The sequence below is a fragment of the Aythya ferina genome (genome assembly GCF_964211825.1).
Source record: "Aythya ferina genome assembly, chromosome: 4".
Taxonomy (NCBI): Eukaryota; Metazoa; Chordata; class Aves; order Anseriformes; family Anatidae; genus Aythya; species Aythya ferina.
The window spans coordinates 10,729,306-10,801,394 of NC_140300.1; the positions used below are offsets into that span (position 1 = coordinate 10,729,306).

The 72,089-nt window shown below is 40.0% G+C and overlaps 2 protein-coding genes and 1 long non-coding RNA gene across 4 annotated transcripts; 1 reads left to right on the forward strand and 2 right to left on the reverse strand.

The window, feature by feature from the left end:
* Positions 1-5,366: 5,366 nt before the first annotated feature.
* On the reverse strand, positions 5,367-39,701 carry CPZ (carboxypeptidase Z). Of its 2 annotated transcripts, XM_084519039.1 has the most exons (11): positions 39,405-39,696; positions 28,189-28,212; positions 26,559-26,933; positions 25,573-25,785; positions 23,287-23,483; positions 22,081-22,242; positions 16,876-17,034; positions 13,680-13,815; positions 12,484-12,623; positions 8,012-8,111; positions 5,622-6,167 (listed from the first exon to the last, which is right to left on the reverse strand). In XM_084519039.1, exons 1-11 carry the CDS (start codon positions 39,505-39,507, stop codon positions 5,821-5,823), a joined length of 1,956 nt encoding a protein of 651 aa, XP_084375165.1. In that variant the 5' UTR covers positions 39,508-39,696; the 3' UTR covers positions 5,622-5,820. The 2 variants fall into 2 exon arrangements, with proteins under 2 accessions (XP_084375166.1, XP_084375165.1); XM_084519040.1 differs by lacking the exon at positions 28,189-28,212 and having other exon boundaries at positions 5,367-6,167; positions 39,384-39,701.
* Positions 33,874-35,295, forward strand: LOC311436660. The gene is made up of 2 exons (XR_014693009.1): positions 33,874-34,211; positions 34,315-35,295. It is a non-coding gene; the product is annotated as an uncharacterized lncRNA (long non-coding RNA).
* Positions 39,702-52,952: 13,251 nt separating the features above from the next.
* Positions 52,953-60,297, reverse strand: GPR78 (G protein-coupled receptor 78). The gene is made up of 3 exons (XM_084516833.1): positions 59,425-60,297; positions 58,842-58,955; positions 52,953-54,968 (listed from the first exon to the last, which is right to left on the reverse strand). Exons 1-3 carry the CDS (start codon positions 60,090-60,092, stop codon positions 54,731-54,733), a joined length of 1,020 nt encoding a protein of 339 aa, XP_084372959.1. The 5' UTR covers positions 60,093-60,297; the 3' UTR covers positions 52,953-54,730.
* Positions 60,298-72,089: the final 11,792 nt, after the last annotated feature.

Below are 72,089 nucleotides of genomic sequence, written 5' to 3' on the forward strand. Positions count from 1 at the left end.
CTACTCTCATTTTTTATAAATGTAGCTGTAGGATAAAAGGTAGTACCTAGGCATATATTGCAGAGCATATATTACATTGACAGGTCTGAGGCTCCATGGTGAATTTTTAATGAGAAATGAACAGCTTTTGCAGGAAAAACCTTTCCCCCAAATGGTAAAATGAATCAAATACTGCAAATTAGGACTTTTATCAGATTATGCATAATAATAATTATTAATGAGGTGAAAGAGAAAAACAAACCTATGTTTCACATAATAAATTACAGTTCATAAAAGAGAAAGAGTAGAAATTATGAAAATACTCTTCAGAATGTAACTGGCTACAAGTTGCAAAATGAAGTTGCAATCCTGCAGGAAACCAGTATTTCAGAATTGTGTTTCTGTGTGAATCATGTAAAATGAAATATCCTGACTTCATAAGAATGGAACTTTCCACTCCCTCCTTCTAGCAAATTTCATTAAATTAGTAGTTTTTTTTTTTTTTGTTTGTTTGTTTTTGTTTTTTTTTTTTAAGCAGAAAACATCCTAAAATGCTTAATCAGATCCAGTGTAGAGCAATGCCAGTACTAATTGTATGAAAATAAACAGTATGTATCTTGTGACAGACAAAGAAAACTGAAGGGCATGAGTGTGCATTACATTACTGAGTGCACCAAAAATACTTAAATTCCATTTTCAAATATGGACAGTAAAAACAATGTCAGCATCCACTACCACTATTATTTTAGGTTAGTGAAATTTGCCTATGTTGTTAGAAGGTGATATAATTCCTTAGAGAAATATTTAACTTTGAAGACTCCTCTCCCATCACTTAAATAATTCCTGATAACAAAATTTAATTATGGATGTAAAAAAAAAAAATAATATATAAATATGCTACTTCTCTTTCCATAATTTGGTTCCACAAGACACTGCAGCAACAAACACCTGTCAAAAATTCCTGCATTTCATATATTTATAAAATTATTAATTTTCCTATTCACTGATACAACCACATTTTTTCCAGCTGGCCTTATGAGCTGCTAATGTCTCTGAATGAGATGTGAAAATGATGTTATACTTCCAAGCTCTGCCCATAAAAGCAATCCAAATCATTCCCAGTTGTACGATGTACTTACTGATTGATGGTGTGTGCTCTTCCCTTTTAGTGCCATGGCACCAACACTGGTGCTGCTGTATCTGTGTGACACTGGTAGCTGTGGGAGCTCTGAGTAGCTGCCAAATTGGGGGAAAATCCCCCATTCATCAAACACTCACTCAAACAGACCTACAGGCCACCAAAAATCCCCTACAGAGAAACCATTCTGGTGTTCCCCCCCTCACTCAGGGCTCAATGGGTGGCTGGAGGCAGCCCACCTCCTTGCTGAGGTCCAGCTGCCCCATCAAGAAAGCCAACTTGAAGCCCTCTGGCAGCACTACTGGAGACTGCATGACATCAGAGAAGACAAATGTCAGACAATCTCTCATCCAACATGCTGCAAAGACAGAGCAGGGAAAGGGTATTACAGACTCCCCATCTACTCCTTTTAAACTTTGGTAGCTTCAGAATACAAATATTATGCAGCAAAGGAAGAGAGCATGAGAGTACCTCTGTCAGGAGCTTTGTTAGAAGGTGTATCAGCTTCGGCTCACATTTCCATCCAGGCCACGCGAACATCTCCATGCCCTCTTGTTCCTTGGCTCCTGAAGGCAGACTGCAGTGCCTCCCCGCAGGGGGGCAGCCCACCCACTACAGACACCTTCCAGCCTGCCTGCAGCCATCACCACAGACACGTACAGTTTTGTTTCCTCTTCGCTCTTTGATGGCCACTTTCATAACCGTTAAAGACATCTCTGGCTTGTTTTTGAATTGCAGTCTAAGACAAGAATGATAGACACAAAGAAATGGCACTGGCCTGGCAAACCCTGCTTGACAGCTGGTTTGCAGGACTTCCAAACAGACTGCAATATTGCTTTGGAGTGCTTTCATTGAGCTGTTAAGCTGAGGCATGGAGAGGACAAGAACAGTATAAGCACTATAAAAAATGATGGCAGGAAAAGCTTTTTTAGTTAGCGATTTTTACATAACTTGTGTTTTTAGACGGTTAGCTTAAAACACTGTTCTCTTCTGCCTTGTGGAAAATAAAGATGCTCCTTCCTATGTGTGGGTGGCCCAACAGTGGAACATCATTTTGTTACAGGAGATGAAAATGTCGACAGCTGCAAGCTTTCCTCCCTTTGTTTATTGTTATTATATTGATCTAAAAATTTTTTCTGAATGGAACAAAGAGACCCAAAGCTTCTTCGGTGTAATTCATATATGCAACTTGTAATTTATCTCCTGATATTTTCTGTATGTGTTCTTTTATTTTTTCTGCAATAAGAATGAAAGATAAATTGTACATATGATATAAACATACCTTCCCCTTTGTTGCTTATGCTTGTAATGGTATTATTTAGATTTACATACTTTGACTTGTTGGGAAGATTGATTGTTGGCAGACTGACAAGGTCTGGGTAGCTGACAGGTTGGAGCATTTATTAATGCTCTTGCTTTGTGCAGAAATAGTTTGGCTCCATGATAGAAAGATCCCCTCAAACATGGAGACTGGGAAATTAATTATTAAGAAGGATGTTACGAAAACATATGTCAATACTGTTCAATATGTGGCTGGAAGGTAATTGAAAAAATTATGTAGACTCTGACTTAAAAGGATAGGAAGTCTCATGAATATACACTGTAATTCCTGATAACACAGCTTAATTGCTGAACATGTCTCCCTCTGGAAAAAGGCCAAGCCAAGTCTGTAAGGCATGGTTTAAGCATGGTGGAGACTGTTGGGTACTTTAATTGTTTTTTACTTCTTTCCTATAATACTTGTACTTCAGCTGTTGGAGCCCATGTTTCACTGAAGCATTTCAGTGAAATGCAATGAAGCATTTCCTAGTCAGAGAGTATTTAACATGCCCCTAACTTTATATTGCATGAACTGCTCCACATAATCATCTTCCAGAGAAGTGCACAAAAAAGCTGATTATTGTGTTCATTTACATGCATTTGTTACAGATCTTCTGCTTATAGCTTCTATGATGCTTGGATTTCATTACTACAGTCTTTTAAAGCATATTTTAGTTTTTATTTTTTTTTCTTTATGTGCCCTATCTGATATTAACCACACGTTTCCTTATTGAAATGAGAATTAAAGAAGATTTTTGTAATCCAGCCCAGGGTAGAAATGCAATCCAGTTCTTTCTCTCCCAGATAGATGTAGAACTGAATCGATATCTGTATCTAATCTCAAATAAAATTTGAAAGGTGATACTAATTTTGGCTGCATTGTTTTCAGCTCGTTTTGACCAATGCTTTCTTTTTTCTTTTTGTAGCCTCAAAACACCAATAAATACATCTTAAATCTAATCTAAACTCAAATGGATTTTTGAGAGCCACCCAGAGAATTCTGGCAGTCTTTCCCACTTCTAAGGAGCTGAAAATGGAAGATTTTATCTTACAGAAAAATTAAGTAGTTCCAGAAGACTGAGGCATACCTTTCCCCAGGAGCCTCATAGTGGTTTCAACGCACTTTTATACTTCCCATCTATACGGGTTTCTGTGTACAAACCAGCAGAAGTCTGCTCTTAACCTTCTGTCTGCTGGACACCTCCATTTATGGATGATGTAGAGAGATGCAGGGAGGTCAAAAGGCACCTCTTTTTCTATTGTGCCAATTTCACATGAGGAATAGTAGTCTAGAATATCTGCTTCTCACACTCTCTCAAACTTAACATATCTTTACAATCTTCCCAGGAAATCATCTTTCCACAGTCTTGACTGCCATCTACTATTTCATCATGGGACTCGGGGAAAGGAATGGATTTTCTGCACAGTCATTCTATTTTGTGTTTCAATTGGATTGGTTTTACTCTGGTTACTTGAAAAAATTCCAAATAGCCCTGTGAGAATCTGGGATATACTTATAGAAAGCATCTTTCTAAGTGTGCAAGAGATTATATGCATAAAAAGAACAGCTAATAGCCAGCAATTTAGCATATTGTTCTGATTTTGCTAGCTTTACCACTGTTTTCACAGGATACTGGCTTTGAAAGCATTACCATAGTAAACAGTAGGAATACCTGTTACAGGAAATACAGTCTGAAGGTATTTCTCCTGCTTGCTTCTCTGTGACTAATGTAGGATTTCGTGTTTCTTTAAGTTAGCAAGCCTGGGAAAGGAACACATCAGTGTGCATGCAGTACATTTGGTCTGATATAATTACTTTTTGTTAATGCTATGAATTTGTTTTATTTAATTTTTTATATAGTCTTCAGTCCTGCAAACATTCAAGCACATGAACAACAGACTCCTAACTTCAATCAAGTTACAACAGGGAATAAGGTATTCAGGCATGTGCAACATCTGGTTGCAGAATTAAAGTCATTCATCTCCTGGGTCTTCCTAGGCAATTATAGGTTGGACATGTGCACATGGACTATAGGATTCATGCAATATGTTTATGTGTTTTTTGATTGTTTGTTTGTTTGTTTGTTTTTGTTTTTGTTTTGTTTTGTTTTGTTTTTTACCTAAGATAAGGAAACAAACTTTTAGAAATCAGAGGGCAATCTAGACAGCTAATGCAGCAGTTCCTGCAGGAAGTTTATCAGCTCCAAACAAGCACCCTGTAGATGAAACTACGCTTCATCAAAATTAAGGGTATCCAAAGGTATTAAGGATTTCTGAGAGACTGCCATCTTTCAAGACCACTATTTACCTAATGAACTATCTTAAAAAGAACATAATGAATTCTTTGATATTTACTAATTCCATTAACAATCATCTGAACTAAAGACACTCCACGTTAACATCTGGATAACAAGATGTTAACATCTTTAGCAAACTGTGTCACATTTGAACCTAAATTCCTCTCATATTATCTCATGTATTTTTCTATGTCATAAGTTGTGCACATTTCCAGCAGTAAATATGTATTTCAGTATTTTGCTTTGTTTAAGAACTTTAAAACCTTCAAATTATATTAATATTTATATTTCATAAAGATTGGATATTCACACTGCTTGGAACAGAATCTACTTTCCAAACATTTTTCTTGATTTTGCCTAGTGATGCAAAAGAGTTCAAGAGAGGAATAAAAAGTATTTATCACTTTTGTTACTTATGAGTTCAAAGCATAATTTCTAAAAGAGCACTTGGGAAAATATGGTATTATTTAATGATTTTTCATTGTTTCTTACCTGTCTGTGAGTACCCCATGCTACTGAACATGTTACTTATTTGGACAAAGATTTATTTCCATACTCTTAATGATTTCTTTTACTGCCCCCAATCAACATTAATATCACATGATGGACTTCAGAAATCATTGTGAGCTCTATCAGAAGAGTTAATGAACTGAATTTTATGTGCTAAAATAACATAAAAAGAGAAGAGTTTTCTGAATGCTTCTGAAAGTTGATTTTAGTATACAGTCATTAATGTGTTAAGGCATGTACAAAAATACATTAAAGGATCAGGAATATATTCCTGCAGGTACTTAGAACCTAATAAATAATGAATGCAATGATTAACTACATGGGCAGAAGTACAGCACATTCCTATGAAAAAGGCTACATACAACCCAGCCTTTGGATGAGTGTGCACCATTGTTTTTAATATATAAAAACACTTGAACAGACTCAGTTGTATGTGAAGAGAAAACAAAAGTAAGAGGGCTTGAATTAACATTGTATTTTCACATGAAACATTTAGATATTGCCAAGAGCAATCAGGGTGCCTGGAGCCAGGTGGAAGGACAGCAGAACAAGGTGAGCAGAGCACAATGGCACCATTCAATGCTGTTTAAGCAGCCAGAGAGGTTTGTGCAGGTCTAGAGAGCTGAAATAGGACCACCACCATGGCTTCTCCCTGGGCTGTGGTGACCCTCCCTGAGTCCCAGGCTGGGCATGAGGATCGAACAGTTCCAGTGGGTCGTATTGGTCGTGCATGTCCTCCATGGGCCGGCGGAGAAGCTTGTTAGGCCAAACCTCAACAGGTCGCAAGACAAAGTCAACTCTCCCAGCCCGTTTCATCTTGGTGGGAAGGGTGACCCTCTTCATCACCCTGCTGTATCCCGCAGCTTGGGCACTGATTATGTATGTTCCTGGAGGCAAGAGTCGCCAGTAGTCACCATCGGCAGCTTTGGAAAGGCAAATTCACAAGAAGACAGTTTAGTTGGTCTTTCTTTCTGTATAGATGCATACTCATGTATACATGCATCCAAGGACAACACAAACATTTAGGGGATAGGTTTTTAAAAGAGTCTTAGAATCAGCTCAAACTTTGAAAAAGACTCAGCCTGTGAAAATCTGACCATAGGAGCTAAAGGAGTAAAACTCGCGTACAAACCAAACTTTCTGCAACTGCTCTGCCTGTATAAAAAGGAAGTGAAGCTTTCCTTCTTACTGCTTTCCCAGGGGCACAAGGAATAACTCCAAAGAAATCAAATGAATGAAAAACTACGTGAAACTTAAGAAGGTGAAAGCAGAATCCAAGCTGTAATATATATATATATATATATATATATATATATATATATAGCATGTCTAAAGAGCTAAGAAATCCCTTTTTTTATTATATTACATTCTATTACTTTGCAGACATTATAGCACATAAGACTGTGGAGTCAAAGCTGCAGCTGGTATAAATTTCCATTAGTGTAAAATGGGTGTAAATTTCCTCCAGCTGAAGGTTAGAGCCTGCAGGCAAAAAGCAAGGAGTTTTAAAACACATATTTATTCTCCATTTTATATTTCCTTTATTTTGAATGTTAATTTTTCTTAACTTAGTTAATGTTGTATTAATGGTTTTTTTTGTTTGTTTGTTTGTTTGTTTTTTCCATCTTGGAACTTCTCAGTCTTTTTTGACACTGAAGTTAAAAGACATTTTAATCATATGACATTCTTAACCCCACCTAACACAAGAACAAATTCTCCTTTTTCCTTCAATGTAAACACATGTTTTATTCAATTCTTAATTCTTTAAATGTCGATTGCCATGGACAATGTCCAATGGAAAGCCATTGTCTCGGAATAAGTTTGAAAGAGACCCTAATTCATGCCAGAGTCTCCCACCATCCTCAAAAATCTGCATCATCTCCAGTATTGTATCCCCTCTAATGTTAAGTTTAAAAAAAAAAAAAAAAAAAAAAAAAAAAGCTGGAAAGCATCCACTACATTATAAGTTATTCTGGCTTTCCAAATTGATTCAACAACTACCATTAGAGTAAAATGTTACCATTCACGTCTCCTGTTTTGTGCTCCTATGGCCTACCATATTCTCACTAAAGTCAGTAATAAAATGGGAGCATTGGTTCTAGTGAGAGCTCAGAACTTTGCAGCTGCACATGGCTCAATACATGTTTTTCAGTTGGTGACAGTGACCATAATTCAACATTCTAGCTGGCCTTTTGGTTGGTTGGTTTTTGGTTTTGATATAAATATTGTTCACAAATTGCATATATTTATAGTTTTTTTTTTTTTTTTTTAATGTTTGTTTGTTTGTTTTCATGAACAAAAGAGGTTGCTTGCCCTTCAATCACTGCAGTCATTCCAGTTGTTAAAATCAGTGTTTTACACCTCAAGTTCACAATATTTCTACTAAGTAATTTTATCTGCTCTGTGAGTACAAGATGGACAGAGTAGACTTTTCCCCCCAGAAGGGCTATTGATCTATTCCCCCAAGCATGAAATATGTATGTCAAGGTGGATTTCTGAATTTTTCTAATACATGTGGTCTTTGATGGCTGGCCGACAGCTTCAGGTGTTTTTTTTTTTAACTGCAAGGACTGAGTCATCCCAGAGACATCACGGGTTTAACAACCAGTTTGATGTCTTCTCTCCTGCTTTTCTAGAAATAAACCCACAGATGAGCCCTGAATTCTCCATTAAGGTGAAATTTCCATCAGATATGACAAGACTTTGTGGGTTCACTTCTCAACACTTTCACTCTGCAGCAGGAAAAAGCTGGAACAAAAAATATTACCTGTGGTGACATCATGCTGGATGCCCCTGACTGAAATGCGAGCATTTTTAATTGGATTTCCAAATTTATCAGACACAATTCCTTTTATTCCCCGATGAACCTGGCAAGGCAAAGCAAAGCAAAGTTAGATGGGAGCCATTTGTTATATTACTATCTCCTAATATTCTACAAGAAAACCATGTAGAGAGGAAAAATCTTTCAAGAGATTTGGTGGAAGAGATTTGGAACCTACAGAGGTTCTTGGGTGCTAACATCCCTTCAGATCACATTCTCTGTTTTGGGCACTACATAGTAGCTGTAACATCTCGGAGGTAACTGAGGAAAATAGCTAACTTAATGAGTGCTTTCTTGGGCTAGGTATGTGGTCTTGCATTGCATTGAGGGTCCTTTTGCACAAATCAGTAGCATCTCATTCTTCTGTACCTAATACATCACCTAACTAACAGTAACAGAACAGTAACAATACCTAAAGACTGTTTCTAATTGCCTGCCATAGATCCAGAACCAGAAAGAAATGAAAAGTTAAGTCTGTAAAAACAATCTGATGCACACAGTGAAAAGGTATTATTGGTGCTATGAGCAGAGTCAAATCAGGATGAAGTAAATGGTCATTTTTGAGTACATGGCCATTTACTCAAAGTGCAGCATTAAAACTTGTGTGAAATAAATCAAAATCATGCATAATTATTAGCTTTCAGACAATACTACACTTACATACAATCCTTAATGCCATATTTTAAATCACTTTCATTAAACATTTATGAACGCAAATCAATCTATAACAATATAGTTATGAATCTGTTCATATTCTTATTTAATATCAGTGAATATGAATAGTTCAGAGAAATCTTTAGCTACTCATCAACTCCATGTTGCCTACACATCACTACATGTCAAAATGTCATGATGGCAATATGTACATGTATAATATCCTTTTTCTCTTGTCTACATGCACAAAACTCAGTTGTTTGAGCCAATGAGAAATATGTTTGGTGACAAACTAAAGAGCAATGTGAATTCTGTCAAACAAAGAGGTGCACAAACAGCTCATTCTATTTGAAGCTCAACAAAACAAAACCAGAAAAACAAATCAAAACAAAACACTAGAATACTTAAAGATTTTTTTTCAGCTTTCCAAAATGAAAATATTTTATATTGGAAGTTTTATATGAACTTTTTAAATGAAAAGTAATTCCATTTCAGTTTTTCCCATGAACTACTAAGGTTTTTTTTCTCTTCCTCTTATTTTGACTTCTCCATTTCCTTTGTCACAGAAGAATGCAAAAGAAGAACAAAGAATGAAACAATGGGAAAAAAATGGTGGAAAATACAGATGTTTAAAAGTAAGCAGTAAAATATCTAACTTTACAGTAATTCTTAATATAAAGCTTTAAAATTATTCAGTATGGTCCAATAACGTCAGGTTTTTATTCAAGGTGAGACTGTGTTGTCATTGCTCTTGTTAAATAGCTATTCTGTATTGAGTGGAGCTATTCATTGGAGGATTTAGGAACAACTCAGTCTAAGGACTTCAAAACTGTCCCTTAAGAACTATTATGATGAAGCACTGCAAATTGCTTTTCAGCATTGCACTTGAGGATTTATCATATGGATAGTGGGTATATCTGGTCAGAAGAGTCATCTCAGAGACAAATTTAATTTACAGTGTAGACATACTCAAAGTAGTATGACCTCATCCAACTTCAATAATAATTTCACAATTAGAACATGAGGGGATAAAAATGACAAAACTGAAATTTCTTTAATGTTGTTGATTTGTTTTGCTTTAAATACACTATTTTTGTTTTTGTCTCAAACCTGCGCCACATAAGTTTGGGAGATTGTTTTGGTACCACTAGCAATAGGGAGAAGAGATCAGCGTTTATGAAAATGAATACTACTTCTGCGTGTTAAGCCAAGTAGATTTGTACACACACCAAGCAGCCTGGTATATATCAGAATAAGAAAAGTTTGAATTGGTTATGGCAGACTTAATCCTTATCGGGAGTAATTCAGTCATCCTTATCTACAAAGTTGTTTTGCTTACTGTCCTGCATTTACTCAAAAAGCTTTTCCAGCACAGACTTCTCCAGTATCTCACACTATAAAAATCTTTACATCTTGAAGACTTCAAGTGCAATATATATGGATTTAACCCAGCTCCATTTGGATTCTCTAAAACTCATTTTCATCAGACAGCTGTAAAATGAAATGAGTTTGGTGGTCTGTACTGTAGACTTTATTGAATGATGATACTTACCACAAGTAGCAAGAGGTTGCTTAGAAAGGCCATAAAAACACTCCTAACAATTTTAAATTACTGCATACTCTATCAAAATAAGGCATGGCAGAAAGCTAATCTACTAATGGCTGAGAGAAAGATGAGCAACTTCTACTTCTGTGTTCACTTACTTATTGTCAGTGAGGTATTTGCTTTTGCTGAGCTCAAACTTATTATTAAAATAATATTACTATAAAATAGGTTGGTTTAATGCTTACAGGCATACAGTTGTCTCTTTAGAAGATAAGACCTCCAATCATTTTAAATATCAAGAAATTGAGGTGGAAAGTGAGTAAACAACATTTCTAGTAAGATAACTATAACCTCCCCATTGCAACCAAATCTTCATCTCCTGCTCTTGTACAGTGGGTTTAAGTCCAGGAACATGGAAAATGAAAATGGAAAAATTCCCAGAGGCTTTCTGGAAAGTATCTCTTGGTTTACTCTCCAAGAGAAAGGATGATTTTTAATTTTCTGAATATATGTTTTTTTTCTTAGCATTCATTTCCTGACCTCAGTGCCAGGAAAGCTCATGGAGCAGATCCTCCTGAGAGCCATCATGCAGCACTTGCAGGGGAAGCAGGCGATCAGGCCCAGTCAGCATGGCTTTATGAAAGGCAGGTCATGCCTGACGAACCTGATCTCCTTCTATGACAGAGTGACGCGCTGGGTGGATGAGGGAAAGGCTGTGGATGTGGTCTACCTTGACTTCAGCAAGGCTTTTGACACCGTCTCCCACAGCATTCTCCTCAAGAAACTGGCTGCTCTTGGCTTGGACTGGCGCACGCTTCGTTGGGTTAGAAACTGGCTGGATAGCTGGGCCCAAAGAGTTGTGGTGAATGGAGCCAAGTCCAGTTGGAGGCCAGTCACTAGTGGCGTCCCCCAGGGCTCGGTGCTGGGGCCGGTCCTCTTTAATATCTTCATCGATGATCTGGACGAGGGCATTGAGTGCACCCTCAGTAAGTTCGCAGATGACACCAAGTTAGGTGCGTGTGTCGATCTGCTTGAGGGTAGGAAAGCTCTGCAGGAGGATCTGGATAGGCTGGACCGATGGGCTGAGGTCAACTGCATGAAGTTTAACAAGGCCAAGTGCCGGGTCCTGCACCTGGGGCGCAATAACCCCAAGCAGAGCTACAGGCTGGGAGAGGAATGGTTGGAAAGCTGCCAGGCAGAGAAGGACCTGGGAGTGATGGTGGATAGTCGGCTGAATATGAGCCAGCAGTGTGCTCAGGTGGCCAAGAAGGCCAACGGCATCCTGGCTTGTATCAGGAACAGCGTGACCAGCAGGGCTAGGGAGGTGATCGTCCCCCTGTACTCAGCTCTGGTGAGGCCGCACCTCGAGTACTGTGTTCAGTTTTGGGCCCCTCGCTACAAGAAGGACATCGAGGTGCTTGAGCGGGTGCAGAGAAGGGCGACGAAGCTGGTGAGGGGCCTGGAGAACAAGTCCTACGAGGAGCGGCTGAGGGAGCTGGGCTTGTTCAGCCTGGAGAAGAGGAGGCTCAGGGGTGACCTTATCGCTCTTTTTAGGTACCTCAAGGGAGGCTGTAGCGAGGTGGGGGTTGGCCTGTTCTCCCACGTGCCTGGTGACAGGACGAGGGGGAATGGGCTTGAGTTGAGCCAGGGGAGTTTTAGGTTAGATGTTAGGAAGAACTTCTTCACTGAAAGGGTTGTGAGGCACTGGAACAGGCTGCCCAGGGAAGTGGTGGAGTCACCATCCCTGGAAGTCTTCAAAAGCCGTTTAGATGTAGAGCTTAGGGATATGGTTTAGTGGAGGGCTGTTAGCGTTAGGTCAGAGGTTGGACTCGATGACCTTGAGGTCTCTTCCAACCTAGAAAATTCTGTGATTCAGTGATTCTGTGATTCAATTTCAGACAGTTGATTTGTAATATTGCACAAACTATTTACAAACAATTTCCTTTTGAATTGTTTCTAAATCATTTACAAGTTTCTAAGTCCTTTACAAGTCCTAAGCTCAATCATTCCTGCAAGACAACAAAAACATTATCTGTGTGTCCTGTCAGACAAGCAGAGGCCCCAGAGCTGCAGGTGAAATGTGGTGACTGATTCAGTGCTATCTCAGTGATAACTAACAGGTGAAACAGCAAAGAAAGGAATATCAACAAAAACAAAAAGATTTTATTCCAAAGAAGAAAATCCATAAGCACTAAGGTCTGCAAAAGCAGAGCCATACCATCTCCATATAGTTCAGAAGGGCGTCTCTGTTTTCATGCCAGATTGTAAACAGTTCTTCTTCCAAAGGAAACTTTTCGCATCCTACCTCCACAGTAACTTCAAAGCAATTTGTATGAAGGTAATTAAAATCTGCCATACCTACAGGTTTAAAAAGAAAGAGATCACGGAAAACCCATTTAAACCCTAAATGGAATTTTGCTGTTGCAGTTAGTTCAATGTAATGGCCAATGCATATAAATTATTCTACAAATTCAGAATATTACTTGTTTCAACTGTGAATTAACTAATGACTGTGACACTTCTTTCAGGTGAAAAAGCATCATTTTAAGTTATTATTCACCTGACCAAGAAACAGCAATAGAAAGATAACGATTGGCTAATCACAGTAATTGGATAATCAGCTGTATCAGAGGTGATTGCCAAAGGTCACAAGCAGAGAGATGACCTTTTGCCACTAGTACGTTCAAAACTGTTTCTACACAAAAGACATTGGATATAATTTTCAGAAGAATGTAAGCCTAAGATATTTAAACCTGATTGTCTCTCATGCCCCAAAGCTTCCTAAATGCCCAGTTTCAACAGAATAATTTGGGGAGCTGCTTGAGTCTAACTGGAAAATATGATTGAAACACTTCTGAAATTTTTATGAACATTAGTAGTTCATCCATGAAATCCTGAATAAAACCAAATACTATTATTAAGGAAATCAAATTAGCAACTTAAGCACAAATTAATGGGATGTTAATCTTTCTTGGTTTTTATACTTAAAAATAAATAAATAAATATATTTGAACAACTTGAAAAAAACAAACAAAAAACACAACTTGCACGAAGCAGAATGCAAGTCTGAAAGACGGAATCAAACTCATGCTGCTAAGGAATGATAGCAATGCATTAAGTATTTAAACTTCTCTGATTTTAAAACTAGAAGAATCTTGTATATGCAATAATGTATTTGACCATTGGATAGCATAACTTCTATAAGATCTTATCAGGGCTGAATAAGTCTCTTGGTGTCTGAATATAACTGCTACCAACATACATTTGCTACTTAAATCCCTAACAGGTTACTTTTTGCAAGTATTTGACCTAAAATAAATTGATATGAATAAAATTATCCTGCCAAACCCTTGTGTCTCAGAAAGGTCATATAGAGGTTTTACCTCACTTGATATGATGGTAAAGTGGTTTTACCTCCAGTGAAGCTGTACCACTCAGCACCATTTATAATACCTCCTCGTTTTACAAAATTTCCACCACAGCGAAGTTCTGATCTGTCTGAGATGACTGGATGTGCATCTGCATAGGCTTTTGCCAGCATTTTAAACATCTGTAACAGAAGAGGTTGAAATACATTTGGTTTTGAAACAGTAAATATGTTAGCCTTCAGTCACTGATGTTGCTGCCAGTAAGTCTTGCTGTTGTGAGCCCAGATAATGAGCCACCCTGTGTCCCTGAGGCTGATGAAGGGGGAGAACCTCTGTGCAAGGATATTCCACCAGGAAGGTTTCACATGCCTTATTCTCCAAGGTGCTTCTTTGTAATCCAATGTGTTTAGCCAGAAATAACACTGAATACTTCTTGATTTTGTGATACTTGGAGCAGAAGTAGAGGGCTTGTTTTGTTGTACTTAAAGTCATGGGTTTCAAAGCCAAAATTAGCTCTCCCATTATGTCCTAGCTGTTGGGTTTTCAGAAACACCTACACCAGCCTCAGCCCCACCAGATCTTTGCGTTAGCTGCTGGTGTTTAAAATAGACGGCGTTGATTTGCTTTGCACTTATCTCTATCGCAGGACAACCTGCCAGTTTGATCTCAATGACAGTCACTTTTTTGTGAGGCAGAAGCCATCCCCCAAAAAGTGAAGGATAGGATGTGGTGATGGAGGATGTCACCATTGATTTCCTAAGAGTGTTAATAATGATGAAGAGCAGATGAGTCACGACCCAGAAAGGAAAACTGATGGGTACATGAAGTGAAGACAGAAGCAAGAGCAGTGATATGAGGAAACCATATCTTTGGATCTGTTTTGTGCCATTTTATTGCAAATGTGTTTGTTACAAATTTGAACAGAAATGATCTCCTTTTTTATTTTATTCAAATCTCAACTACAAAACCTATCACTCCAGATTTCAATATTAAAATTACAGCAATTGTCAGGTGCTACTAGATCAGCTCAGCATCATAGGTTTCATTGCACATTTCTTAAGATAACATGTGCCTTAAGATAACATGTGCAAGCTGTTGGGTGGCTAAAATCCTATTTTTGCAAGTGGCTTAAGATTTTATGCTTGAAGATGTATGGAGACCAAAATGACTATACATATAATTTTGGTGTAATATTGAGGAATGATTCAATAATCACAAAGTTGGACCAATTATGGGATCAGGTAGCTAACTAAGAAAAGGTGGAAACAGTGTTATGTAAGTGTAAAGACAGTTTTCCTTTTTTTTTTTTTTTTTTTTTTTTTTTTTTTTCTATTTTCTCTTTCCCCTGATGAACAGACACATTATGACTTCAAAAAACTCAAATGTTTAGGCATTACATAGATGAACGCAAAGGAGAAAACAGAGGAATCCTTGTGACTTTGAAAGTGTGATGTTCATTTGATAAAATGTGTACATATTGTTATGTTGCCTAGCACTCTGACTCCACTGACGATCACAATTTGTTTTTTGGGGGACAGAGGGAAGGAAGTGTTTCCATTTGCCAAGGGTAGTGAGGTTGAATTTGTGTGTATCTTTCTGCCCCCATGAACAAAACTTCAATGTAATTTTTTGTGTAACACAAAGCAACAAAAGCCTGCTAGAAAATTCCATCTCCACAAACGCCAAAAAAAAAATTTGAAAGTTCTGTATTAGGAGGTGAACCAGATGCAGGAATGTGAGAGGAAGGACATGGAACAGTTTTGAGACTCCGTGGTCCCAGCAGTTACCAGACCAGGCTGTGATAAAGCTTAAAGAGGCTTGAAATCTGCTGCTGCTAAGAAGATCCCCATGCTACCACATATTCATCAAGAGAGACCGCCACAGTGGAGGTGGCAGCATCCAGGAGCCTTTGCAAGCTGGGCAATCTGGTTTGAATGTACCTTGAAGAATTTGACTTTTGAATTTCTGGCCATTATCTGCATTGCAGCATTTCACCCTGGGCTGCAGCCAAGGGTACAAACTTTCCTTTTTTCCCCTTGCATTGTGAATTTTGCAGATCAGCACACAGAACAAGGATTACAGCTAATATATGGCAGTTAAGACAAACTGCAATATTTCAGGATGCCAATTCCCCAGCAGCAGATGATGATGATAATGTTACTTAAATACAGGTCCTTTCACAGGAAAACATTTCGTAACTTTCTAGACAAATGTTAAAGTGATACTGGTAGTGTTGTTAAGGTTCCTATGCTGACTCCCTTGAAAAGTTGGTTTTAATTGGGGAAACTCCCAGCCCTCCCCTGTATGTTTTAAATTTCAAAATTTGCGCTACTTTCTAGGATTTTCAGCTACTCACTAGTCAGTAGATATTGTACAGCTCAGAACAAATGAATTGACACAGAAAATGTTTAATAGTGACAAATATTTAAATATTGAATAAATGCTGGTGAGGACTGTTACTTTAGGAGAGCTTCAACCCAGAGACGTGCTCAAAGAAACGGATACTTCAAATCAAAGATCAATTTCTGATGATTTTCAACTGCTTTTCACTATATAAGTAACCACTTTCCCTTAAGAGGTCAGGGACAATTTTAACATACGCTAGAAATCTAAAAAGCTGGCTGTTCTCCTAGTGGGCATGTCAGCAATGAATACTAGATTGAGGAAATCAAAGTGAAATAGGAAAGGTGGCAAAAAATTTCACAGAAGATTAACACTAAATCCCAACTGGGGAACCTGAGAGAGGAAAACTGTTGCTGTTCATCTGACCTGGAATAAATATTACAAGGCTGCCACCATATGGCAGCCAGCCTTTTTATTTCTACAGATTTCATCAGAAAATGTGAATTCTGATGAGGTTTGTTTCTTCTCTCCTGGAATCAGTGGTAAAAATAGCTGAACCTTCATACTTTAAATAGTAAAATCCTGACTTTTCCTAAACTCTGCCTTGTGAAATCATGTTTGGCCTCACAAAAAATGGGTAAATCTTTACCAATCAAGCTGGTAACATATATTTTAAAGCTAATGAAGTAACTGTATAAATCATATTATACATATGCATATATACATACATATAAATATATAAACATATGTTTTATTGTATATTTAATACATACATAACTATATACATATGTATAAACTCTAAATAAATCTAAGCTGTTTGTTACTTGTTAGAAGAAAATACTCCTACAGTTCCACATATGAAAACTATATCATACACCTACCCTACAAAACAATCTTACCTTCTCATCAGGTGTAGGGGAGAACTCTTTTTCTTCCAGGGGGTGCCTTGAATAGTCATAAGGATAGGTAACAACCAGTTCACCCCCATGGAGGCTGGCAGAGAGCACAAAGGGGATAGACCTCAACCACTTCATGACTGCCTTAGTCTCAGGTGCTACCTGAAATCCAGGAAAAAAAAAAAAAAAAAAAAAAAAAAAAAAAGCGTGACTGAACATTCAGCTCTGAAGGAAGTTGGTCCTGAGCAGGATGAAGCCCAGTGGAGAAGGTAGTATATCAGAAAGGGAAAAGATGTGACTCTTCAGCTCTTCCATCCCAAAAGTTAATGGGGGAAGAGCAGCAGTTTGCTCCAGAGAACAGATGAGACATTCTGTTCCTAACTCCCCAATAACCAGAGGCAATCACTGTGGAAAAGCTGAGAAAAGACATAGAAATTTTGATGGGAAAATAACTTTTTTATTACAGAGACATTTTCAGCAGTTCAAAATGATGACAGACTTATGTTAGACCTGAAAATTCCTGGTGGTGTACCATTATTTGCAAGCCAGACCCCTTTTCTAATTTTGTTTCTGAATCAGCAGGATTGACATTGGATGGATAAAATAGGGTGTGGAGATTTGCAATGCTCAGCACTTTTTGGAAAAACATTGTCTCATTTAACATCCTTTGGTCCAGGTTTATCAGCAAATAAATGAAAACTAATGGATATCAAGCACAGCAACAATTGCACTTTACTCGCAGAGAACTGCTGCAAATAGGTCACAAAATTTGTGGGAACGGGACCCCGGGGGCACTGGGGCTCCCACCTGCCCATCCTGCCTGCTTCCTAGGTGGGGTTTCCCGGACCTGCTCCGGAGTCAGATCATTCTTAGGGGTAACAGTGTCATCTGGTGGCCAGCCCCTGCAAGCCCGCAGGCCAGCGCCTTTGGAGGAGGTGAAGCTCTTTTCTTTGCCACTTGGGAAGATAGCAGGGAAAAAGCACGTTGCCAATCCAGACTCTGCTTTGCACAAGTGCTGACAGGAAAGTTTGAATAAGTAAATAAATAAACGAGCAAGGTTTGTTATGGTGGATTTACTCCAGAGTTTCTATAGGGCTGCTAGCAATGCACATCACCCTTTGCTTTTATTCAAGATTTCATTAGGAAATCTGTCAGACAGCATCCTGGCATGGCTAATAACTAGAGTCGGTGAAGCAAGTGCCTCTAAAGTTTGTGCCATATACTCCAAACAACAACAGGCCTGGAAAAGTAAGCAAACAAAACCTAAAGAGCTAAAGATTAGGGCTACAACAGCAGCAATTTCTGTTTTCTTTGTATCAGTCCCTCTTCTGCTCCACAGGCAGATCACAGCTTTGGGAATGCAATGGGTAACACACAAACTTAGGAGAAGAGCAGAAACACCACTGTGAAGCAATGGTTCACTGCAGACATATTACAGCTCCCTGTATGAGTCCAAAAGCAAAGGATCTCAGGGACAAGTCATATCTAAATGCGGTTTTACATATATCAGTATAATTATAGCCACAGTAGGAAATCACACCTTTCTATAGCCTTTTAATTTATTCAGCCACTTGTAACTCCATGCTCATCTGCATGTGATTTCAGTGCATTAGCTGTGCTATTTGACAAGGCTATATTGTATTGGAAGTAGGAACTTGTATAGGAACTTGAGGTACACTGCTCAAGGTGAATCATTAAGAAATGAGTAGCTCATGGTCAGCATATGTACACAAGCCAGGTTATACCACTTGTCCTCAGGCAAATCAGACCAGATCCATTTTATCTATCAACCTCATGGAAGCCTCTGAATCTGTGTCACAACCCTTTCAACCTCGGTACTATAAAGACTTGGACTCGATGATCTTGAGGTCTCTTCCAACCTAGAAATTCTGTGATTCTGTGAAGAGGCAACCTAAACTTGAGATGCGCTGTAACCACTAACTGAGGAACACAGAGAATTGGGTTGGGCTCATAACAACTACATTCTTCATTTCAGAACCCTAAAACTAAGGCATTTTGTATAATTGTGAAGATTAGACAGAGTTTCCATGAAGGGCATAACCTGAAAAAACATTTTGAAAAGTCAGATAAAAGGCACTCCAACAGAAAACGGTAATCCTCTGCACTTTTTGAAGTCCTGCACACCTGCTGGAACAATCAGATGTGGGAGAAGGACACAGCCCACCAGGCTTCATGACAATGAACTTGACAGTGTCTCAAAAATGCTACTTGCTGATCTAAGTATTGCACAGTGCCTTGAGCTAGTCCAATAATGATCTTTGTCATGAGGGAATATAGGACTAAACATGCCACTCCCACCTGAACCCTGAAAGCACTGTGCTCATCCTTTGAGTTCATCTCTTCTGAAGAACAGAAGATCCCAGCTGGCTTGTGAGGGGTTGCAAGCAGCACTCACTGCCTTCCCTGTGGGTTCTGCATGGGGGCTTGTGGGGTGGCTGAGAGCTGTCTCTGTGCCCATGTTCTCCCAGCCCCACAACACCAGGGATCTCCCAGAGGCTGCTGCCCCAAAATCTCAGTGGCTCCCTGTACCACCTGCAGCAGCCTGGCCAGAGAGGGCATGCTTGAAGCCAGAAACAGACCTGCTTTCAGTGCTGTCAGATCTCAGTAAGATTTTTTAAGCTGTTTCTGCAATTCAGTGGGCAAGGGTGAAATAAAAAGTTTGACTCAAAAAGTTCCAACATTCAGTGCCTCCCCCTGATTAGCCAACTTGCTTGCTAGGTACCTGTGTAAGCTGCGAGACACTGCTGTGTCACAAAGCAAACGTCTTGTTGAAGCAAATGTTGTGGAAAAACAGTAATCTCAATGCCACTATTTTTATCCTAATAGCATTTCAGTGACTTTGTGTACCATGATTAAAGCTTTGAAATGTGCACATCCTTTTTTATCTTGGTTCAGATCCATCAGATGATGTCAGATACTATCTGTGTCACTCTGGCCTTTGACAATTCATAAACTTTTATTTTACTGTGGTTTCTGTGTTTGTTTTTCTTTTTCTCTCTCTCTCTTTTTTTTTTTTTTTTTTTTTTCTTTTTTTTTTTTACCAGGGTTCTTGCTTCTCAGTCAGAGGAGATCAGTCTTAAGGTATTCATCTCACAAGAACAATTTGGAACACAATTAGAAAATAGCTAAATTATTTGGGCACGAGTACAGTGAATGGTCACTACCCTTTTTAAACCTGAATCTCACTTATGCCAATTATAGTGCAATTAGTTACTGTCTCCATGACTTTCAAAGATTTCTTTTCTCCCTTTTATAAACAACCAGACTCAGTTTTCTAAACACTATTCCAGCCTCCACTGGCACAAACCTCCAAATCCCAAGTGAAACCAATTTAACTGAACTCATCTCAAATGAAACGTGAAGTCTCTCAGTCCTAACTCTCAGACCACTTATTACAATAATTCATAATAGCAGGGAACAAAGCACTGTACAACAAGGATTATGGGGAGGTCAGACCTCTCCTGACTTTATGGGATTGGCTGGGACCTCACTCTCCATTTTCTGATCTTTATACAATGCCCTGCAATACACAGATAATTACTTTAATAAGGCAGGTAATAAACACTATTAAGTAAATGAAAGCTGAGAGCCTGGTGTTGAAATGCACAATCTAATGCTTTTGTATGCACAAAGCCAACTTGTGTAAGAGACATGGGTTTGTCTGCCTGAAACTGAAGCTGCTTAAGTGAGAGCTTCTTACATTCGTCATCTAACATGGTCCTGAACACCTCCAGAGATGAGGCATCCACATCCTCTCTGGGAAGCCTGTGTCAGTGCCTCACCAACCTCTGAGTGAAAAACTCAGAGTAAAGAAGAGAGAGGTCAGAGCTATAAAATCCAGAGAGTTATGGGGACTCTGGGCTGCACAAAATGTGACAAGCTCACAGCTTGCACTGGGTACAAAGAGAGGTAAAGGAAACCGTTATCTCTTCTTGGTAGTTCTTGGGCCTTCAACCCTGCAACGCTGGTTGCAGTGAGAAAGCCTATGTCTGGAGGGAACTCTCCATCCCTTCCTTCATACCTCAAAATCTGCTGCCCAGCCACTACATCCAAACGTAAAGGGCAGAAGCAGACTTCTTGGACACCTCTATGGAAAAGCAAATGCATTTTCAATTAATTTTTCAGGTGTGCTAGACACGTCTGTATCCTGTCTGCACATATCTCAGGGGAGACTACAGCCCATGAAAGAGCTCCCAGGAGACTGGCACTCTCATTACTGAATCTGCAAAGGGCCATTCAAAGAAGGGACTTAGTCTGGTAAGATGTTACAGACACAGTTTAACTCATCATCTATATCTTTATGCATAGGCATAAAGGTAGTACTTGATGGCTGAGCCACACAAATATTGACAAGAACTGAAGTTAGTGGCAGCAAGTTCATAGAACTGTAGAATCACAGAATCCTTAAGGTTGGAAAAGACCTCCAAGATCATCTGGTTCAACCATCCCCCTACCACCAATGTAATATGGGGTTTAGAACAGCCCTTATATGAGATCACCTGCAGCACACTAGAAAGTTGCAGTATGGTCTCTCAAATCTGCTAGTACTGAATACAGCTACTGAAATAGTTTTTCCCTATAGGAACCCTGGACATCATGCAACGTAAAGCTTAGTGATGGTAAGAATGAGGTCCTGCAGTGCTGCCTCCATCCTGCTTCCTGAGATTGGAGGTGGCAATGACTCTTCCTTCCAAAAACATTGCAACCCATCTAGATTTTTCCATTGCCCTAGCTATTTATTGTCATTTGTAACCACTGTTTTTGTGGAAATCTCATGCCACATGACTTCACATGAAGCCTTTTTATGGTTTCCAATGCAGAAATCACTGTTGCATCAAACCTGTGCAGAACTTAATGGAATGAGGTCCAAGTCCCCAAAAAAGGCCTTTCAACATAGTGCTGAAATCATTAACATTGAATCATTACACACTTCTGACCTCTCCTGTTATTGTTCTTAATTTAAAATAGCAGAATCCAAATTATCAACAAATTTTCCCAGAGATTTGTGACACTTGCCTCTTTGGCCAGATGTATACCTTTTTTTTTCATGTCAATTCCTAGTCTGTCCAGTTTAGTCCTACATATAAAATTTTATTACCAGAGAATAACTTCAGACAGAAAATCTCAAGATCTTAATTTCTGAACTGTTCTGTAATAAATGTGATTTATAAAATTTGTAATTCATACCTTACCCCACCAATAGGATTGTGGAATGGGGATGTGGTCTAGGCGTGCTCCACGAATTCCAGCTCTTCTGTAAGCCTCTGATGTCAGATCAGGGAAATTTCTGTTCAGGTCCAAGTTCTGAGCTGTCTGTCGGCCAATGACCCATCCATTGTAACCAGCTCCCTAATTTGGAATACAGAAACAAGTTCAGTATAACTTCTCATCTCAAAATGTCACTTTGTGGAAAAAGGAAGTGTTTAAAATGTCATTTTATAATCAGAAAGTATTAAAAGACATAAGAGACAAGTCAGAAATGTCTATACAATTAAAAAATAAACAAACAAACAGCAACTACAACAGAAAAATAATAATAATAATAAATAAATAAATAAATAAATAAAAACACAAAAAACATACTTATTACTCATTTTTATTTCCATGATTATTCTTACTAGCATACAGGAATCATTTCACTCACCAGTGATTTGACTCATGAGAGGAACACAGCGGTTTCTTACTCAACTCAGAGCAGCATGCAGAGTGGGTTAGAAGAGAAGAAAAATAAAAATAAAAATAATAATAATAATAATAAAAAATTACAGCTCTCACTCCAAGAAAAGATCAGGCAGAATGTAAAACCCCAAATATCATTCTAATAGAGCTCACTGCACAAGAAGCTCAGAAAAAGGTCCTATTTTCATGTTAATGATGTTAATGATAGAAGTGAGGTGAAAAGAATGGCAGATATATAATAAAAGTGCTTCTTTTGTATGTCTCCTTCAGACACCAGCTGATCTCTGAAAACTGCCATCCTTATGAAAGCTAGATAGTACAGAAAATATTCCCATTTTATTACACCTGCTTTTCTACAAGAGGAATAATATCTATTCCACAGTATTAAATTACATTTCCTTGCAAATTAATTTAAAAGTCATTAAAGTGAGTCAGTGGGCATTATGTTCTAGAGCTGATAACAGAGAGTGCTAAATGTGTGAAAAAGTAGCAGTCATTCCCACGTCAATGCATGCAGGGAGCAGGAATGACAAACATAGCTCTGGTTGATTTCTAGGTTTGTTCACGTTGTCTTCAGAGACCAACCTACTGCCAAAGCAGCCTGGGAGCCTAGCTGCCTCCCATACATGACACTTCACTCCCAGTTTGTCTTTTCCAAAGGGGAATTTTAGAAACAGGAAACACTGAACTTTTTCTTTATAAAAAATCTTTTACCTCTTCTGCAGCCAGTTCATATCCGTCTGGATTGAGTGAAGGCAGGAGATGAATTCTGGTGTTATTAATCAAGGTCTGAATGCGAGGATTCCCAAGAAGATATTCTGAACATAGATACTGTGCAAGGTATATCAGCAGCTCTTTCCCCACGACTTCATTTCCATGCATATTGCCAATGTACTTAAATTCTGGCTTGACTGTGGAATATAAAGTACTGAGATGCTTTATTTTGATTATGCCTGGATGGCTTCCAAAAGCAGAGTAACACAGACAGATTACTGATGAAAGTTTTATTTACACTAATTTAATGCATACACTGCTGTAAACAGTATACCAATTCCAGATGAATTTCACTCCATTACAAGTCAGTTCAGCAACAATTTGAACAGCTTTCTGGATGTGCAGAAAAAAATAAAAAATAAAAAATATCCATATCTTCAGAATCCCAAACTTTAAGTGGTAATCATTGCTCTAAGCTTTTGCTGGACTCATCGTTAATTGTGAGGAGAAAATGCTGCAAACAGAAATGTCAAGCTGGTTGGGAAGGAACAAAATACACCCCTGGCACTCTCACTTACCTTGGGCAGCTTCAATGCCTTGTATTGTCACACATCCTAGAAATGACCTGCAGATCTGTAATATATTATCCATGTATTTGGAACAGAAATTAGGTCATGCATAAAAAAGTGGCTTTTAGGCTAAATAGACTTGGAATAAGACTATTAGAAACATAGCCTCATGATTCCCTGCAGTTATTCTCTCAGTTTCCATCCTTCCTTAGAGACTAATGGAAAGTGGAAAATAAATGCCCTTTGGAGACACCCTTTCTTGTCTAGCCCTTCATCTTCATCTCTGATTCTGGCCACCCTCCCGCACTAGACCCAGGAGGGGAGCTGGCACAAAGCTAACTTAGTCTTGCAAAATCTCAGCTGTCCTGAGCAGCATGAAGCAATAGATTTAGAAGGAAATGTTAGGTAATGTGTTAAACTACCATCTTTTATCATGCCATATCACAGTTTTAATTTAAAAGCCTGGTTCACAGGCTTTGTGTTATCCTAGCAAATGGAGTATCAACTAGAAAAGACACCTGAAACTTCTATTCTTTACACAAGAGAGGAAGGACAATGGGCCAGGAGGTAGGAGTTTAGATCTTTGCTCTGTTAAAGACATCTGGAATCTTGGTCAGAATATATCTACACTATGTAAGTCAGCATGGGAGAGAGTAAAGAGAGCTAACACCAGGCTCAGTTGCCCTCTCTGCCTCCCCAGTGGCATAGTGTACAGAGGATACAAAAGCTTTACCTCAGGTAATAAGCCTGAAATATATTAAGTCAGATGTAGTTCCATTCTGCTACACTGCTGAGGCTACTTTGATACTGGAGCTAGTTTGATGAGAAGGAACCAGAGACTATTGCCATATAGCAGTGGCCGCAGTAGTCTACCCAGATTTAATCGGATTCTGTATTTGAGCTGGGATCTGTTAACTGGAAAATAACATCTAATACCCCCTAAGAAAAAGATCTACACTTTTGAAAGATTATATATGTTTTAAAATCTGATCTCTGCTGTCTCAGTGATGAATCTACAAAATCAGAGAATGAGATTATTCCTCTCTATACTGACAGGTATAACACTGACCAGAAGCTCTGTCCAGAGGATTTCCTTTATGTATGTATGTATGTATTTATGTATGCATGTATGTATGTATTTATTTATTTATTTATTTTTATTTCAACATTCTATTGTACCTGAGGCTTTCATGCAAGTTCTAAAGTTCTAAGGTTGTTTTTTTTTTTTTTTTTTTTTTTTTTTTTTTTTTTTTTTTAAGGATGTGAAGGGTTACATTTAGACTAGAAACAGACATGAGTTTCAGGAAGTATGTAGGGTTTGATGGAATGACCAAAAGGTGACTGGGGAAGTGGTAAATGATGGAGAGGGCAGGTCAGCAGCCAAAAGATCTCCAAGCTTCTTCATAAGCTGGGCATAAATAAATAATAGTCACACCACTGCACCCACATATATGATCACATATCTGTGGGTGATCAAGGAATGTCAACCCTGGTCATAAAGTTAGTTTATAAAGTTAGGACATTGCAACTGTGCAGTAATTGCTGCAATGACTCATCAGCCATCACTGTAATTCGGGAACACAATGGATGACAAATATTTTTGAGTCAACCTTTTTTACAGTTTAAGTGATATCCTGTTCAAAGAACCTGTTTTCACTCAGAGTGATAATCTCCTGGATTTCCCTCAAGCAATGCAATCAACATTGATATAACTCACGTAGTTCATGATGTCCAGGCTTGGTTGAAAACTCAATCACAAAAAGGTCCTTTCCTTCAAAACTGCGACCTATGCTGTAAGTTGTTGCAATGTGGGAGCATCTAGAAGCAGTCTTCTTCAATGTGCTCACCATTTGGGCATACGAATGGTGTTTAAACTGAATAAATGTTGCTGGCAAGTCTGAAGGCAAATCTTCTTCAATTTCTACTTCTCCTGAAAAGAGAAATTGTAAATCAGTGTTTAAAAACAAAGGATTTTATGAATGCCTATACTTTTCCACAAAATGTCTTTTTCAGTAGTAGAATTTTAGAAAATACATCTGCAGTCAAAATCTTAAATCTATGTAGTTCATCCTACACTGTTTATTTTGGCATATTTTGCTTGCTTTCAAAAAAAAAAAAAAAAAGACAAAAAACATATTAATGCATATGTACACTGACACATATTTTGCACAATCTCTGGTTATAATTTGTTCTTTGGCATGCTTAGCACATTTTAGTGACAAATGTACAGATTTTTTCCTTTGAATCTGGTGGATCAAATTCATTTCTGATGTGATTCAAAATGTCTTGAGTTATTTGGATCTTCTTCATCTAAACAAAAATCTGTACAATCACCAATGAGATAATTTTAATGAGCTTGTCAAGTAGTCATGAATTTATGAGTGCATTAAAGGTTCAGTTTTTAAACAAAGTATTTCAAATATATAGACAGCTGTCAAAACTGCTGTCACAGAGGGCAGGATTTATCTAAATGCAAAGCAGCAGTCCAGACATCTAGTGCTGATCTGTCAATCTTTGTATATGAGAGAGAAATTGATGGTTCTTGAGCACAATTTATTTAATTGTTTAAAATAAGTGGCACAAAATGAATCACAACTTACAGGTGTTTATAAAGATGACAGTCTCAGAGGTTTTGTGCTGTAGACATGTCAACCTCAGTGAGATGATGTAAGATGTGTCAGCAGAGCTTCCCTGCTTCCTTACCTCGCAGCTTTGCCAGTGGGTCAAAACATCCTTCCTCTTCCCCAGCAAAAAAGCGATCACAGTCTAAGAAGTAGGGCCAAGCCATGTCTATTGCATCAAAAGCTGGGAGGCAATTTTTTTTCAGGTTTTCACAGACATGCCTGCAGGGCTTTATAACTTTGTCCTTTTCGCACTGCGGGGCCAGCACCGAGCACCCCAGGAGCCTCAGATCTGGATTGCATTCTCCCTGCAGCAAGTTGTGCAGAACACTTATGAGAATGTACTCAGAGCTGTACTCAATCACTTCTCGAGACTTCTGATCCAGGAAATTAGGATACATCGTTTGAGTATAGGCAACATCAGTACAAGAACTTAAAGAGATGTCCACGCATTTTGCTATGAAAAGGAGGTAAACATATGAAAAATGACTTGCTTCAACAACACTAAATAGGTAAATGACAAAATAACAACATATTTAATGAGCTTTTAAAGTCATTATTATTCACAGGTAGACTGGAGGCAGTTTGCAATTCACTCAAATGAATTTGACGTTTAACACCACTTGTACAAAAAATGATGGAAAATATGCTTAGTCTGGAGATTGATTGTGAACAATTTGATGCAAGTAGATGTCATTCAGAATTAAAATGGCATCTGATAATTTGCTGGGGCATCAGGGTTGTCTGATCAATAACCACTGCTCTTAAGATAAGATTTATTTGGATAATTCAATACCTAATCACCACTGAAAGGACAAATCCTTGGCCAGAAAACACTGGAGTACCTGGCCCACATGGGATTTAATTTAACAAGTAGATTGGAAAACAGCAAAATTAACAAAGTCTGGTTTCCAAATAAAAGGTTGTCTTATATTCAATCAAATCTTATCATATTTAAATTAAGAGTACATAATGAGTTTATAAAATATTTGAAAATCCATATAAGAAAAAAATCCCTTTTGGTGGTGTTAATTTTCTGGTGTCCAATAAGGTGAAAACTCAGATTTCTGGAAAAAAAAAAAAAAAAGTGTGTTTATGATATCAGTCTCTCCCCTGTTCTTACCTTTGAGTATGGATTCACTAATAACTTGTGAGATCACATAGACTTTTTCTTTAGTGGTGAAGGCATTAGTAAGATATCTCTCTTCTTTGCTTAGCCACATCAAATCTGTGAGTTGAAAATCTCTGAAACTTCAGCCCCTCTGTGAAGTTTGATTGACATTGCCCAAAGCATTCAAAAGTCATTCTGGGTATTGACTCAGACATGCAACCCCATAAATGTGTTTACATTTATATTCTCATAAATCTAATATACTTTAAGAAATCAGGTTAAGGGGTGTTAAGAAACAAAAATGCTCTTAATATTTACAGCCAACTCAGAGGTAAAAAGGAAGTAATAGATGTCTGATAAAATTACTGGATATTACAGTAGTGGGTCTGTGTTTCAGCTTCCTTCTCTTGCTAATGTCTCTGGCTTGTAACAAATGATACCACTGTCATAACAGCTAAATCCTCCCCAGTGTGAGAGAGATCATCTCTCTTGGAACTAGAACTACTATATTATCAACATCAGAAATCTTGTCAGAAAATAATGAAAAAAATACTTAAGGTTTTGAGATTTTCCAAGGAGAAAAAGAAAAGTCACATCATACCTTTCTGTACAGTTTGGCATTGACCTGCAAATAAAAAAAAAAAAAAAGCTTTATGGGACAGCAGCATCCATGGTACTTTATGTTAGGAGTTGTCCGGTCTCACTGGGGCTGCTGCAACTTCACATACACACAGACATACACACAAACACATATATGATCCCCCAGTAGCTAGGCTCAGTCTACCCAGTAGCAGGCCCCTGGATCCACTGGTGAACTGGTTGGCTCAAGCATTGACACTCACGTTGGTCTCACTGGTAGCTGGCTCAGACCTAGGGCCTCACTGCCAAGACCCAGGCTCCATGGTCTCCTCTCTAGCTAGCTTGGACCTCCAGGTCCCTCAGTTGCCAACTTTGAGACCCTCCAGTGTCCCCAGGATAACAGTTATTCACATACCTCTTGTCCTGTTTTCCTGCTAATCCAGCTTGATGTTTACTAGTAATTATACACACTGACACAAAACTGGTCCACACTCTGATCCCTCCAATTGCTGCACATCCAGGCACAGGAGGCACTCTGACCTGCGGTCCCAGGCATGCTGCTGGCAAGAGGAGCCCCATTCAACCACAACCATGCAGAAAAGAGGACCCTCATCCAGGCAAAGACTTGGAAATGTAGTTTAATAAGAAGACAGGACATACTGCAGTGATCAGGCACAGAGCACGGTCACACAAGCTCACTGACCAGCTGGTCTTTGGCTCAATTTAAAAAAAGAAGGACTCAATAATATATATATATAAAGTGTAGTTGTATAAGAAATGTGGCCTATGTTTGAAATAAGCATTGTGCTGTGCAACCCTGACATTTCTAGACATATTTAAAAACTATAAGTTATGTGCCTAGCAAATTTCACTCATGGAAATTCAAGAACATGGTTTAGTCCAAAAGACCACAGGAGTCCACTTGTACATATCAAGATGCTTCACATATTTTTGCCTAAAAAATCCATTGGTCCCACATAATGTTGTGTGTGTAAATTTCTCGTAAAGAAATAAAGCCTCTGTTGGATGTGAGGGGACATATTTCTTCCCCATACTACTTCATTCTCTCTCTAGCAACTGCATTTTATAATCCATTTAATAACATCTTGAAACTAATTATTTGCTTTCCCAACTACTCTCACAGGAAAGCTTTTCCAAAAGCTCACTCATCTAATTGCTAGAAATTGCCTTTTAATTTCCTGCCTAAAAGTATTCATGGCCAGTTCATATCCATGTGTTGTTGTGCCAGCATTGTCCTTCAGCCTAAATAGCTCTCTGCAATCCCTGGTGCATGCTGTCTCCACGTGTTTATGGAGAGCAGTTAGATCCCTTTAGCCTTCTATTTACTAGGTCACATAAACCAAGCTCTTCTGACTTTAAGGAACTTGATTTGATGACCCAGGAGAGTCTTTTTTTGCTCATGTAGCCAACAATTCTATATTACCCTTCTCTGATTCTGGCAACAAAAGAAAATACTGTTACTAAAGTTGTTTTCATCAGTGCCTCATAGGAGCTAAGCCATTATGTTTAAGCTTTTTAAACATTGAAGGGCCTTGTGATGTATTGGGGAATCTGGCTACGTTGCTCTTTCTTCTAACTCTCACTGAGAGTACAGGCATCTAGCTCTTTGCTCAGTGAATTGAACATTTGTCCTCACAAGACATTTTTTATTTTTAAAAAATATTTTCTTTTTTTCCTACTAAAGAAAGTTTAAACTTCTCCTCCCAGCATATTTGTTTAAAAGTAATAATCTGCATTATGTGTTGCTAATCAGTTGATCATTCTTTAGCCAAAATAGAATCATTATAATGAGAATAAAATTAAAACCTGGAATTTTATCTTGGAGGCAGACATTTAATTGGAAATGAGTCTAGTTCTATATTATGAATTGTCATTGATCCACATTATCTCATAAAAGAAATGAAGGATCAGACCTATCTGAAGCAACCTATCTCCAACACCAGCAAGTTCTGATAATCAGCAATCTGGAAAAAAAAAAGTTATAGCCAAAAAAAGTCATTTCCTGGACTGTTTCATTATGCTAATAGCAATAAACAATACCTGGTTCTTTAACAGTGTCTTCTGTCATAGAATTTGAGTATGTTTCCCTTACTTTGGAATGATCCTTCAGTGAGTTACCTACTAAGGTCAAGGCATTTGTAAAACAGCCTCAGCTCATCCAGATCTTGTATGTAGTGTTACACCTGGGGATAATCAAAGGAGATAATTTTGTGCAGTGTTAGTTGGGAAGGAGAAAGGAGTGATCACTTAGTGTGAGCTCCAGCTATTCTCAATGCTTATAAAATTGAATGTCACTTCCTCCTGGAATCTGGTTAGTTTATATCCTAATGCCATCACACCTAAAGCTACTCACGGGGCCTTGGACACAAGTCTGGAGTCAGCCAAATGTTCCACAAAGGAAAAAATTTGGTGTGGATGGGATCAGCTGGAGTTCAGCCAGGTCCCAGTAAGAAGAGTTATGCTACCTCTGGTTATAGCCAGAGTCATTAGCAATTAACACCCTTCATTACATTGAAGGGTAGCTAAGAAAAAGACTGTATTGTTGCTACCCTTATGTTAGACTGGAAGGTTGTGTGCTGTGAGTGCAGTTCTTCATGGGTTCATTTGGGGAGTATGAATGGTCTTTCTACATGCCCTCATGTTTTCTCACAGATAAGAGCCATTTCCGCTTTGCCATGTCTGTGACCCACTACAAATATCCTTTTTGTTTGTCTCACTGACATACAATGATCAAATAATGAAACTGAGGCATCCACAGTTTTCCATACCACTTGTTGTGCAGGAGTGCTATACTCATCAGTTAGTTTGACACGTTGCACAAACCTATTTTCAATGGTGTCCCAGTATTCTGCTTATTCAGCTGGAGCAGAAAGGTATTCTGGCAACAAGCTGGAACAAGCAGAGTGAACCAAAGGGAAAATGCAGCAGGCAGGGTCTGGGCATGGTGCTGCTGCTTCCCCCTGCTCTGGCTCTCCAGCAGCAGTCTGACTGCTTTTAGCAGATGCTTCTTTCTGCCCAGCTGGCCAGAAGGAAAAGTGCTGGGAAGCAATGGATAGCTGATGGGAGACGTGAAACTTTGCTAAGTCATATCCTGTAGCTGGGTTCACGAGAGGTCTGGATCACTTTGTGAGCAGGAAAATAAGTTAATACAGGAGAGACAGACAGCTCTTGTTCCAGATTTTCTGCTGCTTAGTTTCTATACTTTGTAGTTTTTATCATATTTATTAGGAGAGGCAATCTATAAAGTAATGTGGCTATTACCCATTAGGAAAGACACTGCTTTAAGATGATAGATTTATTTTGCAGGTGAGAAAAACAAATCCACATAAACAGATACTTTTCCTGTGGCAACTGAAGTTGTTCATCTCAGGATGTGATAAGCAGGGGCAACCTTTCAATAAAGGATAAAGCTTTTTAGGATAAACCTATGTTTAGATTCTGTGTTTTCAGCTACTTTTTGGCCTGAGATGTTTCTCACAAACTTGGAGCTACTGAGCCTCACTGACTGACTAGCAGTAAAACTGACACCTTCTTCCTAGGTCCTAAACTTAGATTAAGCCCCACGTATTTTCAGCATACCATGCCATTTTCTCACTGTCTGCCTCTGCCAAAGATGTCTATGCAACTTCTGCCATCTCAGAAGCCAGCTCTGCCCAGCCTTCTCTCTACCACAACCCCACACAGGCTGCCATATAATCTAAACATCAGCCACATCTCTGTCATGTAAACACCCATGAGTGAAACAGCTTGAGCTTCCAGGTTATCAGGAGTTAATATACATACAAGCAAGAAAGAAAAGGTCTGGCACAAAGCAAGCCTTAAATGTGTATGTGTGCTGATGTGGTGTTTGGACATTTCCTATGTTTTCTAATGCCAATGCTTGCATATGTTTGGGAGGGTGTGGCTCTGTGAGGGCCAAAGATAATTCTCCAGTGCCTGTACTCATATAAATAAGTGTGGATGCACGTAGCTGGGCCAGAGCCTCCCCGCGTATTTCTCAGAGGCCAGCCCCAGAGCTGCAGCTGCATACTCTCCTCCTGGAGCCCTGCATCCATGGGCTCTAGGTCCCTGGGCATAGAAATGACAAATCCCCATCCCTACTTGTCACAGCTTGCTTCAGCAAAGACAGCTAGGAGAGTTCAGCCTCCCCCTTTCTCTTTTTCATAAGAAGAACAACAAGCAATGATATACAAAGAATTTCTCAGGCCTCTGGATTAACTTGGCAGGCTTCAGTTGCTGTTTCTTGTGTGCTTGAAAGAGCCTAAAGCTCTTCCATTTTTTGAGCATAGGCTTCTCTGGGCTCAGAGGAAGACAGTGCTACCTCCTCTCATAGTCCCATTTGTGGGCAGGTTGCTACAGAGAGACCTTTTTCTTCCTGACCTAGAACAGCCTTTTCAATTTTTTATGTTTACTTTTCTACTTTAGCTTTTCCACCAGAGGTACAAAAACCCTTTCAGTAGCACAGCTTCTATTTAAGATTATGGACAAAGTCACTTACTGAAGAGGAGAAAAGCCATTTCAAGCTTTCTGAGCCTTCTCTATAATATACGCTTCTGGTTTTAATTTGCAAAAGCAAGCCTGAAAATCTACAATGCAGCACATACGTATTTTACTGCCAAGCTTACATTTTTTCCCCTTGATGATTCAGCACGGAAAGCAGAAAGCTGCTGTGATTAACCCTAACCCAGACAATAGAGCTCAGCTGCTACTTCCAGTGCCATGTCTTGGCTGTTTGCCTTTTCAAGAGCAATGCCAACAGGAGACTCATGTGCTTAAGGATATGGAATAAGCCCAAGGGTCAATCTTAAATTCAAAGTATCTAAATCATTCAGTAAGGCTTACACAATTGCATTGTTATGACTGACAGATTGAACAAGATTAGATGATTTATCTTGTACAGACCAGTAACCCCCTACCACGTTGCTGGTTTTCTAATGTTATTTTAAAGTGGAAGACATATGTATTCATTTTAGCCTGTTTATAGTCAAAGCCCCTGCTTTTCCAAACAAAATGTTTCAATTTCTAATCATGTTAGTATTGCTGTCTCTGTGGTTCTACATGGTTCATGGAGTCCCTCTATGCTGTAACACTAAAGAGGCCAAACTTACTACCAGCTGCAAGGTGTGAACACCGAGGGGCTGCATCATTTTGTAAAAGTTTGCAACAGCACCTGCAAACAGCAAAATACAGATGGCCTCCAGAGCTCACTCCTGGCTAAGGCACATATGCAAGGGCAGAAGTGGACAAGATCCCCAGCCACAAAAAAGGATTTCCAGCAAAATTGGAGGAGATAGAATAATAAAGCAGACCATGTGATTAACTTATTTTTCTGGATACATCAGAGCCTTTGTGAGAAGAGGACTATATTCCTGATATTAATCTTCTACTCTGGTAATTACTGTAACTGCCCCAGGAGAGTGATGCTTCTGCAAATGGACAGTAAGTGGTTTGCAAGATCCCAACATGTGGGTGGTAATACAAGCCTCTTTTCAACCCTGTTCCCTCACACGAAGAGGCCTGAAAGCACCTGAAAGAGATTAATGCCTAATCTGCCTTCACTTTGCAGAGCAAAATCACCACAGGAAAAGACAAGCCGATGCTCATTATTAATCACCCTTCTTTCTAATCCACCTGCATCTTGGCATTCAGTTAAGCACCTATTTTTATTGAGGTGAAGGTGTTCCCACATTGATGATGCTACAGCCAGCTCTTCCAGGCTTGTCTCTATCACAGGGCTATGGCTGAAGGTTTCCCACAGGTGATGGGATCTCATGTAATCTGCAGACCTCAACCCCAAATCTGTGAAGCTGCTCAGAGACCTGCCACTTGGCAACAGCTCTAAGCCAGCCTCAACAGTGGCCTGCAATTCTCTGCTGTTTCTGGTTATCCAGATGAAACTCAAATAGAGCTGTAGATATAGGAACCTTAAACAAACTGAGGAAGAGCACTACTGCCTGTCCCAACAGACTGTCTTGGTGCCTTTAGTAATGGGATTTCCAGTGCTAGCTCAGCTGTGTCTGTCTGGTAAGTGCTGCTCCAGGGAATCAAAACCCCCCAAACAAAACCCACTAAATGTGGTGGGTGTTTTTTTTGTTGCTGTTGTTTATTTGTTTTTTCTTCCCTTCAGCTGAGATGCTTTCCCAGTTGTGAGGGAAAACCTACCAGTTGAGAAACAAAAACACAAGAAGAAAAAAACAATACCAAAAACACCCAGAAGCTACCAAATTGGCTGAAGCCTTGCTGGGCTGCACACATGATGGTACTGCTATTGAATATGTATTTACTGTAAACCAAGATGAGCTGGCCATGTATAGGAATCATCTCTTGGTGTCTGGCTAGTAAAAGAAAGAGAAATCAGCTCAGATATGGGGAATGCAAGTGTTAAAACAACTATTACAGTGAGCAGGCCGAAGAACTCAGGAAATATTTACAATAATCTGCCAGAGGATCAGGGTTTTGGCAGGGTGATGGGAGAAAGGTGAAACCACCTATGAGGTTGTTAATGGGGAGCTGTGATACTTTCATAGCTTTACTTTGTGATTGTATATAGCCTAGAGTTCAGTTCCCACTCTCTAAGTGCTTTGACCAAAAGCTTACCTTAGAGGTTACCTTTAAGTAAATTCAACTCTGTTGAATGCCACAGGACAGAGGCTTGCATCCAATAAATTGAGGTTTTTATCTTTGATTCCACAATCTTTCCAAAACATTTGCCAAAATATCATTCCACCTTCTTTAGGCAGTCTCTACAGCTCCCTAGCACGGCCCTATCTTTTCATTAGGTTAGGTGTGTGAGATTGTAATTGACATCCAGCTTGGTTTTGCTGCAACTAGATGAGTTTTGGTTGAATGTGGTATTTTTAATGTTACAAAAGATTGCTAGTTACTTCAACAGGCAACTAAAATCTTAATAACGCTTGAATTTTAAAGCCATGGCTTAGCTTCGTATTGTCTCCCAAATTGTTGTGTCCTCTGATAACCCTGTAAAACTGAAATAGTGCCAACTAAATCAATGGAGTTACAACAGGATAAACAAAGGGATTGAAATTTCAGGGATTGAAATTGCAATGGACAGACCAACCCTAAATCATTAAACTCCATTGACATGTGACTGCTGTGTCCAAGTGTGATGGTCACTGTCCAAATGAGATTTAGCAGTCATGAGAAGGGGCAGAAGCCTTATAGACAGACAAGTACACGGCCCACCAGCCTCAAACACCATATTCACAGAAAGATAGTTGACTTCCTGGCACATCTGCATGCTTAGCACCTCCTTGCACAGTGACATCCGCAACATTTATCCAATATTAGGCCCTGTTTCAATGAGGGGATGGCTCTCAAATGGCCTGAGCAGCCCAAAAGGGAGCATGGTAGTTGTTAGCCCTGGATAATCCCAAACTAGCTGTGTGACAGGAAAGATGATGTCAAGAAATGCTAAAGAGGATTAATGATTAGTGCTATGGAGTCTTTCTAACAGCCTAGTTGTGTCTCACAGCACTAGATTTTTTTTTCCTGAGGTTTTGATTTCTGTGTGTTTACACACCCATACTTTAGAAATATCTAAGAAAGTATTCTGCAGAAAACTTCATCTTCAGATTAAAATCACTCATAAACTATTTCAGCAGTAAAAATGTATGCCCACATATTATTTTTCAATATAAGCTTACTTTCCCCATGTAAGCAGTGGTTTCTGATCCCATTTCCTGTGTTAAATGTAGCCAAAGATCAGTGTTGCTGAAATATTAGTGTAAAAAATACTAGAGCCACTGGTGGGAATCCAAGCAGCTCGCATGAGTTGATGATAAAATCTGGGTTTACAAGAGCTGGAATTTCTTGTCTTGTGAGCATGCATGATGTAGTACTGCATTTTTTTGTTTTGACAAGACTTGGACACATCTTTCTCAATATGTCTAAGTAGGCAAGGCTCTCACAGCTTGGGCTTCCCCACACGGGTGTCATGGTCATGGCTACGCTTCTGAACCATTTCTGCCCATGCCAGGCATAGTGGGGTAAGGGACCCAGGTGGTACCACTAGCCCCGGGGTCAAGGAGCAGCACATGAGCAGCTGGAGAAGCTCTGCCTGTGTGAGGACACAGGCATGGTTTCAGTAAGGGAGGAAAAAAAAAAAAAAAAAAAAAGTTAAATAAATAAATAAATGGGGGGGGAGGGAGGGGGGAGGGGCACAGCAGCTGAACTAAAACGCGCAGGTCCCATGAGGCTGGGGCCAGCCTGAAGCTCGTGAAAGGCAATGGCGTTTCTCTTTGTCACTTTGCAGCGAAGCAGGGTACACTATGAAGATTGGAACACTGGGAGGAGAAAAGCATAGTGCCTGCATGTGAAGCTGCTTTTTCAGTCAGTTTGGCTTTGCAGAAGATCTTACTCGCTGCTGAAGCTTAGGGAGCTTCCTCCCATCCCCGTTGGTTAAACTCAGAGACCTTGGGAGGGGGGCAAGAGCAGAGCAGTGGGAAACACCAGGGGGTGGGAGAGGAGGTGGTACTCTGGTGCCAAGCTGCTCTTCCACCTCAGCAACGCTGGTGACAGCCTCATAAGTGACTTCCAATGAGCTGTCCCATCTATTCCCCCCCCCCCCAAAAAAAAAAGAATTACGGAGCAGGGGATGGATTTTACTTCAAGGCAGCTGCTCAGGCATCCTGTTTGCCTCCAGAGCCACTCTGCCTGCCCAAAGCCCACACGGTGGCACCCCGGGGCCAGCTCGCAGGTGTTCCCACCACTCTGCCGAGCTAAGTCAGCTGCCTTTTGGGTTTCGAGGCATGTGACCTCAGCCCGCTTCTGCTTTGTTTTTTTTTTTTTTTTTTTTTTTTTTTTTTTTTTTCTCTCCCTGCTGCATTTAACTCATCCCTGCCGGAATATGTCACTGTTCAGAGAGGTGCGTGACGCTCAGATAAAGCGGGAACCTGTGCAGTTAGCTCCCCCTACCAAAGGCTGGCTACCTTTAGGTCAACATGTCAGGCTGTGCTTTTCTTGCCCGAACTACAGGCTAAAAGGCCAGTAAAACTCACTGGAGTCTGGAAGTGCTGCCTCCCCAGGGACACAACGCAGAGCTGAGATGGGATCTCTCCTCTCTCAGTGCCGTGGTCCCCAGCTGTTACTTAAAAGGCTCTCCACACACTCTATGGTGCCTGTGACACACATTAGTGAGTGTCCTGTTGTAGGGCTGGATGACAACAGTCATCTTGTTATTTTACTAAGCAGGAGGGCACAAAGCATCTTGAGTGGATCTTGGTATTGTTAGCCTAGTTTGGGATTGATTTCTTATTTTAAAAAGGAAAAAAAGAAAAAAAAAAAAGTCACAGCACACAGCAGAGCAAATATCATTGAGAAGCCTGCAAAAGCAGCTTCAGGCTTGCTGTGAGCCAGGCAGTAGCACTGCTTCCCTCTGCCCCCACTCCTGCACAAGCAGCTCAGGGCTTTACTGATGCTGCAGGGCATTGTGACTCTGGCAACTGAGGTCCATCAAGATCCACACCTGACATGAGGGATCCCTAAAGAAGGGAGACACTCACAGCACTGCAGCTGAAGACATAACCTACTGCTGCTGAGTATTGAAAATGGGTTCAGCACTGCAGCCCCATCTGTTTTCATGTGGCCATACATGACATTACCTTCCCTTTGAAAAAGGAAGAGGAAAGCTGGCAGGTCTCTGGGTGTCCAGGTTGCTACTTCATTCCTGGTCCAACAATCCTTATCACAAAGTGTCCCCCTTCCTCACATTGCACACCCTGTAAGGATGCTGTCAGCTCACTTTCCCTGCCATTAGCCATCCTCTAGAGTTGTATTCAGCAGTCCAGCCCTTTCACGTGCAAGCTGTGTTTCCATCTCCTGCCTCTCCTAACACCCTCCCCTACAGACAGCACAGTTGCAGACACACAGAAAACAACCTGCCACGGAGTTACCCCTTGATGCTCCCTGCTTTTGCAGTCACCAGGATTAATAATACCCCAGAGCACAACTTTGATCAGCTGGAGCTGGAGCAGAATCAGAGCGCTCTGAGAAAGGGCATGCTGCAAACCACACAGCCTCTTCCTGTAATTGGCTGTAAATAGTCAACAGCGCTTCTCTTTGTGCAGCTTTATCCAGAAATAAAATCCCTTCAGGCTGCGGTAGACCTCACTTTGATGTTCATGGGAACAGCACTCTCAAATTATATGCAATACATGGCACATGGGTTGCATCGTGTAGCAGTTCAGTGTTAGTGGCAGTCTGTGGCTTATATTTAAGAACTGAAGCATAGCTGAACTTCCTTGGGTAACAAAAAGGTCACTTGCACTGACTTTCCTGTATTCCTGTAAACTGAGTCTTTTTCTGAATCATTTTGAATTTGAACCTGCTGAAAACAGTTTTCCTCTCCCTTATAGTTTTCCTGGAACTGACCTTGTCACTACACAGGAATTACTCCTCACTCACCTCCCCACTGTCCCCACATAAAAGAAATCTGAATTAAGCCAACTTGTTAAAAAAGCCACCACATATTTCTAAAAGTTATTCAATTTTTTTTTCTTTATTAGTCAAGTGGTTCCTGAATTGAAAGCTAAAGAGCTTTCAATTCATTTAGCAGCATGTTCCTATCTCACCTCTACTCTAATGGGCAGATCTGTCCTTCCAGCCAATCGATTCATACAAATTCCATGTTGCTTATAGCAAGCTACAACACACCCTCCAGCTGTCACATCCTAATAAATCTTCTCATACTTTGGACTTGAAAAAAAAAAAGTGACCTAAATCTGAATATAAGGAAATTTTTTTAAGCAGAAAAACACACATGAGGTCGAAAGTTCACCTTCCTGTAATCTGACTGCCACATTCCTAGAAGGCAAGGCCAGAGATGGGGAGAACCCACGGCATTCCCCAGACAAAAAGAGGGACCCTACTGACAGGAGACTCTTTAAGTTGACAGAAAGACATATCTGCACATGGCCTTAAGTCAATGATGGGAAAACTTTACATTCCCTTATTTTTCAAGCTTGCTTTTCTGTTTCAGAGCCACACTGCTGCTTTCTTTCCCATCCGTGCTTCCAAGGCACAACCCCAATTTCATCACTGGGGAGGGGGGTGCAGATTCCCAAAGAGCTGATCCCCCCATCTCTAGGTGAGGGTGACATCTCCTGCCTCTCTTGTCTTGAAACCTGAGCTTTTTTCTCTGTTCATCAGCAGAAGAAGGAAAGAGAAGGGAAAGGGAGCTTTTGGGGTGGTTATCCTTACCTAGGGTCTCCTGGCCGGTTTCGCAGCGGGGCGCTGGCTCGGTGGCCCTAAGCAGCCCGGTGAGGAAGAGCAGGAGCCTCAGGACCATGCTGGAACCCCTCATGCAGGCAGCACAGTGATGTGGCACTCACTGCCTGATGGAGTGGCTCCTCCACTTGGAGCCTCAGCACGGCTCTGGCTCTCCAAGCCGCGGAGGAAATCAGTGCACCACGAGGGCATGCCCACGTCTCACAGCATATGCAGTCCAGGCGTCAGATTTCAGCTAGCATTTGAGCTTGGAAAGCAAAAGGCTTTGAGGCAGAGAGGGAGGAGGAATGAGCTCTCCCTCCCCTCTGCCTCCCCACAGCCTCCCTGTTGCAGCCTGGTTTGTAATTTCATTAGCGGTGTGAGCAAAGGGGAGTCCTTGCGGGGATGTGCTGCTTTGGCTCAGGGTCCCACACACTGGTCTTTGGGCAGTGGTTCTCCCAAGGGAGAGGGGAGCTGCATTAAAGCCTGTGACACTGCAGCCAAGAGTGACTGCCTGAAGAAAACACAGGGAAGAGGCACAGAGAGAGAGAAAAAGAGACAAACAAAAGCAACTTTCTTCCCAAAGAACAGTGTTTCATAAGCAGCTTAAACTGTGAGTTTAAAATGCAGCATGACAGCATAGGGAATCCAGGCTGCATGTCCTCCGGCACAGCAAGAGTGGGAACCCAGGAAGTGGGATCCTCCTCCACAGGCTCCTCCTGGGCTTGCCAGTTGCTTAAGATAAGATTCAGTTTACATGAGTAAATTTGGAGGGTTATAAATCTTTTCTGTCTATTCCTATTAAAATAAAATGAAAGAAAAAAATCACAAAAATCTGAGGAATGTAAAAACTAAACAATATGTACTTTAACTGGATAGTTGTTCTATATTAAATGTATTTTAAATTATTTCTTTTTTTTGTTATTTATTTTTTAAACAGAAGAATGTTTACAGGTATAGTGGCAAAGCTTGCCATAGGTAGGATGTGAATTCCTTCCTTTTTTTTTTTACCTACATATGGAAAAAAAACTTCGCCCCCCCCCTCCCCCCCCGGATTTCCAAGGATTTTCTCTTCAAAAATGTGGACTAAAATAAACTAAAGTATCCTGTCTTTCCAGGCAGTGAATGTTCCCCTGAGGAAGGATACCTGCTTACACAGAAGAGCAGAAATCCTCACCTTGCAGTTAGAGTACACCAACTCCCGGTGATCGCTATCAGAGGGATTGGTAGGGAGTTACAGTGCTGTATGATAATGTAATCAAATGAACCACCCTGCAGGGGAAGACACAAAACAGGCTAACAGGGCAGGAGAATGCTGTATGCCTCTAAAAGTAATTGATGCCTCATCATGTTTGGGGGGTTATGCTGAAAGAAGGATTTGGGAGCTCAGCGGTAAAGGAAGTCCTCTGCTGATGAGTTCTGCAGGGGAGGGTGACTTTTCTTATCTCCAGTATTTCCTACTGCATCTGGAGACTGCAGAGCCTGCCCTGGGAGCAAACAGCACCAAAGCCCATCAGGGCTCAAAGAACCAACTTCTAAGGAGGAGAATAGAATTTGGCTACCCTGACCATACAGCAGTGCACCTGGGCTGTCACAAGCACAGTCCTGAAGGGTCTGAAGGGTCTCCAAGGGCAGGATGTGTTCCACCTCCTGTCCAGCTCCCCAGCACCCTGCAGTCAAGCTGCTCAGAATACCAATCTGCCACGTTCATGCTTGATGTGCTCAGGATGCATGTGAGCCCTTGTTGTGCACCTGGGCTGTCATTAGTATTATGGGATGCCTGAAGGGACTTCAGAGGCCATGTAAAAATTATTATGGCATGCTTAGGTGAAGGGTCAAAAGCAGTGCAGGGGAAGAACCAGAGTGTATCAGTGCAACAAGACAAAGAGGAAGGGAATAAATGGGGCAGCTTCATGAAAGCAGGCTGCCAGCCTGTGCACTTAGGTGACTGAGCCCTGTATGTCATTGCAGTCTTGTCTACTATCATATTAAATCCTGCCTTAGCTACTCTTTTTCTTGTGCAGTTTTCCTTCCTATCCTAGACATGAGTGCTGAAAGGTCAAAGTGCCTGCAAACAGAGAGACCAAGGTATAGTCTGCAAGGTCTGGGCTTCAGCAACTGGAGAGACCTGTATGTGTTTATATTTCCGAAGTGAATATAAACATCTGTCCATGTATGTGTATGAATAGTTTGTTAGCAAATGTCAGTCTGGATTAGCAGGCAAGAAGGAGAAGACCCACATCTGGAAAGACTCAAGATCTGAATCAGTGGCTGGATGAGTGACCTGTGGCATGGACTGAGAGCTTATGCTGATAAGTGAGGGATCTGTGAATGTTGGTGGCAAGCCAGGGGATTCAAGCACCTGTGTTTTCACTAGTGAACCAGAGGGGGAAGAAGACTGGGCTCTCTGCACTTAAATTTCTGAACACTGTTGCTGCAGGGCTTTGTCTGGCAGCATGCATGTATGTATGAAAGCCGCTGTGGGAGATGTGCTCAGCTTTGCTGCTGGCTGAGCCTGCAATTGGGAACAGCGGCAGCAGTCATGAGCCTGGCACAGAAAGACCCGTGGACATCAGAATGTATCTGGGTAACAACAGCCATGTCTCCCAAAAATCTGGACCTGGCACCTGCATCCTGGTGTATCACATCATGAACAAACTCCACTGCACCAACTAAACAAAACCCTCAGCTGCTGACATAAAAAAGTTTTGAATTTCTTTGTTTTGCAGCTTTTATGGACCTTTTATATTAAAACAGTAATTCCGTTTGGTACCAAGATAAAAAAAAAATATATAGCATTAAGCAGGGTAGATGGGGCCTAAGCATGGCATTAACGTAGCTAGCAACACAGGTAAATTTATCAGTTTGTCACCATTATCTTTTTTTTTTTTTCCATGTTTGAATACGGTAAATAGAGAACAGAAAACCAAAAAATGTTATTTTGTTTACTGTTACAATGTTATCTGTTCTTTTCAAGGGGAAAAGAACAGATAACTATTCCTAATCTGTTCCTTTTCAAGGAATTTGATCCCAATCTTTATAATGTCTATCTGTGAAGTTTTGTCCATTCCATTGGGTACAGTCACATCCTCTGGGTCCTCCTTTAGACTTGCATCTTTCTGAGGTGGATGGTAGTTCAGCTACTGCTCCCCCTATCCATTCAGTATTTCCAGCCAGTCAGCATTTCTACCTTGTTTAGTTATTTTTCAGCCTCATTAATGAAAATACACTAATTAAACCCTATTAATTAGGGCTCTGTATAGAACACTCGTCCTTCTCATATGTTTGTTTTGTGTCAACACTGAGTATATCAAATGGCACTACTAACATGTATAGATTAGGTATACAGTCGAAACCTAAAAATATTAAAAACAGGTAGGGAAAAGATGGTTGAGAATATGTGAATGTACTTACCCATCTCTGTCATACCATTTCTGTGTTTTATCAACCTTGTAGGCTTTCCAGGGAGCTGACATTGGGTTATGGCTTATGATATATTCATCCTGATTCTAAAACAATCTTTAATAATAATAATAATAATAATAATAATAATAATAATAAACAAAGAAATCCCAGAGTTACAGGCAGATGTAACAGCATCATCTGGGTTTAATCATTTTTATTTGAATCATTACAATATCGTTAAGTGTTAATTTAAATATTTTTACCAGATCTTATTGGGGACTACCTGTTTTCTGCTCAGACCTTATTCCCCCATGTCCTGACTGTGCTTAATGCTCTAGCAGAGATCTGAGAAAGGTCCACCAGGACTTCTATTTCGGCTTCTAGAGCTAAGTTAAAAGAAGGAGTAATGTTTGTTCTTTAAACATATTTTACGCAGATGCGAGTTAACTTTTAGCTAAGAGAAGTGACTATTTTACTCTAATGATATATAGGATATTCTGCTCTGCATTTATTAAGCAGAATATATATTTGGGGATTTTCTTTGTGTCTTCTGGGACCATCTACATTGTACTTGGGGAGCTTTTAACTTTCTCACAGAATTTTTTCGGCCATGCCTTTCATCTCAACTTTCAATTTGTTCCCCTTATGACCCACAAGATGAAACCAACTTTAGAAACTACCACACAAACATCCAGAGCCAGAAATTTGTTGGAGAGACTAAAAGTAGAGAGAGGAGAAAAAGACCACACAAGAATTTTCTTATTTTCCTACATTGCACTCTAAGAGTTTAACCAAGAATGGTTCATGGACTGAAACTTTCTCCATGTCTCAAATATTCCACAAATTCCCTGTAGCCTGCAGCAGTTATTTTTGATCATTATCAACCACAGTTGTACCAGCACACTAGGGAAGGAGTAGAACTCCAGTAGACCACCCCAGAGTGAACCAGCCTAGACATGATCCAAAAGCTAAACTTCCTTTAATGGCTCTAAAATTGAACCTTCCCTTCCCTTCCCTTCCCTTCCCTTCCCTTCCCTTCCCTTCCCTTCCCTTCCCTTCCCTTCCCTTCCCTTCCCTTCCCTTCCCTTCCCTTCCCTTCCCTTCCCTTCCCTTCCCTTCCCTTCCCTTCCCTTCCCTTCCCTTCCCTTCCCTTCCCTTCCCTTCCCTTCCCTTCCCTTCCCTTCCCTTCCCTTCCCTTCCCTTCCCTTCCCTTCCCTTCCCTTCCCTGTTATATTTAGCATATTTTGCCAATTGCTTTCCCCCAGATTTTTTTACATGCTGGAAAAAAGTAAGCATTGACTGGGTGGGTTTTGCCCTATTAATATCAAGCCAACAGATATTTCTTTACTTCCTAGTTAAGTATAATAATTGTAAACGGAAAAATAAAATACCGCTCTTGAGAAAAATACAACTTGTTTAAATTCAATACAAGTACAGCCAGTGATAACTAAAGCTTGTTTTCATCTTCTGTCTGACTTGTCACAGTTTGACTAAGTCAGTAACCCACAAAATTTGTTCCTTGTACTTCTTCCAGGTGATCCAAAGAACTGACCCTATCTTAAAGCAGAGGAATGTAATTAAAGCAGGAGAAGGCCTTGCCATTTTAGAAAGATTCATCTGGATATGTGCCTGTATTTTAGTACACCATTCATGTGATCTTTGTGCTTGCTTGGGCTAATCAGTAAGAAATGGAACCACTAAGGAAGTTGTTTTTTTTTCTTTTTTTTTGATGACAGGTAAAAATGATCAAAGGTGCAAGTGATACAAAAACTGGAAGGAAACCTGGCGCCAGATGGTAGAACAAGACCACAAAGGAACTAAAGTAATAAACATGATGCTATATGCAGGAAAACGTGTGCGAAATAGCATGCACCAATCACCAAACCCTACCATCAGGGCACAACATTATTTAAACATAGTCATTAAAAAGATAGAACTAACATGAGGATCTTGTTATCCTCTCAAAGGCTCCCTTTTATTACTCCCACATGCAAAGTAGCAAAGAAGGATTACTGTTATAGGGTTGCTTTTTGTGGTCTTAGTTCAAGATGAAGCTCAGAGGTGACTGACTCTCATAAAGCAAGAAAAATAATAAAAATAAGTCAATGAATCACATAACTGAATATGTAATGTCTACAAGAAAAAAAGAAGTGTGCTCAAAAAAGATCTGTGCTGAGAGCTAAAGGTCTTTCTTTTCTTCTGATCGCAGATGGAGTATTAAAAATTAATATCAGCTCTACCAGAAAAGAACTTGACAGTCCTATTTTGAGACTCCTTTCACTTTGTCTCTCTTCCCTGTCTCACAGAACATTAATGCCAAAACATTCAAAAAAAAAGTCCTCTAGGGTTTGCTTTGCACATTTTCAGAGGTGCTGGGAAGGATTTTGAAAAAGTGACTTTGAATACTTACTTCTCTTTGCAGATACCCAACAGGAGAAAGACTTAACAGACCCTGTTTCCTTGAAGACAGATCCTCAGCACTTTCCAAAGAAATATCATCCTCCAAGGCTGACATTCTCCGGGTAAATGGGTGTTAAACTCAAACAGCAGGGACCAGTAGTCACTTCAGGTCTGGCCTGAAAATGTTTAGGATTTCAACTTCACATTTTGAAATAAGCTCCTGAGTCAAATAAAAAGTAAAAACAAATAAGCAAAAAGCAAACAAACAAAACCAGCCCCCCCCACCCCACCCACCCCACCCCCAAGGAAAAAATTCCCCTAACTACAGAGTCTTTTTAACAGATCCAGAACTTTAGTCCAGTTTTGATTTTCCACATTCAAGAAATAACAAATCATTAGTGGAAACTACAGAGAGCCACTGGACAAAGTTGCTATTGTAAGTTCCACTTTTTGCAGGAGATTGCCTCTAACCTCCACTTGCCATGTTCATATAGTCTTTTGTGGGTGACTTCAGACTAAAGGTGCTGGATAGAAATAGCAAAATAGGTGGAGCAACCAGGTTGGAGGCCATTCCTGGGATCATGCAGCACCTCATGCAGCCAACACATTCAGTATCATGCCACTCAGCCCCACAGATAAATCCCAAATAGACTGCCTGCTCACAGAAAACAAACAGACCTCAAAGCTGTTCTCCCAGCTGTTCATCAACATCTACTGGGCTTAAACCACAAGCTTTTTAGCCAGACCTATATGCAGCAACTTAGTTCCCTAAGGTTTTTGTAAGAAACTCATTGGTTCCTGGAAATGGATATCTATTTCTGATGTAGTCTGTTACTGTATCTCTGGGGTTCACTGGCTCAGGTCTGCCTCATGTGACTCATTCCAGGATTCAACTAGACTCCAGCACATCACTGCTTTCCATCAACCTTATGTCACATTATTGTGCATCCAATGACATTAAAAACATTAACAAATTGGAAGGAATTTGGAGAGGGGTAACAAATAGTCAGTCTTAAGCACTGACTCATCATAAGAAATATGAACATAGGTTTCTCTTGGCCAAAAAAGTGACTAATTGGATATTCAGGAGTCATCTACGAGTATTTCCAGTATGTAAAACACTTCTGAAAAATAAGTTGTCTAGGACAGGCCAAGCCATAGTTATCAAGAGAACAAGAACAGGACAGTGAAGAGTAGAATAAAATCTATAGTGTGGGCAGCACCAGCCAGTGGGATACACTGTGGGAACAATACCAGTCATATTCTATAGTCTGGGAATGGCACCATCAGTTAGTGAAATCCTCCTTGCAGCCTTTCAAAAAGGCTAATATTTTGGATTAAAACCTCTGTCAGTGTAATTTCACCTAGTGGTACTGATATCATGATGCTGCTCTGGTTAAAGACCCGATCCACAACTGCTAAGATTTATATAGATATGAGAAATGCTGTGTCATCTACATACAGAATCATAGAATGGTTTGGGTTGGAAGGGACTTTAAAGACCATCCAGTTGCAATCTCCCTGCCATAGGCATGGACACCTCCCACTAGACCAGGTTGCCCAAAGCCCCATCCAACTTGGCCTTGAACACCTCCAGGGATGGGGCATCCACGAGCTCTCAAGTCACTCACAAGTGGGGGTTGGACTCGATGATCTCTCGAGGTCCCTTCCAACCCCTACAATTCTGTGATTCAGTGATTCTGTCTGCGCAGCCTGTGCCAGGGCCTCACCACCCTCAGTGTAAAAAAACTCTTTATATTTAATCTAAAATGACCCTTTTTTTTAGTTTTAAACCATTCCTCCTTATCCTATCTCTACACTCCCTGACAGAGTCCCTCCCCAGCTTTCCTGTAGGCCCCCTTTAGGTACAGGAAGTCCACTATAAAGTCTCCCCAGAGCCTTATCTTCTGCAGGCTGAACACTAAACACCATGGGAGAGGTTCATTGTCTGTTTTTTCAGCCTACAAGGATTCAGAACATGACCAATATCAGCTCAAAAGCCATCATCCGTGGTCCTAGCCATACTATCAGCTCCCTGAATTACTCTGACAGTGAGCTCTCTATGACAGCTGAGAATCTGTATTTTTCTGATTTTCCTCAATTTGTAATTTCAATAAGTTATCCTGTAGTGTTTTACTGTGATAAGAGAACAAAAGAGAACCACTGATTCATCAAAAAAGTTAATTTTACTCATCAAAACTTTGATTAGTCAGGGCCCTCCTTTAAATCACTAATAAACAGGACACTTTTGGAGTACAGATATCCAGATAAATACCTGAAGGAAGTAAGTTTTTTGATTTTTCTACAAATTACTGTGCTAAGCACAGCTCTCAGTAGCTACTTCTGTCTCCTTGAAAGAAACTACTTTTCACCAGGAGGCAAGTCCAAATTCCAGCTTTTCTCTAAGAGCAAGATGTCAAGATGTCAAGAAACCTTGCTAGCTAAGAGAAAGCCATTTACATACTATATTTAAGTCGGACCTGTTTAGTTTCAAGTTGCCAAGCAACAGCTACCCTCAAGATTCATCAAAACAATGCAACAACAGTATGTGAAGTTACAAAGCAAAAGGTTCTGGGATCCATTTCTCTGTTTTTTGCAGGTTCATATCTTGTACAATTGAAAGCCAAAAGGTGACTGACACTCTAAGGGCTGAACCTGAGAGCATCAGCATTAGAAGTGAGGCTATTAATCTGCCAGTGTAATAACGGATAGTTAACCATTGCAGAACAAGCCCAGAGGAAACCAAGGTGTGTCCTCACATTGGGTAGGTTGCATTTCAATCCAACCTTCCCTTCACAAGGTTTATTGGGACAGTAGGTTCAAAATTTTCTTGAAGCTCCAAAAATAAAATTATTTCTCTGAGGAATTCATGCTGAACACCTTTTGCTTCTTGATTCAGACATAAATGGATATCTGGTAACTTTATGTGAAAATGAAAATGCAGCTAGATATGACAGCAGTTGTGTGCTACTGACTACAGCAATTTGTAGACTGTAAACCCAAAGGACAAAATAGATTTGGTAAGACTTTTGGTATGATTTCTTTGATTGCCTTTTTTTTCCCCCACAGCTTTCTTTCTAGTTTAATCAATTTGCATGTTGCAATCCTCCTCAGATGCACAAAATTAAAACAAAAAAGGCTGTGAGTGGAAAACTAATTAAAAAAAAAAAAAAAAAAAAAAAAAAAGATCACAGAAAACTAAAACCACGGGGAAAATAAAAATAATAATAATAATAAAAAGAAGTGAGAACAGTGAGAACAACATAATAGTCCATGAGAACACATCAAGAAAAGAAGTGGTCTGCATTTCAGGTGTCACGAGAAAACAGAGGGAAGAGAGAGACTTTCAAATGTGTTAAACGAGGAGGAAGTGTGGGGATTGAGCAAGCATTCAGCATTTGCAAAGGGAACACAGGCCAGCAGAGATACAAAAAGAAAATGCTGCTGTTCTTGTGTCTGTTCAGACACAAGTCTGTTCTTTAAACCCAGAGATGAAAGTAACTAAGCAGAAGGGAATTTATAAATACTTACAAAAAACACTTATGAGCAAAGTGTGCAGTTAGAGAGTTTATTCCTTGTTCTTTGTGATAAATATTTTTCAAGAAATAAACAAGATTTTTAAGAAAGAAAGAAAGAAACTTCTGAGTTTGAATCACTTTTTAGCACCACTGTCACAGTGCTCTTCTGGTTCTTAGAAAATAAAAAATAAATAAAAATAAATAATTTTTTTTTTTTTTTTTAAAGGGAGCTTATGAGTGTCAAATTTAGTTGGCTGGAGTGACTGGCTTCTCAACAACAAGCCCAGGTATTCATTAGAGAGGATACCCAGGGAGCTATGAGAAAGCTTAGGAAAAAAAGCCAGACAGGTGCATGCAACTATCAGAGTCGTGGAGTGCTGATTACCCTATAGCAATGCTATCTGCATTTTGAGCCTGTTTAATAACTTTATTTTATCATTTGAAAGAAACCATAGTGTCCATAGTGGGCTGCTCAGCAGCTTGCAATATGTGATAGTAGATTGGACTCAGAGGTGAAGAAGATACTTCAGATATTCTTCATAGTATTTCTGAAGGCACTTGGTTAAAAAAAATGGCATTGAGTGAATGGACTGGAAAGATCCATAGTTCTTATCACTCAGAAATACCCTTTACCATATGGGCCCTGCGACATTTAACATACATGCTTTGCAATATGTTTCATTTGCATGAAGAGTGTACAAGAAACCTGGCTGGGAGCGACTCATGTTTCATTCATTGCTCACTCATAGAATAGAGCAGAAAGCACCTAGTTTCCATCATGCATCCTTAGAGACCTTTCACACTTTCATGCACCTACATGTCCTGGCAAGGCAAGCTGGCTTGTAGAGAGAAAAGAAACAAGGATACACATAAATGGGACCAGTTGTTTGGCCTGCATGACATCAGTAAATCACAGGGAAAAGCAGCTCCAGCTCCAAGCAGGAGCTGTTTGCATACATCGTGCCAGGTGACATTTTGCTCTTCAAAGTTTCTGGCACCAAAAGGTATTCATATATTTACAACCTTTCTTAAGGTCAGCTCTGCTGTGTCTCCAACTGAGCCATTAAATATTAATTGGACCTGCTTTCCAAAAATAAAAAGCAGAATCTCTAATTTACTTGTGTAATTAACACCTCCTACAAACCAGGTGTCCTCCTGAACCAGACCGAAAAAGCCATTTGCAATTCACAATCCTGAAATATGCAATGTGCTTTTGAGACAGACACACAGTTACTTGTTCAATTTTGCATGCACAACTGCACATAATTACTTCTGGAGAAAAATAAAATAAAATAAAATAAAATAAAATAAAATAAAATAAAATAAAATAAAATAAAATAAAATAAAATAAAATAAAATAAAATAAAATAAAATAAAACAACATAAAATAAAAACAACATAAAATAAAAACAACATAAAATAAAAACAACATAAAATAAAAACAACATAAAATAAAAACAACATAAAATATGCCTTCCATGTGATCTAGTCAAGCCTTCCAGCTCATGTAGAACTGTTCTTTTCAGTATTTTTAAGCGCTTTATCTAGATGAGTTTGAACATCAACAATTTTCAATAGAGCTAAATTTCTCAGAGTTTGAATTCTAATCCAAAATTGTAAGAAAAATAAATAAAATTAAATCACTCGCTGGTCCATTAGAAGTTGTGTTAAAGAGCTCTGATTTCCACATGCTTAATGACCTAAATAAGCCTAACATTGCAAATAGCTCTGAAATTTAAGTTCGGTACCACCATTACTAATGTTAAAATAGGGTAAACATGTATTCATTAATTATTGAGCAGTGTAGATTATTTGCAAATGTATATTAGGTGTAAATTTATCCAGATGAAGGACACGTCTGATCTGCAATGAGGATAAGGAATTTGTGGAGTGAAAATTTAAAGACCTGGGGTCTTCATTGCCATCTAAGCTGAGAGACATATAAGTTTTCAGGATCACACAACCCAAGAGTACTAGTTTTGATTTTACACTTGAATTCAAGTACTTCCATCTTGCAAAGACTGAGCAGGCTGGGATAGAGGTCATACTTAAACCTTTTGGGAATTCATAGTCTAAGTACTGCCTCGTGTTTTTTGCCTCAGGAACTCAGCCTGGTTGACAGTCTCAGAGTTTACCTGCAGTTATAGGTGCTAAGCAATTGTAATAATAATAAAAATAAATCCTATTTTCTTTGGAAGAGGCCACTCTTTTTGATAAATGTTAGAGCACTCACTTAGGAAATGAGGTAAAAAGGTTTCCTTTTTCTATAATGGCAGATTCAAAACTCTATCCTGAATCTTGTCAGAAAATTTCCAAATCTTCAGGCTTGGAAATACTTCGGTGAAGGTGTGTTAAGAAAAGCAAATTGAAGTTGAAAGCCTCTTCAGTTACATAGACTAATTAAATTGTTCTGTAGAGTTTTTATTCTGACTGCGTTAGGATGAAGATGTCACTCAGGGAAGGTACAGTTCTGAGTTCCAGTCTACAGCCAAAATGAAAGTTTGAAGTAAGGAAGAGGACTATTTTTGCTGACATAGATTGCAATCAGAAGCTGAATAATCACAGCCTAGAAACATTTTGGGCCCTACTACTATTACAGTGAGGAAACAATATTTCTCTTGCATACTCTTTAACAACAAACCATTGCTGGGTCACAACTCCTTCACACCAAGGATGTCAGTGCAAGCATGACGGCTCTGCTACAGAACCAAGTATCATGATTTCCAACTCAACAGCAGACCTGCCAGGTATTTTCCAGTCTCCTGTCTTTTCTAGCAAAACCCACTCCAGGCTGTTGGGTGATAAATCCAGATCCACTTTCCTGGAGCACTACCTTCATGTTAGCAAGTGTGTCAGTGGCAAGATGTCGTTTTGGATATCACATTTCAGGTTTTCTGGAACAACTTCTGATCCAACCGTCAGGATTGTGTATGTAATGATTATTTTAGCTAAAATATTGGTAAGAGAATCTACAACATTGACCCCTCTGGTAAATGCTCCCACTGCATAAGATGCATGTTTTCATCTCTGTTAGAGCAGTAAATACACTGATCTTCTTTGCAGCATTTCGAAAGATGATGGCAGAGTGTATTTTCCCTCTCCCTTCTTCTACCCCAGAATAACCCAGGGCATAATGAATGAAGAACCAAGTTAATATGAGTTTTTCCTGCATCAGTAAACTGGGTGAATGAAACCATGACCTCTTAGTGAACACTTCCTACTCAGTAAGGAAAGTAGAACAAGCACTTCTCTGGTATGGGGTGAGGAGGGGATGGTGAGAAGAAGGGAGAAAGAAAAGATTACCTACAGAGCTAGCTCTGCATAATTAGCAGAAGATACCTTCTGTTACAGCAAAACAATGCACTTAAACTTCACTGCAAATCAAGATTGAGAGTGGAAATTAGAAAAAGAATTACAGCTCTCCTCACCCTCCCTCAGTTTCTGGTGTCTTTACTCTTCTTTTGGAACATACTGTAGACTTCAGCTTCCTAATTTTTCATGGAAATTAAATCTAAAAGGCATTCTGTAACATGCAGCAGGCTTGAGATTTTTTTTTTTTTTTTTTTTTTTTTTTTTTGTCTAGACCTAAGCACCTCCAGAAATGTTCAATGCTTTGCAAGATTGAGTTGTATTATGAAGTGTGTGCATGGCAACACCCTCAACTGGCATGAATCAGCTTCATTAATTAATTTAACAGCAGATGTTACAGTTTAACTATGTTCTGGTTTATACCTTTAAAATGTGGCTTTGGTTATGCTTTAGAGGTTTATTGATGTAATAGCTTTAGAAGATTATCATTATATTTTCTCTCATCTACTATTTTGTTGATACTAAAAAAGATTTTTTTTTGTTTAATTTGTGTGTGTTGGAAGTGATGGTTTAATATATTTAACTATATGTAACATTCTTAAAGTGAGCAACATTTTCTTTGGGAAACTAAAGATCAGATAAAAAATTGTGGGTATCATCAAACTCCTGTTTCCACACAGAGCTGTAGATTATCAAAGTTGACTCTCAGTGAAAAATTAGCATTCCCCTTGCCCCCTGCAAAGATGTTTGGTCCTTACGCTGAAGCTAGCGTGAAAGACAAGAGCATCAGGCTTTTCTTGCAGCAAGACAGAGTGGGGAGGCATGTGGAGGCAGACAGGAAGATAGTAGAACTGGAAAGATTCCATATACATTTTTTTTTTTTCTGAAATATTGTATTTACACAAAATTGGAGAGAGTACAAATACTTTACTAAGAAGACAAAATCATTATAATACATTCAGTTTAAACACAGGCAGAACTATAGATGCAAAGCACAGAGGCCTAAGGTACTCACAAGGCTAAATAATAAATAAAAAATAAATAGCTTCAGAAAGGCCTCGGAGATTAAAAGCAGAAGATAAGAGAACATAGTATTTGTTACACAGCATCACCTTTCCTTGACTTCAATGGGATTGCAATAAGGTGCTCTCCTTTTTCCATGTTGAGGATAGTGGGAACAACCCTCTTTCCATGTGCTGACTACTGAAACACTGATTTTACAAAACAGTTAAGCATCTACTTAATTTTCAGCATGGGAACAGAACAATTAACTTCAAAGGAAATTATATTTGTACCTAATCACATGCTTATATACTTAGTTTGACCAGAAGGAGTCTTCTTAGTGCTTAATAGGGTCAAATTCATTGTTACATAAAAAATAATTGTTCTTTAACGTCTTCTCTTTTCTTAAATATATCTTAGAATTACTTTAATTTTCCCTTTATATACTAGATTAGAAAATAGTAGCTTATCGAATGCCATAGAATATTTTGAAACATGTTTTATGTAATCAAAAGAACATTGTTCAAAAATAATTCCTACTTTTTTTTTTTTTTTCCAAAGCCTGTTTAAATTTATAAATAAATAAAAATACATATAATAACAAAGCAGCTTTGTGTTTCTGGGCATTTGGCAGCAAGTTTGTTATAATATCTCTCAGACATCTCTTGGTATCTGTTAAAATCATCAGATTAATTGATCAATATAAAAGAATACAATATTATTACCATCCACCAAATATAGCCAATGCATGAAATATTTTACACATTGTATATTCCTTAAAAAGAATTAACATATTTTAGCCTGTTTTGAAACCAGATAGCTTCTGAAGTAATGTATCTTAAACACAGTGGAGTCTGTTACTTCTACTGCTTAACTGGTCTTTTTGTTGTTGTCGTTGCTGTTCTTTTCCCTCAATAAAAGCTTGTTTGAATAGGACTAGCTCAGTGATGGAACTACAGTACTATTTAACTAAACTCCATATATGCCTTTGTTACTGTTGCTGCAATTATTGTTATCATCACATACCATTGAAGTGCTAAATGGTAGTAACTCAGATATGTGGACTTTGGTTATGCTTGATAGAATACTGGCATATCAAATATATGTACCACTTCCTAAAGGCTATGTTACAATCATGATGCCTAGTAATAAAGAATAATAATAATAACAATCTCAGATTCAAAGTGCTGACCCATATCACTCACTTGAGGCACCAATACAATTAATCAATCAATTAAGAGATTTAATTTTAATGTTCAAAACTTATAGGACAGATCCAGGGCTGCCAAGGGACATGCACAGCACGGAGGACTCTGGACCTCTTCTTCCAAGCTGGGGATTTCTGTGCTCCCAGAAGACAGTGGGTTATTACATCTGATGCAGGATGCTCCGAGAAATACCAAGTCTTCAGACTCGAAATATTAAAAGCTCCCTCTAAGCTTCTTCAAAGGCTTTCTTAAACCCCTCAAGCCTACTCCATTCACTCAGGAGCAAGGCCTTGCCTTATATCGCACTGACTGCAGATGAGGGAAGAGCCTTTCAGGAAAGTCCACAGACATTACATTTCTTTAATGCAGCTTCCATACCCTCTAGACACCGTTACCACTGTCAGCATGAGATGGAAAAGGCAGCTTTCCAACAGTGTCAAAGTCCTGTCTCACTCAAAGGGGAGTGCTTACCATGTTGTTAGTTTGTTCTGTGCAAGCAGTAATCATTTTCAGTGTCGAGAGAGCTGTTGTACCCTGATGATGGATACAGATCCCTCTTAAGTATCCTATTGACGATGTTGATCAGAACTTTTTTATACTGTTGACGTAAAAGTGAGTAAACAAATGGATCTGACGCAGCCTTACTGTAGGTGAGGCACTTGCTTATAATTCCCCAGTAGTAGTTTATGGTAACAAAAGGAAGGAGCTCTATCAACCTGTTAAACATTAAAGAGAGATGGAAACACTTGAGTGTTATGTTCACACTGAGTCCAGTGCACAACTCTTGCTTCATGAAACATTAAAGTAACACTTATTTTCATACAGTACATGGTCCCTGCAGGAGAAGGGTCCTCCTTGAATTCAATAAAGATAAAGGGAACTGTTGTAACAAAGCCACTAGGAAACGATAATAATTACCTCTATAGAAAGAGGGAAAAAAATGTGTTTTCATTGTTAATGCTCCCATACATTAGAGAAAAGAAAGTACTGCAGTTTATTGCTACATTTTCTGAATATATAGAGTTGTGCTGGTAAGCGACAGTGGTCAAAGTGATCCATTACCCCTCTCCCTCAGCAAGCTTGAGGCAACATGGAGGATCTGGACTCACTCATCTCAGTTGCCTAAATGTAGCTGCCTAGTGACATTTGAAACAATTGGACATAACACCCGTGGGATCAGTTTGCTGCTTCTGGAAGCTGTGGGTCTCCCTTACATACTGTCATATCTGCCAACCTATGTAGAGGTTTTAGGTAAGTAGCATGTACTTCAGCATTGACTTACCTGTGGAAGTTTCTGTGTGTATTTGGCTGGCTGCTATTTTGGCCAAAGAAAACAAGGAGACAACAATTTTATCATCATTATATGGCCAGCCAGCTGTCTCCAGACCTATGTCTCCTGGCCTGTGCTTCATGGATGATTAGTGGTCTCAGCACCTCAATTGAGATTGGTCCATTAATCATGGGTGGAGAAACTGCAACTAGGTTAAACGTTTTTTCCACAGAAGTGAGAGAAAACCTTCAGACTATTCCAGCAAGTGTCTGGCATACGGTTTATCTAGATTGGACAAACTCTCCAGTAAGGTGGAAGGAACAGGGCAAGAAGTTTTCATTATCTTTACACCTTTTGTGAAACCTTTTGCAAGTGCAAGAATATGCTATTTTGTTATATTAATTCCAGAAGGAAAAAAAAAAAAAAATCACCATGAGATAAAATATCCCTTTTCTGTACCCTAAAACATCACAGTTTGAAAATGTGAGCTCTGAAGCTTTCTCAAGGCTCAAAAAAACTTTTGGCCTCTTTCCAATGTGCAGAGCTCCCAACTTGCAGGGTGTTGAATTTTGAAGCTGTTCCAGTCCTCCAATCTCTCTGCATAGAAAAGCTGACTTACCAATGCTAGAACTGAACTTTGCAACAAGAAGTTGAGCTTTATAAGGAAAATTTCTCATTTGAATTAATAAAAATAAACTAATTCCCATGGCAAGTACATTTAAGAATCAGATGACTCCTGCTTGAAACTGCTTGGAAAATTCCAGTGATTTCAAAACAGAGAGCACATGAAGGAAACATGAGGAATAAATGAATATTTCAGACACTGAATGTAAGAAATAAATAAATTCATAATAAAGTACATTTGCTACATGGTTTCTTAGTTTATCCATTCCTGCAAATCATCATAATACAGGAAACATACACTTGATATTTACATGACTGACATTTTTATAAACACACCAAATAAGCAGAGTAAGATATCTTTCAGTTATGAAGATAGATGTATTACTATGTGTCCACTTTAATGTATTATGGGTCCAAATGTAATTGCGTTGAAGCCAACAGGGAAAAAAAAAAAAATCACTCAGATTTTAACAAGATAAAAGGCCTGGACAGAAGGGTTCAGCCTTATAAATATCCACCTGGATGCATCTTAGTATAATTTTCTTGATTTCAGTGATGTTACAGCAAAGATGAAATTCATCTGTTGGCTTTTAGTGAACAGATGAATATATTGCTAATGATCATAATCTCATTCACATTTATGAAATGAGGAGCAAACACTGAGCTCACAACACAACCTGAGTCACCAGGCCAAAGAGCAAGAAAAGAGAGGATGAAATCTCTCCCAGGGCCTCCGTAGAGATTACTTCAACACAACTGCACTGAAAATGGAATAAGAATGGAGAAGTGAAAAGACAGCAAATCCTCCAACTTTATTGCTTCTACCACCTTCTATTCAGTGTTGCCTAGACACTGTCTTGCCTTTGAGGCAAAGGGCCCCCAGGATGTCCTCCCCAAATGCTTCCTATTTTGCAGTCGCCGATCCCTCTTGGTCCTTGTGACTGAGGCAGAAGCTTTACCTTGCCATGCACATTTATATAAACCAATCCTCTGCCTTCTCCCTGTTGACACATGCAGTACCCATTTGTCACACATAGAAAATGTACCATCTCACTTTTGCAAAATGCAAGGTTTGAAGAAGGAAGACACTTTTATTTTAGAACTTTATAAGAAATTATTTTAGAAGTGTGTAAGAAATATCTCTACCCTAAAAAAAAAAAAAAAAAAAAAAAAAAAAAAAAAAAAAAAAAAAGCGATGCTGGAATTTGCTGAGCCTGGTAATATTCAAATAGAAAGAAGATGGCAAGATCCACTTTGTTCAATACAATTATATCCTGATTATGGCTAAAGTGAATAGAAAATGACTCAGAATGTACTGAACACTGATCAATTAACCTTTTAACTCTGTGCTATAATGTTAATATTTGTAATAATCCTTTTAACTGCAGAAAAAAATGCAGTTATCCAGGTAATCAGACAGGAATCCTGCTTAACATCTAAATGGGAACTGAAAGAAATGTCATCCTAAAGGTTAAAAAACATTGTCATGTTTGTGCTCTGGCCTCAATCTGTCCCACTACCGATGTAAGAAAAGGGTAATAATGATGGTTGTAAATGACCTATGTGTATATGACTGTGTAAGTTCATTGGGCTAAAGCTGGCCAGTTTTGATAAGCTGGTGTGGCTGCAGACCCTGGCAAACTTGGAAGCAAACAGGAAAGCCTTCACCAGGGTGGTTTTGTAAAGACTAGTACACCTTCCTGAGCAGAAGTCAGTTCTCTCCAAAGGCATTTGAAAGCATTGTTGAATGGTGACCATTAAAAAATAAATAAAAAAAAAAAATCACTTGTGAAAGTTTTAGCCCATTTTAATTTAGAGACAAAAGGCTGAAATGCTGCAATTCACTATAGTTATGTTGGCTTCTAGCTCACTGATTTAGTCAAGCTTTAAAAATGATAACCATATATTGTATAAGGACTATACAAGTACAGAATAAGAATGATATATAACTCTTTTAAAAGGTACAGGCCACCAGAGTGGATGCAAATGATTCTGAACGGTTAGAAGCATGGTTATACATTCTTAAAGTCTAATTATTGGTTTTGCTGGGAGCTAACGCTCACACCTCATCACAAGTCCATGCTGCACCATTAGCAATATATTCACAGACATTAACGTTTCCAGACACAAATCTTATCTGCCAAATTATCAGCCTGGATAAATTTAAATTATGTCACCTCAGCTTCCAACAGCAGCAAGCTTGGCCTTATGCTGTGAAAAAAAAAAAAAAAAAAAAAAAAAAAAAGAGCTAATCAGAAAAAGCGGTCTGCTTTCCCCTCTGTTGCTTAGGTTGTGCTAATAAGGAGGGGTGGCGAGTGTTTTAAACTGCTTTCATCGCCCACTGGCGTGTAATTAATTCCTGGTACTTGTCCTAAAAGCCTCTTGCTCTTGGCAGAGACTTCCAGAGCTGGCAGCAAGAAGGAGAGGAGAGCCAGAACTCGCCGGGGCTCCCAGCGCAGAGGGCTGGGCGTGCGCGCGTGTACGCGCCTGTGTGTGCGCGCATGTGTGCGCGTGCATGTGAGAGCGTGCGAGTGTGTGCTCTCACTACCGGCCCCAAGTCTCCGTCGGGCTCTGCAAGCCCCAAATTAGTCGTAACCCTCCCCCCCATTCCGCGGCACCAGCATCCTCACATCAGAGGGCACACGGGTGTCTCGGGAAGTCGCCCAACCCACCCCAGCAGGCAGGAGATACTAACCTGGTGATAATGTAAGGACCAAAACAGATCACGAACGACCCTATAAAAATACTGATTTTCTTGGTAGCCCTCTGCCTCCTCCGTTTCTGCTCGTTGAGACAGCGCTGCTTCACACTGCAAAGGGAAAAAAAGAAAAAGAAGGTCGGTGGGTTAATGCAAGGGGCGAGGAGGGGAGATCTCCCTAGCCAGTGGAGAGAGGAAGGGACTCGTCCCCGGCCGGGAGCCGCTGTCCCGTGCAGGGCAGGGCAGGGCAGCCCCGGCCCCAGCCCCGGAGGAGGGCAGCCCGCGGGAGAGAGGAGCGCAGCCCTCACCCCAAAAGCAGCTCCCTGGTGCAGGGACCTCAGGCCACTATGAGCCCACCCGCAGGCTGGGACTAGCATTTTAAGGAAGCAGGCTGCAAAGACACAAAGCACCGACTTCTGGCACTGTAAGCAGCGCCTGGAGCTGGAGGCAGGAGGGTCTCACCGGGCTGCCGAGGTAGGCAGGAGAACACGAAGGGGTGCCGGGGAGGCAGAGCATCCCCTCCGCCCTGGGGTACCCACCACAAGAGCCCCGAGGCTGTGAATGCAAACGCGCCCCTTACCTGGGATGGATGTCCACCAGCAAAACCAGAGTCTGCATGGTAATAATGTCTATCCGCTTGCAATGGAACCGAGCAACTTTCAACACCTTTAAATAGGTGAAACACAAGATCACCAGCGACAGCATGAAGCTGGTGGAGTGAAAGACGATGGTGAACACCGTAAAGCGTCTCCGCTCCGTCTCTTCCTTCAGGTGCAAGGTGCAAGAGGCATAAACGCTGCTGTAATCTACCCACGAGTAAAACAAAGATACCAAGGGGAAGGTGAGGGAGTGAAGCCACGAGTAGCCCATCAGTATCACAGCGTCCTTATACCGCATCTTGCTGGTGTAGCTCAAGGGGAACACCACGGCAATCCATTTGTCGATGCTGAGCGCTGCCATGCTCAGCATCGTGTTGGAAGTGAGGAAAGTTTCCAGGAAACCCACCGCTTTGCAGACGCAGCCCCCGAGGGGCTGCTGGTTCCTCAGGATCCCCAGCAGGGTGAAAGGCATGTTCAGGACGGTGAGGAGCAGGTTGCAAAAGGATAAGTTCACCAGGAAAACCCCGGCGACCTGCTTGCGGATCTCCGTACTGTAGACGAAGCATAGCAGCACCAGGAGGTTGGAGAGCAGGGAGACGACCAGCACCAGCACGAGGAGCAACGCCAGCAGCACGCCTGCCAAGTCCATCTCTCAGCGGGTCGCCTGCAGCGGGCGAGGGCAGGAGGAAGGGGGCATCCGAGCCGGCACCGCAGCCTCGCAAGCCGCCGCCCGCAGCCGTCCGCGCATGGTGCCGGGGGAGAAATGGGGAGCGAGCGGGGACGGAGGAGAGGGGGAGAGCACCGGTGGGACCCTGCTAGCAAGGGGCCGGGGCACGGGGGCAGCGGCACCGGGGTCCGGAGGGGAGGCACCGGGGTCCGGGGCGGCGTCGAGCCGGAGCCGGGGCAACGGGGCCAGGGCGCGGCGGGGCGGTGGAGTCGGAGGCTCGGAGCGGAGCTCGCTGTGCGCTGTCCGCGGTGCTGCAGCCGCCTCTGCCCCGACGGCTCCTGGCTTCTAGCCGCCGCCGCAGCCCCCCTGGGCACGGCACGGCCCCCTTCAGGCACTGAGCATCTTCCCCCGGTGCCCAGCCCCTGAAATAGCCCAGGCGCGGAGCCTCCCGCCGCGACTCATGCGCAGAGGAGGAGCGCTCAGCCAGGGATCGCGGAGTCGGGCTGAGCCACTCGCGGGCCGCAGGCGAGAGCAGTAGGAAGCCCAACTTTCCGCTAGTGCGCAGCTCAGGAAGGGTCGGAGCTGGAGACGGGTTGGTGGGAGTTGAAGCGCTGCGCTGTGCCGAGCACACCCTGATGCACCGGCTGGATCAGGCAGTTCGGGAACCTGTGGCAAAGCTAGGCTCTGTGCCCCTTGGAACGTCCCCCCTTCTACCTGATTACTTGCCCTGTTCTATTTTTTCCTTTATTTCATAGTGCCTGGAGGATTTACAGTCACCCTCCGGGTATTCACGTTTTCCCCATCAGCCAGCAACACCGGGAAAGAAGTTGCTTGGCTAGAGACTTTCCTTTGGCAGCTCGGACTCACACTCTTAAAGCCCCAAATGACTGAACAAGTGCCTACATTAGAGTGGTGCTGGCATATCCTGTGGAAAACTAACATCTTTCTCTTACCGTTTTCCATTTACAATGACATGTTAGCAGGGCAGTGAGATGGTGAGAAACCTGCTTTATCAGATTGTGGAAAAGCTGAAAAGAGAGGCATGAAGGAGTCTAGAAATTCTTCCTCTGTACCTGCCAGGAAGGTGCATCATAGCTAATGCCCAGATACTGTAAGTCTTTGTCTTACAAATAAAAGCAAAAGAATGTTTTGTTGCATCAAAACACCGGTGCAGATATAAGCTGCCACATCCAATCACTGTCATATTTTACAGTTGATTGCCAGAACTGGCATGAAAAAAGGTAGCTCGCCCGCTATCCAAAATGACTATTAATATCCTAAGGAAATGCTGTATTGTATATATTGTCCCTACAATGTAATCTTGTCACGCAAGTGTGACCACTGTGTGAATAACTGTACACAAAACTGCTTGAAAGAGCCTGCAGGCAGTATGTTCTTTTTTCCAACAGCATTTATAAGTTTTGGATCTGGCCCTAATTGAAAAGGTTGCTATGGTAAGTTATATGTCTTAATGAAAGAGCATAGCATCAAGACATGAGATGTGTTATTTGGAAGAGAACCAGTACTGTATTATTCCTCAGGATGGAAAGAAAATGAATGTTTTCTCTGATCAGAAAGCCATCATTTCCAAAGTTACAAAAGAGCGGATACATTGAGAGTGCTTATGCTTGACAAACAAAAATCCAATATATATCTGTGTGAGCATTTCAGAAAAAAATCTATAAAAGCACGATAGTTCTCTCAGAGTTCATCTGTTTCATTTCTATCATCAGGGAAACAACACTGCAGAGCCAAACACCACACAAAGGATAAGAAAGGACTGAACCATCATGGTAGAAGCTGGCTATATCCATGCAGAGGTTTTGCAATCGATCCCTCTCTCATATCAGCAGTTCTTAAGGGTTCCACTAGTAAGAACTCATCTCTGCCCTCCCTTTCATTTAATACTATCATAAGGTTATGGAGCTTTTATGTTAGCCATATGGGAATAGAGGCTGCCTGTGCAGTGATGTCAGGTGGGGTAGATGTTATTTTATATCATCACAGAGCCAACCTAGATGTGTTGTTCTCTTACTGTGATAGATACCTGAGAAGTTATTTCTTGTTGGATCCACACAGAATGCAACTTCTCTCTTTCTTTTTCTCTCTCCCTTCTACACATACAAACATGTAAAATTTCTCTAATGCACCCTTTTCAGTTAAAGAGTTAATTGTTTCTGAAAACAAATGGAAAAAAGAACACATCAAAATATGAAAAAAAAAAGGATGCCAAGAAGCATAAAACCAGGAAAATAAATAAATAAATAAATAAATAAATAAAAGTGAAGCAGCGTGTAGTATAATCCCCTCTAACAATATTCTGGGCTCAAATAACCCAGAGGAGATTACACTGTTAGATTTCCCCCTTTGTTACCAGTGGTCCTTTGTCAACCTGCATAGTTAAACATGCATGACTTTTTGAGGGATGTAGGGCCTGTGTTTGCATTTAGGGGAAGCAACCAAAAACACACCACATGAGCTTCCTTTCAGTCTAACGTTCAGTCTGAAAATAGACAACCATGTGAATCCAGAAGGTTTGCAAACCCACTGTGGGTTTGCAAAAGCAAGCATCTGCCACCTTAACCCCTGAAAACACATACGTGTTTTCCATGCTACCTCTATGCACATAAGCAGATATATGTAAACCTAAATCACTGGAAATGCTCATGTAGATCAATGTGAACACACATATTCTCCCAACCAAGATCTTAGAGTATTTACTTACATAATCAAGGAAGCTGTCTTGATTGAAACTGAGGACTCTGGAGACTGTTATAATATAAATAAGAAAAGGGAAAAAAAAGCAAACAAACAAACAAACAAAAAGTTGTGTGCAGTTAATTATTCTTTAATAGACATAGTCTATTCAGTTAGCACAGGTTAAGTAGAGTACTTGAGACTTTAATAGCTGCATCATTCATTAAATCTACACATTTATCTGTTCTAAATATTGACCACAACTTATTGGATTTAATGGTTAATGGACTGTATTCATTGGAAAGAGATGGGGGATGATTCAAATTCCCTTTCAGTTTCACTCCAGGAGAGATGTGTCATGCAAATTCCAATGCAGATCACAACTGCGCATAATTCAGTTCTAATCAATGTATTCTGCAATGGCTAGGAACACATTTAATTTGGTTCTAATTTTAAGAAAACACCATGATGGAAGATCTCAGAAAATTACATTGAATAATTTGCAAGTACCGAGAGGAGCAACTCCTTCCCCCAGCTTGTCTTATGACAGGTGAAGAGAAGGAAATTAAATTATATTAACCAATATAGGGGGAAGTGGAACGACTCACAGAACTGATGTTAAGACCAAGGCTTTTCACTTGTAGGCCACTCACTAAAAAGTGACCCATTTCAAAAGTGAGAAAGACTGGTTAATAGCCAGGAGATTTTTCAATATGTTCTGTAAACAGTTTTGGTATTCATAGTTCCCAATAAGCACAGGGAAATACTTATCATTACAATAGTAGCAGTTGTGGTATTGTTGCCACGTTAGTTTTAGTTAGTGAAGTTTTAGTGATGCTAACGTCCTTTGGTCTATCAAGACACAGCAGCAAACTAATATTCTACTTTCTTATTCCATTTTTTTTTTTTTTTTATTCCTCCTTTCTTTTCAGAGTCTTGCATTATTACGATTTGAACTATTGGGTCTTTGAGCAAGCAGGGAGGGCATCATTATCTTCACGAGTAACACGGCTTTCATTCTTGATGGAACAATAAGACATATAAGCAAGCAGATAGTAGTAATATAATAACTGACATGCTGTTAGTCTCTTCAGAAAAGATGCAAAGCTTGACTCATCATTCTAATACAATTCTGTTACTCTGTTCCCATGGCAGAATTCCAGTGGGCACATTTACTACCTGTGGAATAACTTTGTCATAAGGTTCTTCCTAATATGGAATAGAAGCAAACTGAAAGATCTTCACATTCCTCCTAAAGGAAAAAAAAAAAAAAAAAAAAAAGCATAAAAAAGCATGTTTGTTTTTTTTTTTGTTTTTTTTTTTAAATCATAACTACCTGGGAAGGGAGAAGAACAAAAGAAATATGAGGTTCAACCATGAAGCAGTTTTGCAGACTGAAATTACTTGAAAATTGCTTAAATATTACAGTGAGGAATCTCACAGTTCAACAGATAATCTTGCAGCTGTATTAAAGCTACATGCTTGCAAAAACCTTCCAGACATATTCCTAGAGTCTACAAAAACTGATCTCAAACTAATTCAAGCAGAAAATATTTGATTTTTGAGGATGGAGTCAAGATTAGAAGAAAAACATAAAAATACCACAAGAATAACCAATTCTTGATGTTTCATAACGGAAATGGAAGTACACAGGCCCTGAAGGATGAAAGAAAAACAGCAAAATATTCACAGAATTCAAATCAATTTCAGATGAGATATCATTCTAAAAATTGATATGTATGGGTATGTGTCCACATTTCCTCTTTCTCCCACCAATTTGTTTTATCTTTCTGTTCCACAGTATAAGGCAGCAGGTAAAATGAGAATTCTGTATTGCAATATTCAGTTTTGTAATAAAACTGGCTAGATTTTTTTTTTCCTAGAATACAATGAAAAAATGTGAACACACACACACACAAAAAAAGTGCTGTTCAACTGAGCAGAAAAATATATTGATTTCAGTGAAGTTCTGGTCGGGGGTAAAAAAAACACTAACTGGCTTTTCTACCCAACACCTTCTTGGCTATAATGCAGGTCTGAAATACTGTTGGAGGAATGCTGTGCTCTCAAGCAAATGGCACAGGAACTTGAACTTTTGTCTTCCATAACTCAGTGTCGATTCTTCAAAAATACCCAGGCTATGCCCATTCTCTCATCAGACTAGTTCTAAAACAAGGTCACTCCCAATTTAGTGGAATATTCATGACTTGAGCCCCAACTAAAATTTTAATTTCTGTAAAGGTACATTTATTCTGCAGTCTTTAGAAAACATAAAATTATTGATGAATTTCTATTGAATCTGAAAGCGCGAGAACTAGCCTCCTACTGTTTTAATCTATTTTGTACATTTTCTAAAGATCTAGTTTACACATTGGTTTTAGTCTGATAGAAATAAAGATTAAAGCACATTTTTCCACAGTGCATCACAAACGCAGTGGTTCATACTAGCAGTGCCATAGTATACCAGCTTGTTATAAAACTTATCAAAGCTGCAGGCATGTGGATGAAATTCCCAGGAGTCTTTTGCTGGCATTTTCACAAATGTGACAATGTTTAGCACTCCCAGGGGCCAGCAAACATTAAATGGCATTTTTCAGAAACTGCTGAGGCAATTTATTTACTGTTGGAGTGAAGTTCCAAGAGCCAAGATATGAAAAAATACAGCATGTATTCTGCTGTACTCTAGAAATTCTCCTTTTTCTGCCTTATGTGCTCAAAATCCCCCACTCTTCTCACAGAGAAAGTCTGTATCTGCTTTCCTTGAGTCAATGCAAACCCAAGGCAAGTCTCTTAAATCCACTGGGAAAACCAAGGCAGAGTAAGTGAAAGAAAACAAATATAAGACTGTAGAAAGAGTATGAAGCTTCTACAACAGGTGCCATTTTGATAATAGTTATTTAATGCACAGAGTGCTCTCAGCAAACACATCAAGAAAACATTAACCCTACTTTCTGCAGTCAAAGGGGATCACTGTCTGATCACTGTCTGATGCAGTCTGATGGGGATCACTGCTGAGCTGCATTGGGCAGGGATGCACCAAGCATGCCTGCCTTGTGGATGGCTGAATGGGAAGGATTGCATGCACACAACCCAGAGCTGTTTGCTAAGCTGTTTGCTCAGGAACCATTTAAACAGGCACTCTGAATCAAAGGAGCAGAGAGAGTTATGCAGGATGGGCAAGACTCCTTGGGTTGAACTGAAGTTGCCCAAAGCAGGTACAGCAGGGGAAATTACTCCCGTGTGATGGCACAGTGCCCCTTGGCTCTGCAAAGCCCCTCCCATAGGACAGGTGTGTCATGTAACCCATCCCCTTATGGACATGCAGCAGACTGGTCCCCATAATTCAGTGCAATACTAGCAGCACTCTGTGTTGTACAGAAGTGCCCCTGCCCTTCAACCTTCACACTAATCTTTCTGTGGCAGTTTCTTGCTTGAATGCCTAAGCAGTAATTTGCCTTCCCCTAAGCTATCACTGTAGAGAGGTTTCTTCACACCCCCACTAACAGGTACAGCTTCTATGGGTGAAGGTAATCAACTGGCACCATCTGCTTCGAGGAATAAATAGTTTTTTTTTTTTTTTTTTTTTTTTTTTTTTTTTTTTTTTTTTTTTCCAGAAATTCTGTAATATTTAGGTACTATCCTCCCATCACACCCATCCCTTTCCCCTGCCTACCCATCCAGCCACCCCCATATCCATACGCAGGAACATGTTCTTGCAGAAAAAAAAAAAAAAAAAGGCTCATAAGCAACTTCACTACTTCACTCAAAGAAACAGAGTTGGCAGGCAATAAATAAGCCTGTGCTATGCTATTTTCATGATAAATAAATAAATAAATAAATAAAAATACAACGCTCACTGGGGCTAAGACATTTAAATGTGAACACAGGTTATTGTGCATGCACAGCTATCTCAGAGTCTCTATTCTCATGTACCTAACACTGTATGTTTCACTGAGTGTATTTAAAAAAATAAATAAATTAAAAATAATAATAAAAAAAAAAAACTTTCATTAAGGTAAAGAAAGAAAATCAAGGAACTGCCAGGACAAAATTGACACTGTAATGCAAACTCTGTGCTCTGGCATAGCAGGGGTTCCCACAGTAAGTGATGTTGCTTAGGAACAATAATAACATGTAGCCCCAAATCATTCATCCCCTCCAGTTATTCAGGAAGAGAGACTCAGTCTCCCATCAAAAGAACAGAAGTGAAGAATATCAATCCCTTCCCTGGGTCTTAATCTCAGCCTTACCTCTGATGGGGTTTCACCTGGAGAACAGGGAAGAAGTGAAATGTTGCCAAAGTCCAAAAAGTCTTAATAACTACACAGAAAAGGGGAACAGAAGTACCTCTTGGAAACAACGGCCCTCATCCAGCTCTACACCCACCTATGTAGAAGGGCTCCTTGCCCCAAAACATTACACTGGTTTGACCTTGCCCTGACTCATCCCATGTCTATGGCAGTAGAGGTTGAGTGACCCCTGGACTGGACTTTTGCTTGTTTGCCAGATAGTGTTTTTGCATGTTACATCCTCAAACCTTGTTCCTCAGGGAGGATGATGGGCATGTATGTCTTTCACGGGTAGAAGAAGAAGAAATGCCACATGCTACTTCTCTCTGGGAGGGCTCTGGGAGGTCATGTGCAGCTGAAACTCTCTATTGTGCCTGCCTTCTGGTACTCAGAAGTACCAGAAATATCCTTGTGTTCTAGGTGACCTTCACTTTAAAGTCCAGTACAAAGCAACTCTTCTCAGTATGACATTTTTTCCACCTTATGATGATGAGATCCTTTGAGTTTTGTAGCTGAGAAGCTTCTGCAATTTCTTTGGAGGTAGATTATAAATTATGAATTTATTCTGAATTATTATTTCTGGTAATTATGTTCATTCTTGTGCCTCTTAAGGTCATTTAGGATTTTGTCTCTTTCCTGGATAATTGTTTCCATCAACATATCAGTAGTCTTGGAAACAGATAGCAGAGCTTGTACCCATCATCTAGCTTCATACAATGAGTTGAGCAAGTAAAAATACACTGTTCTGTTGTCATAAACAAAGCCATTCTGGACAACTGGTGTCTAGAGCTGCCTTGAGCTCTCTCTGCCACTTCAAAACAGGCCTAGCTGTTGGTACATTTGACACAGTGACTTAAAAAACAAACAAACAAACAAAAACATAATAATGCATTTATCCTCCCCCACTAGCCCCTCTCTCCCCCCTCCCCCCCCCAAAAAAAAAAAAAAAAAAAAAAAAAAAAGTTACAGGAGTTTAATTCTGGCATCTTGGATTACTTTGGATTACTTGTGTAATCTAGGGTAAAAATTCTGCCCTGTTTTAACCCAAACAGGGGGTTCAGACTACAGAGGACAGTAACTAAATTTCTGGGTAGCAGAAGGAAGCTATTTATTCTCTGTTGTTTAGTGAAACATTTAGAAAGCTTTCATTTTGTTCTGATGTTGAAGAGAAACAAATTTAACATCTTGAATTGTCTCACAAAATTGCTTTCTGTCTATTCCTGATCAACAACCATCAGCCTGTACCCTTTTAGTCTGCATTTTGTTATCCATCCTTACTTGAACTCCTCACTTACTTGCACAATGTGCTGCTCCCCATCTCATATTTGCATCTTCAAATCTATGTGCAGCAGTAGGTTTTTAATCTCTTTTCAGCAGTCTCTGCTTATAAGGAAAATCCCCGTACATTGTCTTTATATAATCAGCAGATATACAAACAGCAGATAATGATACTTTTCATAGAACCATGGCATGGTTTCGGTTGGAAAGGATCTTAAAGATCATCCAATTCCACCCCCCCTGTCCCTGCAGGGACACCTCCCACCAGACCAGGTTGCCCAAACCCCATCCAACCTGGCCTTAAACACTTCCAGGGAACACATCCACAGTTTCTCTGGGCAGCCTGTACCAGTGCTTCACCACCCTCATGGTACAGAATTTCTTCCTAATATCTAACTGAAATCGACCTTTTTTTTTAAGCTTAAAGCCATTCCACCTTGTCCTTTCACTACACTCCCAAATAAAGAGTACCTCTTCAGCTTTCCTGTGGGCCTGAACAGGCTGAACAACCTGTGGGCCCACAGGCTGAACAACCCCAACTCTGTCAGCCTTTCTTTGTAGGAGACATGTTCCAGCCTTCTGATCATCTTTGAGGCCCTCCTCTGAACCCACTCTAACTGGTTGATGTCTTACTTATGATGTGACAGTGCTGTTACTATTCAAGCAACATCTGAAATGTGTAAATTACTTAAAAATATTTTTCTGTGAGCATGAGACATCATCTTTGCTCATGTGCCTGATCATTCAAAGTCAGTGACGAGAAGAAGGAAACTTATATGCCAGGTCAGTGGGGAAAGGTTTTACTGGGAGCAGGAATAGGTAGCACTCTTCATGCAGCACCTCAGAGTACAGCCTCTGAGTACTGCATGGGATGGATGGTAGGAATGGACCTCAACCATGGTGGATATGGAATAATCACTGAAGAGTAATCACTGACTGAGAATATATTGCTATAACCAATTGCTGGCCTCAGTAACCTGAACACTAACGCATTCCCCATCGTTTATGAAAGGATGTATCTACTAAAAATGCACCAGGTACAGCTCTTTAGGCCAGCAGCATTCTGGGCAGCAGGTTGAGGGAGGTGATTGTCCCTGTCTGCTCTGTCCTCATGAGGCCCCACCTGGAGTACTGTGTCCAGGTTTGGGCCCCCAGCACGAGAAGGATGTGGACCTGTTAGAGAGAGCCCAGAGGACATATTATGACATTCTACCAAAAATAGCTATGCTATTATCTTGTTTAGACTGCAGCACAAATAAAAATTCAAACCTGATGACAGAAAAGTCCTACACAGGAAATCCATTGGTGGGGTTCTACCAAATTGATCTGGTCTGACTGCTTTCATTGTTGAGAAAGGTATGGCTTATTTCTGAAATGAACGCATCCAGCCTGAGCTTCAGCTGGGGCTGAAGCTAATATTTCTCTTCATCAGTTACTAAATTCTGCTACTGTAAACTAAAAGATTAAGTTCACCATTTTCCAGTGCTTAATTTGAGTGTTTTCCATCATGTGTATTTAAGAGTGGAAATCACATTTAAACACAGCTTTCCAGATGCCCTCTCAACAGCCCACACTTATCACATTGGGTCTGTAGAATACTTTGTTATATACTGAGAACTTAAATGAAACACCATCACACTGGCATCAGAAATAGCTGATTTCAAATAGTTACCTGAAAATCCTTGTTACAGTACTTTCTTTCCAAGTTCAGTGCACTCTTTCTTATAAATATATTCTTATATTTAAACTCCTTCTTCTATTAATTAAATTCTTATATTTAATTAATTTAATTATTATTTTCTTATATTAATTATTAATTAAATTCTTGTATTTAATCTCCTTATAAACTCCTTCTTATAAATATATTAACTTATATTCTTATATAAGTTAACTGGCCCTACAGTTATGATTTTACTGTGGCTGCTTTAAAGCATATGCTGTATATCAATTTTTATTTAACTAAGTTATCCAAACTCCTCCAGTTTATAGACCTCTCCTCTTCATCATTTACTTTTATTTATTTTTTTTTTTTAAAGCTGAAGTGATTTTTTATCTCTTAAGTCTCTGACCAAAATATTAAATATCAGAGACCAAATCAATTCCCTGTTTTATTCTTTAAGAAATATAATCATTTGAGTTTTTTCTCAATTTAAGATTGCCTTTTATGTAAATTGATTTTTTTAATAGTAGCTAGTTCACAAATAAAAACTGACAACCTTACTTCACTACTTGAGAAAAGAAAAAAAATGTAGGTGTTTTTATGAAATAAAGATTGAAATCTGACCAACTGGAGATTCAGAATCTCCAGCTGATGTGCTGATATGAGTAACATGCAAGATGATTCTGCAAGCTATGGGGAACAATCTTACAACAGAAACAAAAGTTGCAATCCCATAAAACAATGTGTGCTGCTATAGGAGACTAACATTATTTAAATAATGTCAGTGGTCCCTGAAGGCCTCCTGAAATGTAAGCTTTGTTCCAATTTCTTCCTGAAGTTGGTACAGAAACAGTTTTGTATATTATCTTTTAGCCTGATTAAATTCTTGATGATTCCAGTTAACAGCAAAAGAATATACAGATCTGAGTGTAGCGTTTTCAAATATGCATGTGATCAGCTCATATCAATTCTCTTTTCTCCTCTCAGTCGCAGCTGGCTGTGCTGCTTCCAGCAGTGCTCAGGCCAGCAGCTCTGCTGAAGCCTCAGTTTCCTGGTTCCCAAAGGCACTCAATAAGATTAAAACAGAGTGACTAAGCACGTACCCTACTTTTCCAAACAGGTCTACAGACAAGGAAAATCCATCATTTCTGGTTAAACTGAAAGTTGAGAGTGCTTTCGTATGGCTTAAGTAGCAAAACTCACACCAAAAGACAAAACAAAGCAAAACAAAGCTAACAAAGGAAAGGAGAGGAAAGGAGAGGGAAGGAGAGGAAAGGAGACGGAAGGGAAGGGAAGGGAAGGGAAGGGAAGGGAAGGGAAGGGAAGGGAAGGGAAGGGAAGGGAAGGGAAGGGAAGGGAAGGGAAGGGAAGGGAAGGGAAGGGAAGGGAAGGGAAGGGAAGGGAAGGGAAGGGAAGGGAAGGGAAGGGAAGGGAAGGGAAGGGAAGGGAAGGGAAGGGAAGGGAAGGATATATTTATAGTCAAAGTGCTGGTTGTGGAAGACTATGTGTTAATTCAGAAAAATAATGTCTAAGTGATCCAGGTAAATGTTATTTTTTGGCAGATTTGTCCTCTTACCTGGGATGGTATAAGTAACAAAGAAACAAATAAAATAAATACAGAATTTTAAGTCTTTTTTCTCCTCTGGGAGTTTATATATTTGGCCACACTGAGAATAAACTGCAGCATCCCAGCATCTAGTTATCTCTTCATTGATTGCATTTAATTATTCTCAATTTATAGTGTTAATGCTGGAAAGCAAGGGGTGTCATATTCAAGGTTCTTTTCAGCTGGCTAAGCATTAATGGATGATAATTAACAAGAAAACCACTCTTCTTTGCCAGGCTAAAAGCAAATTGGTTATTTGGCCAATGTATATGTTTAACATCCACATACCTGCAAAAATGAATAGCAGTAGCACGGTAACTATATATGTGTATGTTGCATTAATTAATGGAGAACACTAGACAATCTTTTTTTGCTTTGTTTAAATTTCAGTTTCAAAAATGGTTTTCTATCATTTTGTCAAGAATAATACACTTGGGAGTTTTTGTTAT

Bases quoted from the DNA above. Each gene is read 5' to 3' on its own strand.
- GPR78 (XM_084516833.1), bottom strand. From the start codon at position 60,092: ATGGACTTGGCAGGCGTGCTGCTGGCGTTGCTCCTCGTGCTGGTGCTG. The intron at 58,956-59,424 runs GTAAGGGGCGCG...TTCCCTTTGCAG, and splicing joins CTGGTGGACATCCATCCCAG to TGTGAAGCAGCGCTGTCTCA. The intron at 54,969-58,841 runs GTTAGTATCTCC...AATGTTTAACAG, and splicing joins GGTCCTTACATTATCACCAG to GTTGATAGAGCTCCTTCCTT.
- CPZ (XM_084519039.1), bottom strand. From the start codon at position 39,507: ATGAGGGGTTCCAGCATGGTCCTGAGGCTCCTGCTCTTCCTCACCGGG. The intron at 28,213-39,404 runs GTAAGGATAACC...TTTTATTTGCAG, and splicing joins AACCGGCCAGGAGACCCTAG to GTCAATGCCAAACTGTACAG. The intron at 17,035-22,080 runs GTATGAATTACA...CCTGGATTTCAG, and splicing joins AATCCTATTGGTGGGGTAAG to GTAGCACCTGAGACTAAGGC.